Source organism: Zea mays, chromosome 3, assembly GCF_902167145.1.
Source record: "Zea mays cultivar B73 chromosome 3, Zm-B73-REFERENCE-NAM-5.0, whole genome shotgun sequence".
NCBI classification, from domain to species: Eukaryota; Viridiplantae; Streptophyta; class Magnoliopsida; order Poales; family Poaceae; genus Zea; species Zea mays.
This window is the reverse complement of record NC_050098.1, coordinates 113,598,945-113,671,033: the sequence shown is the minus strand read 5'-3', so window position 1 is coordinate 113,671,033 and position 72,089 is coordinate 113,598,945. Positions and strand designations below refer to the sequence as shown.

General features: G+C 45.5%; 1 protein-coding gene and 1 long non-coding RNA gene across 2 annotated transcripts; one reads left to right on the top strand and one right to left on the bottom strand.

Annotated features, from left to right (window-relative positions):
* Positions 1 to 16,069: 16,069 nt before the first annotated feature.
* LOC103650257 (cyclin-A3-2-like) lies at positions 16,070 to 18,567 on the top strand. The gene is made up of 7 exons (NM_001329551.1): positions 16,070 to 16,933; positions 17,045 to 17,277; positions 17,360 to 17,512; positions 17,631 to 17,664; positions 17,757 to 17,906; positions 17,997 to 18,131; positions 18,227 to 18,567. The coding sequence occupies exons 1-7, from the start codon at positions 16,397 to 16,399 to the stop codon at positions 18,296 to 18,298; spliced, it is 1,314 nt and encodes a 437-aa protein (NP_001316480.1). The 5' UTR covers positions 16,070 to 16,396; the 3' UTR covers positions 18,299 to 18,567.
* Positions 18,568 to 26,889: 8,322 nt separating this feature from the next.
* On the bottom strand, positions 26,890 to 46,760 carry LOC103631981 (uncharacterized). The gene is made up of 4 exons (XR_002268397.2): positions 46,747 to 46,760; positions 45,711 to 45,714; positions 27,213 to 27,322; positions 26,890 to 27,125 (listed from the first exon to the last, which is right to left on the bottom strand). It is a non-coding gene; the product is annotated as an uncharacterized lncRNA (long non-coding RNA).
* Between the last annotated feature and the right edge of the window lie 25,329 nt (positions 46,761 to 72,089).

Here is a 72,089-nt window from a genome sequence, read left to right as displayed (position 1 = left end):
TTTTCCTTTCAATATCCCGTTTGCGAGGAATCTCCACAACTTGGAGTCTCTCGCCCTTACACTTAAGATTCACAAAGAAATACGGAGTAAGGGAGGGAATGAGCAACGCACACAAGACTTCAAAAGATCAGAGCAACACGCACACAAGCAGCAATAAGAGCTCGCAACACAACTCAAAGAGTACACAACTCCACAAGAGCTCTATATGCTATCACAATGAATCGAATGCGCGAGATCAATGTCTTGGTGCTTAGAAAGGTTGTAGGAATGCTTGGTGTTCTCCTCCATGCGCCTAGGGGTCCCTTTTATAGCCCCAAGGCAGCTAGGAGCCGTTGAGAACAAATCTGGAAGGCCATCCTTGCCTTCTGTCGTCGGGCGCACCGGACAGTCCGGTGCACACCGGACACTGTCCGGTGCCCGATTTCTTTCCTTAAACAGCCCAGTCGACCGTTGCCGACCGTTGCAGATCTGGCGCACCGGACATGTCCGGTGCACACCGGACAGTCCGGTGCCCCCTCCCGACCGTTGGCCAGGCCACGTGTCCCGCGCAGATCGCGCGGCCGACCGTTGGCTCACCGGACAGTCCGGTGCACACCGGACAGTCCGGTGAATTTTAGCCGTACGCTGTCGGCAAATTCCCGAGAGCGGCGTCTTCAGGTCGAGGCAGCCTGGCGCACCGGACACTGTCCGGTGCACCACCAGACAGTCCGGTGCCCCAGACCTAAACAGCCTGTTGGCTGTACACAGCCAACATTCTCCTTTTCTTCTTCTCTCTGTTTCTAACACTTAGACAAACATATTAGTACACAAAACCAATGTACTAAGGCTTAGAAACATACCTTTACTTGTGATTTGCACTTTGTTCATCCATGGGCATAGATTCACATTTAAGCACTTGTGTTGGCACTTAATCACCAAAATACTTAGAAATGGCCCAAAGGCACATTTCCCTTTCAGAAACACCGACACTTTTGGACCCAAGTGCAAAAGACAAGGTATTAAGGCACCTCAAATCAAATGTTTCACACATTTGAGGATTTGCAAATCAAACCATGAGATTTGGGCTTATTTGCAAAAAAGCCACTCTATGCATCTCATGTGTCTAAGTCCAAAAACAGTTGAACAGGGCCGACTTTTGAGCTCTGTATTTCTAAAAATATAAAAAATATGCCTAGGATCAACACATCAAACTTGTAGAGCTACTGTAGGAGTACAACTTTTCATAAGTGATTAAGCATTGTTGACATACAAAAAGTGGATGAACACTAACTGACAGTGAGTTCTGAGGAACTTTGGGCTCGATTCTTGTTCAAGAAGATAAGCAAATGGGCAAGATTCCTATAGCAAAATTGTAGCTGGTATATAGAGCTACAAGTTTGTTACAGATGAATTAGCAAGTTTTCACGCGAAAATCCGAGATCTGGGCACTGCAATTCGGTCTGTCAGGCGCTCTGAACAAGTTTCCAATGGTACAGTGTACTGGAAATATCCCAGGTTCAGAGAACCTCGCCGCCGGTGAGCCGTGCGCCCGGATTCACGCCAGCCGCTGTGATTCGTGCCTAGCGCAAGTGGATAACGGAGAGGAGTAAAAATCTTGGCGCTCGGATTAGCTCGAGCTCGCTCACCGTTGTGCCACCGTACCCATTTAGACCACGGCTGGTTGGGATCATCCTTGCCGGCGTTAGCCGCTCAACGATCGTGCGCCACGTGCCTTGGTGACTTACCACGTCGCAGTAGCTTGTATTACACACGTCCGGTGATCGTCGGTGAGCTCGCCACGGTGAAAGCCACCAATTGCTTGCGCCAGTGCACCCCCTTCTCTCCGGCCGCCACCACGCCATCTCAAATTCACGAGCCACCGCTCAGGGGTCCTATAAATTGAGTGTGCCATCTGCTCCGCTAGGTAGTCAAGCACCTAATCCATCAACTCGTGCCTCAAATCATCCACCAGAGCTCGCCAATTTGAAACTTCCCCCAAATCGGTCCAGAGCACCGCGCGAAGTGACCTCATTGTGGCCAGCGTGCTACAGGTCCATTCATGTCCTCTGGTTCCTCGTTTCAGTATCCTTAGGTGCTCTTGATACTCCCTGACCCATCCAATTAAGCTAGGACCCATAAGATCACCGGGAACACTTCTTGTTATCCGTTGATCGCACTGTCACCGTGGGCAGAGCGATTGATGCCTTGAATCTTGAAATTAGTTGAGGGGTGGTTAGGAGTTAAATTAAGTGTCCGCCAAGCTAGAGCCCTAGCCATTGCCCTTTCCGGCCAGTACAAGCTCGCCGGAGCTTGGTCCATGGCCGTTCACCGTCGAGGATCGCGGGCTATGAAGAAATAGAAGTACAAGGGCCTCGGTGTAATTGTTAGTGACTCATGGAAATAGTGTTGTGAACTCAGTTCAGGTTATTTAAAACAACAGGGGCCTTTGCGCAAAGTCGTCAGCGCGGGCGCGCATGCGGGCGCGTTCTGCCTGTACTAGGCTGGCTTGGGCCAGATTGAGCCCAGTACTGTTGATCCTTTTCCTTTATCCTTTTCTACCAGACTTTGGAAATCCTTAGAAAAATCTAGAAAATGCTAAAAATGTGAGACCAATTTTGTTAGACTCCTAAATTTCTTTAATATTTAATAAAAATAGTTTTAAGATTTTTAGTACCAACAAGGAATTATCTAGCATTTAAAAAGGCTTAAACCTATACCTCTAGAATTTTAGAAATTAAGTAATAACTCCAAAAATCCCTAAACTTGTTGGATAAGCTTAAAATGATATTTAGAAACCTTGGGTGAAGTTTGACTTGATTTATACAATGTTTGATACTAAACCCCAAAACCCTAATCTTCTAAGTAGTGCGTGCCCTATGAACTAAAATACTAACTCCACAATCCTTAGTTTTCTGGAGTACCATGAAGGAAAATTGTATTCAAGACCTAAGATGATGTACCTTTATTATCTTTGCATTTTCACAAGCATTACATGAGCATTCATGATTATATATGGTTCTATATAGAAAACGAAGAAGAAGTAGAGGTTGAAGAAGGAAGAATTACACCACCACCTGAAGAACCACCTGCCGGGAACTGCTTTTATTTTGATATTTGTGGAGAAGAACCCGACTCTCCTATAACACAAGGCAAGCCCCGGTGCATTTTGCCACCTCCTTGCTATTTTAAAATCTTTCTCACTTGATTGATGCATTAGGTGATAGGAGTTGCGTGCTAAACAATTGATGCATTTCCTTCCTTGGAAGATTGATTACCTTTCCTTGATCACCTGTTTTATTAAAAGGTTTTTCTTAAGCTTAGTCTTGCTCTAGAAAATAAAATGTTTTGTTTTCAACAAAAGATGATGCTTCAAGTGGGAAGGGATGATTTTTCAAAAATAAAATTTGATGGTGGATCCATCATGGCCATGATGGGTTCAACATCGAAAAAGATGTACCTCTATCAGGTACCAAACTTTGGGTTGAAATGATAAAGTTGAGACCGGGCGGGTGACTTGCACGAGAAGAGAGTCTCGGTGTAGTGTCTCCGTCTGAGTCAATTAAGGACCTTGTCGATGTAGTTCTGCTGACCGAGGACCCTTTAACTGGTCACATGCCTCATCATGGGTAAGCTTTGCCTCGGGCAGACTAATACCAGAATAAGATAACACGCAATGGGAGTGGAGAGATGGTGAGAGTAGCGTGTACCATCCGTGACAAGAGGCTGGACGTTGGTGTATCTGTGCTCTCGGTTGGCGTGAACCTGATCTGGTCTTAAGAACCCCGGTGGCGAGTTGACATATGCAAGAGTTAAGTGCTACATATGTCGTGTGATTAGAGATCCTCAGCTGAGTATTAATCGATTCGGATCGCCGTTACTTCTCGGATATGAAGACTTGGTCACTGACTTACATGTAGTATTCCATTGAACAAAAAGGGTTGATAAAAGGTGGCTAGTATAGGCCAAGTGCTTGAACTAGGGTAGAAAGAACTCTAGATTCAGGTAATGACTTAACTTGCTAATAAAACTGGATTTTTAAGGATCCACTATTAGTAAGCATTTCTGCAAACAGAGTCTTGATTCTTGTTCAAAGCCTTACCTTGACTCCCTCAAGCCAGCATATCCTTGAGAGTCTTTTATTTTGACGGGTAAGACTTGCGAAAGTACACTTCGTACTCAGGGTTTTCGAACCCATGTTGTTGTAGGTGAGGAAGCAGCAAACTTTTGTTGCTTTTGTTCTAAGGTGGTGCCAAAGGAAGAAACTCAAGAATGAAGCTTCAGGAGGATGTTGTCCTCCTTTTAAAAACACTTTACTGTTAAGTGAGGGGGGTTGCCTCCTAGGGTTTGTAATAATATTACTTCTGCACTCCTATATGACCGGTCTGTAATAACAACACTCTCCCTATATTTTAATGTAAATTACATTACTGTAATTGCTTCCGCTTATTCGTTCCTCTAATGTGTTATAATATCTGCGTGACGGGTGAAACGCTCTTGGGAAAGGTAAGGAATCTAGATACCGAACTTATCAAGTGATCAGGTGCATCTACGGGGTTGTCCGAGGTCCGTTGGACAAGGACAACTATAGGTGGGCCTAATGACTTGGGAGGTTCTGTCACAGATGGCATCGGAGCGAAGCCCATCTCTTCAGATATTATGAGACATTTCAAAAAGAATTTTCAAAAACTTATCTAAAGAAAATTTCTTTCCTTCTTATTTTACTACTTTCTGAAGTACTTATCTTCTAAGACCAGGTAGCAGAGTGCAATGTATAGGAGGTTGCGAATCAACAAAAGTTGATTATGTAATTATGCATGCATCATGTTAAAAACTATACTAATAAAGTTTTCCCCCTTATGGAGATATGCCACCACGCACGAGGAAAACCGCGCGTAAGTCCACTGGACCAATTGGCGTACCTCGGCACCAGCTGGCTCCAAGACATGAGGAGAGCTGCGGCGGCAGTAACGACCCCATCGGAGACCTAGAAGCCCAAGTGGAGCAGCTTCTGACAGAGCTACATCATCGGAACAGGGTGTGTGTAGAAGACGGTCAGCGTATAAATGAGTTAAGGGCTGACGTCAGACATCTGCAAGACGAGCTTGCTGAACGGGATTTGGCAATCGATTGGGCTGTCAATTCACGTTCAATTGCTTGGGACTGGGAAGCCAAAGCTCGAACCCGTGTTGAGGAGCTTAGCACGACCGTTGAAAACTTGCAGGTGTATTGCAATACATTACATGAGAAAGTTCATGAACTGTATTCGCGACTGCACCCAGACGTACCTGCTGACCCTGTTGGAATGGGAGCCGGACCCTCTAGAATAGCCGATGAAGCGTTTGGTGGGGAATTGGACCTTTTCAAGCCCCCTCCTTCTATGAATCTGGCTGACGAACGGTCCCCTACAACAGACAGTGAAGCAACCAAAGACGATAAATACTAGAGTAGTATAGTTTAGATATAATACTAATGTAAAATAGGTAATGAAGTCATGTTGTACATTAAGTTTGTATCATTACATCTTGGTAATGTCAAATGATGGTATGTGTCAGCATGTTATATTTTCCCAAATATTTCTTTGCTTCAGATGCCGTCGAGGACTCGTGCACAGGACAGTGCCGATACTTCCCGTGGTCAGGAAGACATGCCCAATCCACCGCCGGTACCGCCCACGTTAGCCGAGGCTATCACTGCCTTGGTCAATACGACCGCCGACAACACCCGCTTTTTGCGTGAAATGGCGGGAAATCAATTTCAGCAACAAGGCGTAAGTGCTTATCCACAGGGACCCCGTGAAACTTCGTACCTGGATTTCTCGGAAACCCGTCCCCCACTTTTCGTCAAAGCCGAAGACCCTCTCGAAGCCGACGAATGGGTACGGGTCATTGAACAGAAATTTGGACTTATCCGCTGCACTGAGACCCAGAAGCCGTTGTTCGTGGCTCAACAGTTAAGAGTCCCTGCCCGTACTTGGTGGGGAAATTATGTGGCCATTCAGCCTACCGGACATCAGGTCACATGGGACGAATTTAAATTGGCGTTTTGTGAGCACTATATCCCAGAAGGAGTGTTGCACATGAAACAGGAGGAATTCATGCGACTCAAGCAAGGAGGAGATACTGTCATGCAGTATCTCAACAAATTCAATCATTTGTCCCAGTATGCAATTGATCAGGTAAATACTAACCTAAAAAAGAAGAATTGCTTTATGAGAGGCCTCAACGATCGGCTTCAAAGAAAATGGCCACCTGCCTTGATCTCTCCTACAACAGGGTTGTCAGCATCGCGCTGGCAGTAGAAGATAAGAACACAGGCTCAGGAAAATTGAAGGGAATTGGAGGTGACAGGTCCAGTCAGGGGCCTGAAAAGCGATAAAGGTTGGTAATCTGACCTTTCAATCAAAACTGTTCTTCACCGCGTCCACCCTCCTACCCATTTAAACAACCTATCTTCATTCGCCCTGCCACTGCCCTCACTTCAACAAGTCAGCTGAGTGCCCCTGGTGCTCGTTTCCCTGCCCTCCCTAGTTCATCAACCGGTTGCTTCAATTGTGGGAAGTCTGGACATTTTATCAAAGACTGCCCATATCCGAGGCATAACAAATCCAACAATCAGCAGAACTCAGTGAGTTCAAATCAAGGCAAGGGAAACATGACAAATAATGCAGCAAGCAAGAATGTAAAGAAGACTGGGCGAATATACTACACACAAGTGGCCACTACACTAGAGGGAGAGCCGTTTATGATGGGTACGTTTCTTGTGGCCAATCACCCAGCAGTCATTCTCTTTGATTCTGGTGCTTCACATACATTCATAAGCAAGAAATTTGTGGAGAAATATTGCATTCCTTGCATTGAATCAAGGGAAGAGTTTATTATTCATTCGTCTGGGGAACAAATATTCACTAAAGAAGTGGCTTTCCATGTGCTCGTAACATTGGCTGAACGAGACTTTCCCACCAATATGATTGTTCTGAAAGGCCAAGATATAGATGTAATTCTGGGCATGAATTGGTTAGCACAGCACAAAGCTATCCTCAACACTGATCTGAGAACCATCAGGTTGAGCTATGGCCATGAAGAGGTTCTCTTGTCCATCCCTGTAGCTATTCCAGCTAAACCATTCGGCAGAGTCTATGAAGCTATCATCCCAGAAATCCAAGATATTCCGGTAGTATGTGAGTTTCCGGACGTCTTTCCTGAAGATCTGCCTGGATTACCTCCAGAAAGAGATGTAGAGTTTGTGATTGAATTGAAGCCCGATACGGGTCCAATTTCTAGAAGGTTGTACCAAATGCCTCCAAATGAGTTGTCCGAACTCAAGACTCAATTACAAGATCTACTAGAGAAGGGATTCATCTGGCCTAGTTCGTCACCTTGGGGATGTCCAGCAATATTTGTCAAGAAGAAGGATCAAACGCTTCGGATGTGCATGGACTACAGACTCCTTAATGAGGTCACAATTAAGAACAAGTACCCTATTCCCCGGATTGATATCTTATTCGATCAACTTACCAGAGCTCGGGTATTTTCCAAAGTTGACCTCAGGTCAGGCTATCATCATATCCGTATCCGACCCAAAGATATACCCAAGACCACATTTACTACACGGTATGGATTATTCGAATATTTGGTTATGTTTTTTGGATTAACGAACGCTCCTGCCCACTTCACATATCTGATGAACTCGATATTTATGCCCGAGTTGGAAAAATTTGTGGTGGTCTTCATTGATGATATCTTGATATATTCCAAGAATGAAGAGGAGCATGCTCAGCATCTACGGATCATATTAACGCGCTTAAGGGAACATCAACTATATGCTAAATTCAGCAAGTGCGCGTTTTGGCTGGAGGAAATCAAATTTCTGGGACACATATTGTCTGCCAAGGGGATTGCGGTTGATCCCAGTAAGGTCAAGGATATTTTAGAGTGGAAACCACCAACCACTGTACATCAAGTTCAAAGTTTCCTTGGACTGGCTGGTTATTACCGCCGATTTATCTCGGATTTCTCTAAACTTGTGAAGCCAATCACAAGTATATTGAAGAACAATACGAAGTTTAACTAGTCCTCAAGATGCAACAAAGCCTTTGAGCAGCTGAAGGTGTTATTGACCACAGCTCCGGTATTAGCTAAACCGGACATTGAAAAGTCTTTTGATGTGTATTGTGACACATCAGGCAGTGGCCTCGGATGTGTTTTAATGCAAGAGGGCCCAGTTATAGCATATGCCTCAAGACAGTTGCGCCGGCATGGGGAACATTATCCAACTCATGACTTAGAATTAGCTGCTGTGGTTCATGCCCTTAAATATGACGCCATTATCTGCTGGGAAATATCTGTCATATATATACGGATCATAAAAGCTTGAAGTACATTTTTACCCAGTCAGAATTAAATATGAGACAGCGGAGATGGCTTGAGCTAATTAAGGATTATGAATTGGAAATTCACTATCACCCAGGCAAGGCCAACGTGGTGGCAGATGCACTAAGTCGCAAGGCTTCCTGTCATTGTCTTACAGTGAAAACTTCTGACATCACATTATGCCAGGAAATGGAGAAATCAAACCTAGGAATGATTCAACATAGAACCTTAAATCAATTGAAGCTTGAGTCAATTCTTCTGCAAAAGGTTATTGATGCACAAAGAAGTGCTGAGGGTATGAAACACATTCATGAGAACATAAAGGCCGGTAAAGCAAACTGTTTCAGAAAGGATGATCAAGGTATTGTATGGTTTAATAACCGCATAGTTGTGCCCAAGAACGATGAAGTCTGCCAGCAAATTCTGGATGAAGCTCATCTTAGTCGCTATTCCATTCATCCTGGAAGCACTAAGATGTATCAGGATTTAAAGCAGCATTATTGGTGGACAAAGATGAAGATTGAAATTGCACGCTATGTGGCGAAATGTGACACCTGTAGACGTGTCAAAGCCATACACATGAAAACTGCTGGTCCATTGCAATCCTTACCTATCCCGACTTGGAAATGGAAGGACATTAGCATGGACTTCATTGTGGGATTACCCAGGACAGCAAAAGGGTTTGATTCTATTTGGGTTATAGTTGATCGACTTACCAAGATAGCCCATTTTCTGACCGTCAAGACAGATTATCCAGTTGCTGTCTATGCTCAGTTACATATTGCCCGTATTCTTAGTCTGCATGGAGTTCCAAAAACCATAATGTCGAATCGTGGGCCGCAATTTGTAGCCAAGTTTTGGGAAGCACTGCATAAGTCTCTGGGTACCAAGTTGCTTCACAGTTCGGCCTATCATCCCCAAACAAGTGGGCAGACTGAGAGAGTGAACCAGATACTTGAAGACATGTTACGTGCATGTGTTCTGGAATTCCCACAGAAATGGGATGAATGTTTACCGTTGGCAGAATTCTCATACAACAATAGTTATCAAGAAAGCATCAAGATGGCACATTTTGAAGCTTTATATGGACGACAGTGTCGTACTCCATTAAACTGGTCTGAACCAGGGGAAAGATGGTTTTTCAGGCCTGATAAGGTTAAGGAGATGGAGGAAAAAGTTCAATGAATTATACATAATTTGAAAGAAGCACAAGCTCGGCAAAAGAATTATGCAGACAAATGACGCAAACCCTTATACTTTCAAGTTAGAGATCATGTGTATCTGAAAGTATCACCAATGAAGGGCATAACTCGTTTCAGTGTAAAAGGAAAGCTTGCACCTCGATACATTGGTCCATTCCTCATTCTTGAACAATGTGGACCAGTGGCATAACGACTCCAGTTACCCGAAACATTGTCTGCAGTGCATAATGTGTTCCATGTGTCTCACTTGAAGAAGTGTCTTCGGGTTCCAGATCGAACCATTGAAGTAACGAATGTTACCTTGGAACCAGACTTAACATACTCAGAACATCCTATTCGAGTCCTAGATTAAAAGGACAGGGTTACCCGAAGAAGAACTCTCAAATTTTATAAGATACAATGAAACCAACTTACTGAAGATTAAGCTACATGGGAAACCCAAGACTTTTTAGAAAAGAATTTCCTAGAATTTTTGGCTTCATGTAAATTGTGAGATATGTATAATTGTTGTAAAAGAGGAATAGACCCCATACCACCCCCTGCCTTGTACAATAAATAATGAAATAAAAATATGACGTGTTTCCTTTTCCATTACTTGCCCTAGGACTTTTAAATCTCGGGACAAGATTCTTTTATGGGGGAAGGATGTAACACCCCTGGTGTTACTGTCACTAAAACTTGAGCATAACATCATGAGCATTGGCATATCATGTGTTTGTTACACTTAGAGTGCATTCACTAGGCAAAAATTTCAAACAAGTTGTATTGGTGTGACCTGGTATGTGTGTAACCCTAGGGTAGGGTACTTAACCCTAAAACAGGCTTCAGAGTGATAATAAAGCCCAAGCATGAAAAAACTTCAAAACTCATGAGAAATAATCATAAGATATCACATTTAATGGACTTGAGTGGCATCCAAACCCTAAAGGTGCCAAAATCCTGAAAAGACCCCTCGAAAACCCTGAGTTGAAACCCTAGGGGATTATGTGTAAATTTTGCACACTTTTGGACCTAAGTGCAAAAGCCAAGGTATTAAGGCACCTCAAATCATATGTTTCACACATTTGAGGATTTTCAAATCAAACCATGAGATTTGGGCTTATTTGCAAAAAAGCCACTCTATGCATCTCATGTGTCTAAGTCCAAAAACAGTTGAACAGGGCTGACTTTGGAGCTCTGTATTTCTAAAAATATAAGGAATTTGCCTAGGATCAACACATCAAACTTGTAGAGCTACTGTAGGAGTACAACTTTGCTAAAGTTATTAAGCATTGTTGACATACAAAAAGTGGAGATAATTAGCCCTAAAGTCTAGCTGTCAGACCACCGTCAGACTGAACACTGACTGACAGTGAGTTCTGAGGAACTTTGGGCTCGATTCTTGTGTAAGGAGATAAGCAAATGGGCAAGATACCTATAGCAAAATTGTAGCTGGTATATAGAGCTACAAGTTTGTTACAGATGAATTAGCAAGTTTTCAAGCGAAAATCCGAGATCTGGGCACTGCGATTCGGTCTGTCAGGCGCTCTAAACAAGTTTCCAATGGCACAGTGTACTAGAAATATCCCAGGTTCAAAGAACCTCGCCGCCGGTGAGCCATGTGCCCAGATTCGTGCCAACCGTTGTGATTCGTGCCCAGCGCAAGTGGATAACGGAGAGGAGTAAAAATCTTGGCGCTCGGATTAGCTCGAGCTCGCTCACCGTTGTGCCGCCGTACCCACTTGGACCATGGCTGGTCGGGATCATCCTCGCCGGCATTAGCCGCTCAACGATCGTGCGCCACGTGCCTTGGTGACTTACCACGTCGCAGTAGCTTGTATTACACACGTTCGGTGATCGCCGGTGAGCTCGCCACGGTGAAAGCCACCAATTGCTTGCGCCAGTGCACCCCCTTCTCTCTGGCCGCCACCGCGCCATCTCAAATTCATGGGCCACCGCTCAGGGGTCCTATAAATTGAGTGTGTCGTCGGCTCCGCTAGGTAGTCAAGCACCTAATCCATCAACTCGTGCCTCAAATCATCCACGAGAGCTCGCCAATTTGAAACTTCCCCAAAATCGATCTAGAGCACCGCGCGAAGTGACCTCGCCGTGGCCAGCGTGCTACAGGTCCGTTCATGTCCTCTGGTTCCTCGTTTCAGTATCCTTAGGTGCTCTTGATACTCCCTGAGCCATCCAATTAAGCTAGGACCCATAAGATCGCCGGGAACACTTCTTGTTATCCGTTGATCGCACTATCACCGTGGGTAGAGCGATTGAGGCCTTGAATCTTGAAATTAGTTGAGGGGAAATGGTGGTTACGAGTTAAATTAAGTGTCCGCCAAGCTAGAGCCCCAGCCGTTGCCCTTTCCGGCCAGTACGAGCTCGCCGGAGCTCGGTCTATGGTCGTTCACCGTCGAGGATCGTGGGCTGTGAAGAAATAGAAGTACAAGGGCCTCGGTGTAATTGTCAGTGACTCATGGAAATAGTGATGTGAACTCAGTTCAGGTTATTTAAAACAACAGGGGCCTTTGCGCAAAGTCATCAGCGCGGGCGCGTTCTGCCTGTACTGCACTGGCTTGGGCCAGATTGAGCCCAGTACTATTGATCCTTTTCCTTTTTCCTTTTCTGTCAGACTTTGGAAATCCTTAGAAAAATCTAGAAAAATGCTAAAAATGTGAGATCAATTTTGTTAGACTCCTAAATTTCTTTAGTATTTAACAAAAATAGTTTTAAGATTTTTAGTACCAACAAGGAATTATCTAGCATTTAAAAAGGCTTAAACCTATACCTCTGGAATTTTAGAAATTAAGTAATAACTCCAAAAATCCCTAAACTTGTTGGATAAGCTTAAAATGATATTTAGAAACCTTGGGTGAAGTTTGACTTGATTTATACAATGTTTGATACCTAAACCACAAAACCCTAATCTTCTAAGTAGTGTCTGCCCTATGAAATAAAATACTGACTCCACAAACCTTAGTTTTCTGGAGTACCGTGAAGGAAAATTGTATTCAAGACCTAAGATGATGTACCTTTATTATCTTTGCATTTTCATAAGCATTACATGAGCATTCATGATTATATATGGTTCTATATAGAAAACGAAGAAGAAGTAGAGGTTGAAGAAGAAAGAGCTACACAACCACCTGAAGACCCACCTGCTGGGAACTGCTTTTATTTTGATATTGGTGGAGCAGAACTCGACTCTCCTATAACACAAGGCAAGCCCCGGTGCATTTGCCACTTCCTTGCTATTTTAAAATCTTTCTCACTTGATTGATGCATTAGGTTATAGGAGTTGTGTTCTAAACAATTGATGCATTTCCTTCCTTGGAAGATTTATTACCTTTCCTTGATCACCTGTTTTATAAAAAGGTTTTTCTTATGCTTAGTCTTTCTCTAGAAAATAAAATGTTTTGTTTTCAACAAAAGATGATGCTTCAAGTGGGAAGGGATGATTTTTCAAAAATAAAATTTGATGGTGGATCCATCATGGCCATGATGGGTTCAACATCGGAAAAGATGTACCTCTGTCAGGTACCAAACTTTGGGTTGAAATGATAAAGCTGAGACCGGGCGGGTAACTTGCACGAGAAGAGAGTCTCGGTGTAGTGTCTCCGTCTTAGTCAATTAAGGACCTTGTTGATGTAGGCCTGCTGACCGAGGACCCTTTAACTGGTCACATGCCTCATCATGGGTAAGCTTTGCCTCGGGCAGACTAATACCAAAATAAGATAACACACAATGGGAGTGGAGAGATGGTGAGAGTAGCGTGTACCCTCTGTGGCAAGAGGCTAGACGGTGGTGTATCTGTGCTCTCGGTTGGCGTGAACCTGATCTGGTCTTAAGAACCCCGGTGGTGAGTTGACATATGCAAGGGTTATGTGCTACATACGTCGTGTGATTGGAGATCCTCAGTTGAGTATTAATCGATTCGGATCACCGTTACTTCTCGAATATGAAGACTTGGTCACTGACTTACATGTAGTATTCCATTGAACAAAAATGGTTGATAAAAGGTGGCTAGTATAGGCCAAGTGCTTGAACTAGGGTAGAAAGAACTCTAGATTCAGGTAATGACTTAACTTGCTAATAAAACTGGATTTTTAAGGATCCACTATTAGTAAGCATTTCTGCAAACAGAGTCTTCATTCTTGTTCAAAGCCTTACCTTGACTCCCTCAAGCCAGCATATCCTTAAGAGTCTTTTATTTTGACGGGTAAGACTTGCGAAAGTACACTTCGTACTCAGGGTTTTCGAACCCATGTTGTTGTAGGTGAGGAAGCAGCAAACTTTTGTTGCTTTTGTTCTAAGGTGGTGCCAAAAGAAGAAACTCAAGAATGAAGCTTCGGGAGGATGTTGTCCTCCTTTTAAAAACACTTTACTGTTAAGCGGGAGGGGTTTTTGCCTCCCAGGGTTTGTAATAATATTACTTCTACACTCCTATATGACTGGTCTGTAATAACAATACTCTCCCTATATTTTAATGTAAATTACGTTACTGTAATTGCTTCTGCTTATTCGTTCCTCCGATGTGTTATAATATCTGCGTGATAGGTGAAACGCTCTTGGGAAAGGTAAGGAATCCAGATACCAAACTTATCAAGTGATCAGGTGCATCTACGAGTTGTCCGAGGTCCGTTGGACAAGGACAACTATAGGTGGGCCTAATGACTTGGGAGGTTCCGTCACAGAGAGTCTCCACTATGCACAATTTTCGAAATGGTGTTTTGGCAATAATTTTGATTTCCTATAGGGGATAGCAAAATATTGACTTGGATTTGCTATATTAACAATTGTAAATATGTAACCAAATGATATTCTGGTTGTCTTATGTTTGTATGAATAATTTTTATTCAAAGTTGTATATCTTTATATTACAAGACTATTGTTTACAAGGTCAAGCTTATGGGTTACTACTACGTAGACCTATCATGAAAACTTCATGTGTTACTAGATACTATCTAGTTATCTATTATCCTTTTTATAAAATGTTTCGTGATAGTTTTAGTTTCTATGGTAAGGCATGGACACATATATACATCTTTTATGTATGTAAACATCCTTAATCTTTAAAAAATCTAACAAATGTATCTAAGGATAATTAGTGCTTCTACATCTCAATGTGTTTTATTATAATATGTTGACTCTGTATCAACGCATGGGCACATAACTATTGATGTATATAAGTCTGCATGATATTGATGGTTGCGATGGTGAAATAACTAGATTAAAACAATAAAATTTATGTATGACTAGGATCGTAAATAGATCACGAAACCCTTCATCATAACAGTATAACACACATTTGTATATAAGTTATCGTGGTATTATATGTTCATGTTGCAACGCACACGCACATACCTAGTACTCTATTAAGAACCTAAGTAATGTAGGCACTTGGTGCTACCACGGCTTCACCCTTCGCGCTGACACTATGAGCCCACCCCTCATCCGATCCTGCCCGCGCAAAAAATAGTGCACAGCTAGCACTCGAACCTGCACACCTCTGCTCTAAAATTTTGGGACTAACCATCAAACCACACATACCTTAGTGTTAAAAATAAACAATAATTATATATGAATAAATACCTCAATACCTATTTACATGATAATCCCTATGTCCTATTACATTAGTCGTTCTAGCTTTCAGTCACCTACAAGAATTATTCTTTGAATGTGGACATAAGTTGGTTTTAGATACATAGAATTTTTTGTGAATTTAGACAATCACAAACACTTCCAAAACGACCAATATAATGGGACATGGGGAATATATAATAATTATAGCAAAACACAAGTAGGGCTAGTACAAATATAAAGATGAGATCGGGGGTATAGCATGGCCGCCATGCATGGAAAAAAATTCTGAACAATACGTCCGCTACATAGGCGTGATGCAACATATCCATATCGCGTGCATCCATTGGGTGCCCGTAAAATGCTTGTTGGATTTTTCTCTTGGTCACACGCGTATCTTAAGGAGGGTCTAGGGTCCGTTTCTTTTAGGTGACAATAAGTTTTAAATTTTAGACTATAAAATTTAAGAATAAGATCGAATTAGAATCGAACTCTTTTTTTATTTATTTTTAAACTAAAATTTATTTAAAACCCTAAAAAATTATAATTTTTTTTGGATCGCGATAAATTACAGCCCTCGCTGGCTACCCACACGTTGACGACGTACGTGCAGAATTTTTTATCTAGGCGTCGTGGTGGGCCAGGTCGCCCCGAGCCCTCGACCGGACTGCCCGTGTTCGTGCTCGGCCGGACTTGTCGTGCGCCGGCGACAGGGCGAGGCATATGGCGTTGGCGGACCAGCTGGTGCCCCCTCGCTGGCCCGTGTGGGCTCAGAAAGCCCAGAGTGGCAGGACACTGTGGTGGCCCGCCCCTGGATTTTGGGAAATATTTTATCGCCAGCAGTCCCGCCTAATCACACTCACACACCGTCACGGCGTCACATGCTCTCCGTCCCCTTTTTCGCTCACAAAAATTTAATTTTTAAACCCAGGAGCCGCGGAAAAAAAGAGAAAGAGAGAGCAAAAACCCTGGTCCCCTCCGCCCGCCGCCGCCACCACCGCGCCTCCGCATTTCAGATCAGAAGTCAGAGCCCAGAGGGGAGGGTCTGTGGCGCCGCTCCCGTCCCGCCGGAGACCCAAGCGAGAACCGCCACTCCTCCTCCTTCCCTCATTTTGAAATCGATTTCGGCGGCCTCTCACCTCCGCAGCCCGCACCATCTCTCCGCGGCTGCTGCGCTACTTAACCGCCTCGATCTGCTCCCCATTTCCCCGTCCAGATAAACGCCAGCCGAAACCTTAGGGTCCCGCGCCTCCGCCTCCTTCTTCCCCGCCGCTGAAGAGGTCGACGATGGCGGGCAAGGAGAACGCAGCTCCCGTGGGGGCCCTGGGCGTGGCGGGGCCCCGGCTCACGCGGGCCGCGGCGAAGCGCGCGGCGGCGATGGCGGCGGAGGGTCCGGACGACGCCAAACGGAGGCGGGTGGCGCTTGGGGAGCTCCCGGCGCTCGCCAACAACGCCGCCCTCGCACCGTCTCGCCCCGTGAAGCCCTCGAAGCCCGCGTCCAGGCCCGCGAGGCCCGGCGCGTCGGAGGCCTGCGGGCCCGCCGCCGCCGCCGAGGCCGAGCGCTGCGCGTCCTTCTCCCCGCCGCGCGCCGCCGACGCCGAGTCCAACTCCGCCTCCTACTCCCCGCCGCGCACCACAGCCGACACCGCTTTCTCCGCGCCGCCGCGCGCCGCCGACGCCGAGTCCAACTCCGCCTCCTACTCCCCGCCGCTCGCCACAGCCGACACCGCTTTCTCCGCGCCGCCGCGCGCCGTGGCGCCCGCCGACCTCCAGCTCTCCGGGTCCTACGCCTCCGACATCTACACCTACCTCCGCTCCCTGGAGGTACTCCGCTCCGCTCCCCAATCTTTCGCATTTCCGCAGATTCGATGCATCTGCGTTGGGTCTCGTCTGATCCGATGCTTGCTTGCTACGGATTTGGTGCGGCGGGTGCAGGTGGATCCGCAGCGGCGGTCCAGATCCGATTACATCGAGGCGGTGCAGGCGGACGTCACGGCCCACATGCGGAGCATCCTCGTCGACTGGCTCGTCGAGGTCGCCGAGGAGTACAAGCTCGTCGCGGACACGCTCTACCTCACCATCTCTTATGTCGACCGCTTCCTCTCCGTCAACGCGCTCGGCCGTGACAAGCTGCAGCTCCTTGGCGTTGCCTCCATGCTCATTGCCGCGTAAATGCCACCACATTGTGTCGTTTGCTTCTAATTCTAGGCATTCAAAAATTGGGGATTGATCTGGGTCCGGTGCTTGCAGGAAGTTCGAGGAGATCAGCCCGCCGCACCCGGAGGACTTCTGCTACATCACAGACAACACCTACACCAAAGAGGAGCTCCTCAAGATGGAGAGCGACATACTCAAGCTTCTCAAGTTCGAGTTGGGCAATCCTACAATCAAGACCTTCCTGAGGTGGCAAACTCACTGACCCACAAGCTCATAATTTTCATGTTCTTAATTTCCATCTGAACATGTTGGCTAACGGAATATCTGCTACCACATCATCTCTCCTTTGTCTTGCTGATTTCAGACGTTTCATAAGATCTGCCCATGAAGACAAGAAGGTTGCCAGCTCATTCTGATTTATCACATCCAATTGTTCTCTTCTTTCAATGTGCATTGACGTCTTATGTTTTTCTTTGCATTCTTGCTGCAGGGCTCCATCTTGTTAATGGAATTCTTGGGGAGCTACCTCGCTGAGCTGAGTCTACTAGATTATGGCTGCCTCCGGTTCTTGCCATCAGTAGTTGCTGCTTCAGTCATGTTTGTTGCTAGGCTGACCATTGATCCAAATACCAATCCGTGGGTAAGGAACTGGAGGATCTTCTTGATGCGTGCAGAGGATCTCTCTGTTTCTCAAGGCTCATTATCCTGCATTTTTTGTATGTAATTATAGAACACAAAGCTGCAGAAGATGACTGGCTACAAAGTTTCTGAACTCAAGGATTGCATCGTAGCCATACATGACTTGCAGCTCAACAGGAAATGTCCATCATTAACGGCAATTCGAGACAAGTACAAGCAGCACAAGGTATACACATCTAGAGTCTAGTGATCCTCCTTTTATATATGAACGCTAATTTCGTAATGGCACTGTGAGTCTAACTCTGCAATCGCTTGGAACAGTTCAAATGCGTGTCATTGATCCTCGTGCCTGTCGTGATCCCTACTTCATACTTTGAAGACTTAGCTGAGTAGCTGCTCTCGGACTGTACCGCTGTAAGGCTAACAATCTGAGCTCTCCTTGAGCTCTTAGGGACAAGCAGAAAATAACCGTTTGATGAGCTTTCCTCTCATTTAAGTAGCGTGGTGAAAGCTATTTGTTTGAGGTTCTTTAGGATTCGCGCCGCTGTGTCACTCTTAGTGAGACCAGGCATTCTCTTGCTGTGAATCTTGTATCATATCTTAGTCACACCTTGCCTTGGTCCGTTGGCAACGAATGTAATGTTTGATACGTTAGACCCTTCCATCTGATCTATCTATGATGCGTGGATACTTTACTCGTGTTAGATACCGTATCAGATACTGATACTTCGTGGATATGTATCCGATACGCATCGAATATTTTTGTGATTTTAAATAAATAAAAAAAAACTTGAATACTCCAACTAGTGAATTAGCGTTGCTTGTCTCAGTCCAGATGGATGATGTTTTGTGACAGAGGAAATGAGAACCGAGAGAGACCTTTCTTTATTGCATTCTCATATATAAATGAAAAGACACAAGAGGAGAAGGCTAATGACCCTTTGGTATTAGGGTCACGTCCGATGGTCGTGCCAAAGTGGAGACGTGCGAAAGGACACGTCCCATGACCATTTGGTCCATGCGACTAGAGCAGTAATAACTGCTTACATCACGTAACAGATGCAAGAAGACAAAAGGTTTATCTTGATTCAGATAATAGAATGTCCTACTTTTAGGGTGTGTTTGGTTTGACTTTTGGCTTTGGCTTTTGCCCCCCTAAAAGCCAAAAGCCAACCAAAGGGCTGGATTTAGGAAGCAGCTTTTTCTAAAAGCCGACTTTCTCGTAATGCAAATCTGAAAGCACCCCTGGACTTGCTTTTAGTGACTTTTCGGATGGAACCATAAAAACATATATCGAAGAATTTTTAACGACTTTTAGTGGTTTCCACCAAACAGTTTTTAGCTTTTTAACAGCTTATAGCCTACAACAGCTTTTTCCACAGCTCACAGCCCACAACAACTTTTTTCACAGCCACAGCCCAACCAAACAGGCCCTTAACAGAGAGGGATGAGACTTATATTATCTTGCACCTAAGTGCTTGTAGTAGGGTACAAGCTAGATGAGAGAGGCAATGAACCCAAACTGTGGATGATTGAGTGTAACACCTCAAAATCCTATTTTGGGATTTATAAACGTTTCTTCAAAAGATTGAGTTAGAATGGATTTTAATAGTAGATTCCTTTCTCTATAAAGTACATTTTCCTAAATTAAGTAAATAGTAACATTACAATTTTGGTACTTCAAAATTTAGAGTTAAAACTTTAAACTAAGATTTGAGTTAAGAGAGAAAACATGAAAAGATTCTCCCTTGTTTAATCAACTATTCAGTATAGATTGCATGCCTAGGAACCTTCTCTTAATAGGAATTATATACTATAAAGTATTCTCTCTTACAAAAAAAATCTTGGGATGAACCTTTAATATGAATACACAATATCTTCTTAAAATGAATAATTTACTTATTACATATTTGATGGATTTTATCTAACTAAAGGAATTAAACAAATGGTGTAAAAATGTGTAAATAATTAAACTATGCATCATGTCGTATTTTGTGTTGCTGCATTTGATTGCCATAGTCATAAGAGGAATTTTAAACCCAGACTAAATTTGGAGAACAAATAGGAGAAAAGAAAAAACAGAAAAGGGAATGGGGGGGTTCCGATTTTGGCCCAGCTTCTTACCCTTCTCCACCGGCCCACTCTGCAATATCCCACCCGTGGCCCAAAATCCCACCCCCACTGGCGCCTATCCCTTGTAGGTGGGCCCCACCGACAAGACGTCGCTGCACGCGCGTGGGAAAACTGGACACTGACGCGTGGGCCCATTTCGTCGGATCCATCTCCTACTCGTGCCGTAACAAACTGCGCAGGACCCGCATGCAATTCGCCCTCATCAAATACGTAGGCATCTCTCCTCGTGGCCTTATAAACCGAGTGCCTCCCCTCATCCACCCGTCTAGGCTAGTATTGCTCCTCATTTTGGAATCACCATTGCCGAGCATCAGGAGGCGAGAAGAGAGAATCAGAGCGCCACGCCTGGAAATCGCGCAAGTCGGTGCTCTGCCCTCGGGATGTGGTCACAGACGTTCATCGGAGCACCCCGAGCACATCAATGGCAATTTCAAGTGTGAAGATAGATCGAAAGGTCTGGAATTGCTCGTTGGTGACGCGTTACCGTCGTGGGACCACTTTGAGCCGAGGGCAGACCAACTGTCGCTTCCATCTCTGGTGAGGTGCTCTCCGTCGAATGCGCTGTTGTTTCTATCTTCGCTTTCGTCTTGTAGCGTGCTGCTTGGTCCACCAGAGCTCTGTTTTGGGTTTCGCTGCCTCGCGCCACCACGAGAGGGCCTGGGCGTCGCCGGTCTATCAACTAGAGTGGATCGTGGGGCAGGTGGGTTGGTGACCGTTGATGAAGGCATGAACGACCTAAAATAGATCGTTGCGTGTGGAGCTTGTGGTCGTTGGATCGAATACGAATGGGTGAGATTAGAACGAGTGTACCCCTTCGATTATTTAAATCTAGGCCATCGATCAACACCCCTTCGATTACCCCTTCGTTGGAGTAATTAAACATATGTCCCTAGACTTCGCATTTAAGCCTCGGAAAGTGATCATGTGTATGAAAACAGTCCTAAATAACCTAGAAACTTAGGAATTCCATAACTTTTATGTTCTAACTCCGATTTACTCCGTTCAAGTGGCGTTATCTTCGTAATAAAATTATCTACACGTTAGTAACCTTATAATATAACATGTTTTAAATAATTAATTTGTTTACCCTATGTTCATTAGAGTAACTTTTCTAAATAAAGTTAAGGTAAAGTTTTCAGTCCCTAGTTATAAATTGACAAAAATATGTGTTCTAATCAAGTTATAACCTAGATTAAAATTAAATTAATGTTTTCTTAAGAGTATTTTTATCACATGATTCATTAATCAACATAGACACAATTTTCATATCTGATCACATAAAACATATGAACCTTTTAACCATTACTCTGATTTTAGTGATTCTTGAACCTGCGATCTCGTAGCAGCGCGTAGAATATTCTTACGTTGTTTGTTCCCATGTTTGGTGTAATATTATTTCTTGTCTATTTGTATGTATTGCTACGAGTAGCAGCGATGTCACGAGAAACTTGAAGACTAACTTGGTACCTAGGATCTCAAGTCTAAGGTAAGTTATGCCCTTGATCACTCTTCTCTACCTAATAACGTTCTCTGGTAATCACCGTGATATGATCAGGTTAATTTGATGGGATCCAATAGGTTTCCCTAGTTTTGTTTACCCCACACCTCGCAAACAAAAGAACTATTGGGTAGATTTATTATTGCTCTACCTGGTTTTGGGAAATTAATGTTATATTGTGATCATGTTCCAATTATGTTGTTGTTTTAATTATTGATCATGATAAGATCATCATGTTATTTGGAGCATGGAGAACCACCAAGGAAAACAGTGCTACCACAAGGGTGGAATGGGACGCTCTTGGCCAAGTAATTAGGAAAGCTAGGGAGAGATTACCTTACCCAAAAGGGGCAAGCGGGGAGGCGTCGCTGCAGAGTATAGTGAGGTTCTCGGGTCGAACTGCTGCGATGGCATTTCGGATGAGGGATTCCTATGCTTCCTTCTTCCTGAAACCATAGTGGGTTTTCTCGAACTAGTGGAACTTTGGAAGGCCTCAGTGGATTCCAAGCCATTCACCTTGGAAGTGTCTAAGGGTCTACCTAACCCTGGCTAATCGAGAAACACGTCTTGTGGGTAAAGATGCACAACCTCTACAGAGTGTAAAACTGGTATATCAGTCGTGCTCACGGTCATGAGCGGCTCGGACACTCACATGATTAAATTATGGAATTAAACTTAATTTGTCATATGCATTGCATTGTGGGTGTTATTATTAATTGTGATCTCTTATTTATTTGGGTTGGTATCTACTTATACTTAGTAATTGCTAATAAAATTTTGACCAAATCTAAAAGCAATACTCAACTTTAACCATCTTCTTTGGTAAGCCTTACACTTCACATGAGCCCCTTCGTAAGTATGCTCATGCACATTATTCCCCACAACTTGTTGAGCGATGAACGTATGTGAGCTCACACCCTTGCTGTACTCACATCCCCCTAGGTCAAGGACAGGTACCACAAGATAAGGAGCATGAAGGATGCCGCGATGAGTTCGTGAGAGGTCTACGTCGTCGTCTCCCAGTCAACTATGGTTGCGGAGGATCATTGTATTCATATGATGTAATTATTTAGGTATTTTGTACGGAACTCCTATTATATAGTAAAGATGTGACATTCGTTTTTGTACCATGAGTCATCATATGTGTGAGACTTAATCCTAGCACACATTTGATTCGCGCCCGGGTTTGGGCCTTAAATCCGGGTGACATTGAGGCAAGTGTCAATATCGGTTGTGGAGGGAAAAACCTGTGAAGTGTTGTTCTCCCCCTCCCCCTAGATGCCCTGGACTCATCCTTTTTATAGCCTTAAGGAGGGATCATAGGAGCACCAAGGTTTGTCGTAATGGCAAGAGGAGGCGAGCCCGAACCTCTATAGCAGTATGGCCACTGGTATGGTTTTTGTCCTTGTGGCTGTCTTTGATCAGGGGAAGGATTTTCGGCTCTTATATCCCGTATCTTGACCAAGCAGAGAGTCGAGGCCATGGTTGGGGGCTTGGATGCGTACCTGAGCCCATCTTGTGGATGTGTTGTTCGAGTCGTAGTTGTTAAAATAGTGATAAGTATTTTGAACAACTCATGGTAATTCATCCCATTTGGCGTAAAGTAGACTTGACACCAGCCCTGTAGTTTCTGTAGCCATCCCGTTGTCATCTATCCTTGTTGAAGGGTAGGTGGCATTGGGCGTCCTCTTATCGATGTTATTTGGGCTGAGGCAATGCCCGGGCAAGGCGGAGGTTTCTCTGAGGCCATGGTCGGACCTGCGCCTAGCCATGCAGTCGTGTATGGAGTGGTTACAATAGTGCCAGAGTGGCTTCCTGTGGGATTCACGGGGAGTTGATGGCTACTGCTAGGGCAGTTGGTCGAGGCCGAGCTCGGGTGAGGCAAAGTTTGCTCCTGAGGCTGAAGCCGTCTTCGGGAGAGGCAGAGTTCTTTCCCGAGGGTGAGGCTGTGCCTAGACGTTTGCATGTCCCATCCGTAGTTATTCGAGAATAGTGGTTAGAGTGGGGGAACCATGTCCGATATTCGCGGGCATGCGTCATCGTGGTTGGTGAAAGTAGACAGGACAACGGTCCCATCATCTTCTGTTGGTTGCGGTGTCACATAGAGCAGATATCTGTATCGTTGCATTTAATGTGCACGTCTTTATGGTTCTCGAGATCTTTGGCTGAGGCTGGGCTCGAGGCTGTCCTCTGTCCGAGATGACCTCGAGCGAGCCGAAAACCGCCTTCTGAAAAGGGGGCCCTCGGGCAAGTCGAGGATTTCTCTCGGGCGCAACCTTCGACCGTGGATGGGCTCGGGCGAGACACAGTTTTGCGCGACCGTCAAGCGAGGCCTCGGGAAAATCATGATTCAACCCTGCTCGATCTCGGGGAACATATTTTCTTATTTCTCGGTACTTAGATGTTAGGTATGCTTAGGGGCACAATCCAGGTATCTGATAATCGCCTAGAGGGGTGGTGAATAGGGCGAAACTGAAATTTACAAATATAAACACAACTACAAGCCGGGTTAGCGTTAGAAATATAAACGAGTCCGTGAGAGAGGGTGAAAAACAAATCGCAAGCAAATGAAGAGTGTGACACACGGATTTGTTTTACCGAGGTTCGGTTCTCGCGAACCTACTCCCCGTTGAGGAGGCCACAAAGGCCGGGTCTCTTTCAACCCTTCCCTCTCTCAAACGGTCCCTCGGACCGAGTGAGCTTCCCTTCTCAAATCACTTGGGAATCAAACTTCCCGCAAGGACCACCACACAATTGGTGTCTCTTGCCTCAATTACAAGTGAGTGTTTGATCACAAGAAAGAATGCGAGAGAAAAGAAGCGATCCAAGCGCAAGAGCTCAAATGAACACTACAAATCACTCTCTCTCTAGTCACTAAAGCTTTGTGTGGAGTTGGGAGAGGATTTGATCTCTTTAGTGTGCTTTGCAATGAATGCTAGCTCTTGTATATTGGTTGGAAGCTGGAAAACTTGGATGCAATGAATGGTGGGGTGGTTGGGGTATTTATAGCCCCAACCACCAAACTTGACCGTTGGTGGAGGCTGTCTGTTCGATGGCGCACCGGACAGTCCGGTGCACACCGGACATGTCCGGTGCCCCAGCCACGTCACCAATGCCGTTGGATTCTGACCGTTGGAGCTTCTGACTTCTGGGCCCGCCTAGATGTCCGATGCACACCGGACATATCCTGTTCATTGTCTGGTGCGCCAGTATGGGCGTGTCTGACTTCTGCGCGCGCTGCGCGCGCATTTAATGCGTCGCAGGTAGCCGTTGGCGCCGAAATAGCCATTACTCCGCTGTTACACCGGACAGTCCGGTGTATACCGGACAGTCCGGTGTATACCGGACAGTCCGGTGAATTATAGCGGAGCAGCTCAAATGAATTCCCGAGGCTGGCGAGTTCCTGAGGCCATCCTTCCTTAGAGCACCGGACATGTCCGGTGTGCACCGGACAGTCCGGTGAATTATAGTGGAGTCGCCTCTGGAATTTTCCGAAGGTGGTAAGTTTGAGTTAGAGTCCTTTGGTGCACCGGACACTGTTCGGTGGTGCACCGGACACTGTCCGGTGTACACCGGACAGTCCGGTGCCCCAGACCAGAGGTGCCTTCGGTTGTCCCTTTGCTCCTTTGTCGAATCCAATATTTGATCTTTTATTGGCTGAGTGTGAACCTTTTACACCTGTATTAACTTATACACTAGAGCAAACTAGTTAGTCCAATTATTTGTGTTGGGCAATTTAACCACCAAAATTATTTAGGAACTAGGTGTAAGCCTAATTCCCTTTCAATCTCCCCCTTTTTGGTGATTGATGCCAACACAAACCAAAGCAAATATAGAAGTGCATAATTGTACTAGTTTGCATAATGTAAGTGTAAAGGTTGCTTGGAATTGAGCCAGTATGAACACTTACAAGATATGCATGGATCGTTTCTTCATTTTTCACATTTTGGACCACGCTTGCACCATATGTTTTGGTTTTTGCAAACTCTTTTGTAAATCTTTTTCAAAGTTCTTTTGCAAAAAGTCAAAGGTAAATGAATAAGATTTTGCCAAGCATTTTCAAGATTTGAAATTTTCTCCCCCTGTTTCAAATGCTTTTCCTCTGACTAAACAAAACTCCCCCTAAATGAGATCCTCCTCTTAGTGTTCAAGAGGGTTTTGATATATCATTTTTGAAATACTACTTTCTCCCCCTCTTTAACACAATAGGATACCAATTGAAAAATACTCTTTGAAAAACTAAGTTTTTGAAATTGGTGGTGGTGCGGTCCTTTTGCTTTGGGCTCATACTTTCTCCCCCTTTGGCATGGATCGCCAAAAACGGAATCATTAGAGCCCTCGAAGTACTTTCTTCCCCTTTGGTCATAAATAAATGAGTTAAGATTATACCAAAGACGAAGTCCTTTTTCTCTCTCCCCCAAAGATGGAGAGTGGCTTGGAGCGACGGCGAAGGATGAGTTACGGAGTGGAAGCCTTTGTCTTCGCCGAAGACTCCAAATTCCTTTCAATATACCTATAACTTGGTTTGAAATGGACTTGAAAAACGCATTAGTCATAGCATGTGAAAGAGACATGATCAAATGTATATAAATGAGCTATGTGTGCAATCTAGCAAAAGAAATTGCGCGAATCAAGAATATTGAGCTCATGCCTAAGTTTGTTAAAAGTTTGTTCATCAAGAGGCTTGGTAAAGATATCGGCTAATTGATCTTTAGTATTAATGTAAGAAATCTCGATATCTCCCTTTTGTTGGTGATCCCTACACTACTACAGATCATGCTATATGAGACGGTTAATTTTCAGTTATTAAGACGCTTATGAAGTGTCCAATTTTGATGGAGTCGCAAAAGATGTCCCACATTTAAGATGGTTATAAACCGTCTTAAAAGATATTATATAAGACAGTTTTTAATTTATAACCGTCTGAAAAAGGTATTTGTTTAAGTCATTTTGTCTGATAAACCGTCTGAAAAAGGTATTTGTTTAAGTCATTTTGTCTGATAAACCATCTTGAATTAGGTTTTTTTTAAGACACTGCTTCTAAAGAACCGTAGAGAATACAAACATTAAAAGTCATAAAGTATTTATCAAACCGTCTCGAATATCCTACAATAATAGACGATTACAATAGGAAAACCATCTTATTTAGGTGACTAATAATGGACGTTTTAGAAATCGTCTTAATTAGGAGACTGATATTAGACATTTTGGTGACCGTCTTATTAAGATTTAAACGAAATGACTTACACGGTAGTACATTCTTCAATTTATAATTATTTTTTCAGACATCACGTTATAATAATTTGAAATAGAAATATACATACACATATATTGAACAACATTATAATTAATATAATATAAATAAGTACTATTCAATATATCATAAATAAGCATTGTCAAATAACGCATACATAAGTGTACTCTAAATCTAAACTAAAATACAACTGTTTGCACTAATGTTAAGCCTAACTTTATATGAATTCAAGTCTCCACACTTTTGTGGCCACCAAATTTGAACTGTCAAGTCTTGCAATGTGCAATGTTGTTAAACCATTGGTAGCCATTGTTGTATTTAGCCTAGAAGATTTTCTGCCCAAAACATGCATACAATAATGTACCGATCAGTAATCTGTAGCATGATTGCAACTAATCAGGAAATATGCCTTGTACTCTTACGTGATTATCTTCAAGAAAGCGTCCAATATATGGCCAAAATACTGTTCTAGGCAATCTTGAAAGAACTTCACTAATTTCTGAATGGCCTCTTTTTTCAACAGTGCTTGTTCCTGTCAGTATATCCAAACACCAGGAGGCGGAAAGATGCAATGTAAGGTAATAGAGTATTACACTGAAACTGAGACAGAATGGGAATACTGACATTATCATGCAGAAACCATTTGGAAGTTAGGAAAGATAATTGTGCATGAATCAAGTGGCAAGAAAACAAAATTCACTGCCTTTGATTTCTGCATGATAATGTCCAAAATGCAAGCAACTAGAACAAAGTATATCATGAAGATTTTCACTAGATAAAGAAAACACCAAGAGAACAATTACCATGTCTGCAGATATTTCAAAAGAGTACAGATCATGAACACTCGTCCTTTGAATAAATGCACGCTCGGATACCTTTCCAGTTTCTAGGAAGGATAATGCAGATTTCAGCGTGCGGAATGTGTAGAAACTAGCAGGATCCGTGTAGTACTGCATGATAAGACAAAATAATCGATTCTTAAATCAAAGCAATGTTCTTTTATTCAATTGTGCAAGATCGTTGCTCGTGAGCCATATTACTTACCGGATCTCTCTTGATCAACCCTTCCTTGGTTTTTCTGTACACTAGTTCTTTCACCCAACCTTCAGGCAATCCACTTGGCCGAAAGTCCACTTTTGAAAGTATCTACAAATATGCATGCATGCCAAGAGGATGAATAAAAGAACAACAAACACTCAAAAGATGAAATGTGTTATCAGAGTTGAAGTTCTAGCAATAGATTGACACACGTTATCTTCAGAAGTTGTGTCACATTGTCCATTGGTGTCGCACCCAGAGACCTTTGCCTCATTGATATAGAGTAGTATATCTTGCTTTGACAGCAATCGTAGACCAGTGATTGAGTGGACATAAAACTACAATGAAACCATAAGGACTATCAATATATATAGTAGCCGTCAACGTATATAAAAACATTAGTAACACAAAATTGTTTGCACTTGATGCTCCATTTCAAAATTAAATCCATTACAAATTATAAGACTTGAAGTTAACATATATGTATGTAGATATAGCTTTATTAATTTATAATAAACTTCCTGGATCAATTCTGGATAATGGATAGGATCCACATAACAGACAAATAACCGAGAGATTATTAATTCCTTAAATAAAAACAATAGTTAATTTGAAGAATATAAATTAAACTACAAATGATCTCATATACTGATATTCCTTACCGCCTCCACTCTACTTTGCTCCTCACTGGGTTCAATTACGTACTCAGAATCTAGCTATTCCATACCATCCCCTTCTTTAATTCAAATATGTGCAACACATTTGTTTTATTAACAAGAAAACTCCGCATCTAGTGAGTTTCCTGTTTGAACGTTACAACAAGAAATAACTTGTTTAATTGCAATTGTTAGTTATTATGAGAACCTTAAAAATAAAGTACAACCAGCAACATATATATAACATTAGCAATGGTAGCTAGCATCTATCTAACTGAACTTACCTTGTACATCTTGTCCGCCTTCTCCCCACCAGCTCTTACCTCCATCACCCAGCCCTTTGGAAGCCATTCATGTTGTCTCTGAATATTTCTAGTAGTGCTTACCAATATCCAGAAGTGCAGTCCTAAGCATTCAAAATGCAGAATTATTATGATTGGTTAGCCATATGAAAAGGTTACTGTAACGTGGGATTTCCAGACAGAGCAAGATCAGCAAAACAAATTTACTAAGCACGGAATCACAGCTTTATATATAGAATAACATACCTGATAACACAGAAGTACACAAAACAGAGTCAGACACTTCCTTGTTTGCATACCAGCATATTATTCCATTAGTGGGGGGCGAGGATAAAATCAGAGACGAAAATAGCAATTACCCTGGAGATGAGCCAGCTGTATAGAAGTATTGTACTAGCGTGAGCTAGAAGCCAAAACCAAGCATACTTGGATCTACTTTCTTGGCTTCAGCAGGTTGCATTCTTCGATCTTGGCAAATCTCCCTCGCACTCTTGGCTGGCTGTCTGCCAGAGCCTTCCTGCACTCGTACTGCAAATCAACAACCCCCGGCATCAGGCTAATAAGCATACAAGCTGTGGAGGTTTATTGTTTTTGTTTGTTTACAGTGGCCGAGAACTAGTACCTTGATCTTCCTGTCAAAGTTCCGCTTGATCTTCTTCTTCCTATACCTGGAAAGCTTTTGCTTCCTTTCTTCGGTCTTGAGATCACTGATGGTCACACAAACATTTGCTGCTGGTCGAGGCGTGTTGGCTCCAAGGTTCTGTCAAAATTGAAAACGCTAAGTGCCTAGCAAATTAATAAGCATCTACCAGATTTTCGCATTCATGCATTCAACACAGAATCGCGACAACACATGTACCACTATCTTGTCTTGCATACAAAAGCAGCCAACTTGAAAGAAAACAAAACTACCTTTTAAACGAAAGCACAATCAAAGACAATACATACCTGTTGTATATCGTACCGTCAGTACAACGATGAGGATTCCCTGCCACTCTCCACGTCGCTAGTGATAGGTGAGGGGCCTGGGGGCGTGTCCTCGTTGTCTGTCCATCATTTTCCTCCTCCTCGAAGATCACCTCATCGGCCCTCTCAAACGACGCCCCCACCTCGTCGGGCGCCACAATCCGGATCGACACCTAGCCCTATGTACTACATACTGAAACTTGGACTGGTCGACCGTCTGCGGGGTCGAACGGTGGAGGCTGTACCTGACTGTCTGACTACCTGTAGGCTGTGGACGTAGACGTCGAGTGGCCATGGCTGGCCGGCCTGGTCGCTGACGGCCTGACGGGCGAACTGCACTGGGACTGGCGAAGGCGAACTGCAGATTCAGCAGAAGTGCGGGCGTGCGGCGACTGAGACCGGATCACCGCACCGGACCGCGAAGCACGAAGGGGCCCGGGACCGGATCACCTCACCGGAGCACTGGCGGCTGGTGCTTGGCTGCTTGCCCTTGCTCGAGCTGGGGCCTGGTACTGGGAGGCTGCGCAGGTGGCGGGCGCGGTGCAGGTGCTCCTGGCGGGCGGGCGGAGGGGGCGGTGCTCCTGGCGGCGGGCGTGGTGCTCCTGGCGGCGGAGTGGCGGCTGGCTCCTGCCTGTGGGCCTGTGGCTGGTGCCAGCTTGCCCTTGCAGGCTTGCAGGTTGCAGCCTTGCTCGAGCTGGGGGCTGGGGCCGTCCGTGCCTCCGTGGGCCGTGGCTGCCTGCCTGGCAGCGCTGGACGCCTGGGCAGGGCGTGCCGCACTACCGCGTGAGGAATGTGGGTGGGCCTGTGGATGGGCCGCCTATCATACAGATTAGCAGAAGCAGACCCAATCCGGGTACCCGCCCGAGTGGTACCCGTATCCTACCCGAGATTTTCGGGTACTGATCGGATATTAGTGATTCCGTATCCTACCTGTATCCGAGGTTCAATATTCGTGTAGTACCCGTACCCGTCCCGACAAAAAAAATACTTGTATCCGTATCCGAAATTTCGTCCCGTTTTCGTACCCGTATTCGGTACCCGTTCCGGGTACCCGTCCCATTTTCATCCCTAGGCGACGGCGGCGCAGAGCAAAGGTTTTGCCGCTAGGGTTTTAATTCGAGTGGAGTGGGAAAATTTTTCATCCTGGCATCTTTTTCATTTTAGACCTCTTCAAGTCTTCATTGGCATCGGTGCTTCGATGGCGGTCTCGACTCTCGACTTGCAGAAAATTGGAAGCATGCCCCCTCGAGAGTTTCGCGGTGCCAGCAGGTGTGGGCTTGGAGATGAGCTGTAAGGTCAGCCCAACTCTTTGGTGAACAACCACTAGTGGCTCGTTAAACACTTTACGGCCCATGTAACTCCTTGAATTAGACTACCGGGTAGGGTGGTACGCGATCTAAATGATTCTTCACAAAAGGATAAAGTCATAAATAAATTTTAGTTTAAAAATAAATATAAATAAGGTCCGATTCGATCCTTAAATCTTATAGTGTAAAATTTAGAGCTCATTGTCACATCTACTACCGGGACGTCAGGTCCCGTGGGAACTGAACTCCGGTTTCCCTCGTAAAAAATACTAGTCGGTTACTCGTGCGTTGCGACGGCTTACAACAATACCCACGTAAACTACCCACCAAAAAAATTCAATATTTTTTATTGATTGTCTCCGCTCTCCGTATAATATTTTTTTGATTTGGCTAACTGATGTTATTGTTTACTCCATGCAATATGTCTTGGCACAACACGGCCAATAAAGTGAGCGATTAGAAAAGAGTTCACAACGACTAACTGAACGAACAGACATTATAAAATGATATAATTGCACAATATAAGACGGTTTTATGTTTACACGTTTTTTCACAATATGTCTTACCAGAAATATCGTACGAGATAGTTTTATGTTTACAAGTTTCTAGTATACTCACTAACATCTAAGACAATTTTGTATAGTCTAGATGACTCTAATAATATCTTTATTTGAGATGGTTTCATATACAGAAGTGTCTATTATACTAACCAAAATAAAAGACACTTCTTGTAAACTTAATGCCTCAAAAGGTATATTTACTTGAGACGGTTTTCAAAATCAAACTGTATTAAATCAATATAAGACATTTCCAACCATATATCTGTCTCAAAAACCTTCTTCATTAAAGACGGATGTCCAATAAACCGTCTTACCTTACTCAGCACCATATGATAAAAGACGCTTCTATAAAACGCATTGATATTTGTCTTAAGATGTATGTCTTAAATAAGCATATTTCTAGTAGTGTCTAAGAAAATGATACCGAATGGCTATGTGTTTAGTGCGGCTATGCTCGACGGGATTATCCGCCATCTTGATTGCACTCTCATTATCACATAGCAAAGGGACTTTGGTCAATTTGTAACCGTAGTCCCGCAGGGTTTGCCTCATCCAAAGCAATTGCGCGCAACAATGGCCTGCGGCAATGTACTCGGCTTCGGCGGTGGAAAGAGCGACCGAATTTTGCTTCTTTGAAGCCCAAGACACCAAGGATCTTCCTGAAAGCATCTAGGCCCCTGGTTGGTTTTAGTGATTAATGACAACGTAATATTATATGTGACTAACGTGTGTTTTGCAGAGACAAATGGTAAGTTAGGTCGCATGACAGGTAGAAGTACTACAACGGTGAAAACAATCCCGGAAATAAGAACTCGAAGCGACGGCTAAAACGACAGAACAAAAGGTGAAGGTCTACGGAGTCCGAGTGTCAAGGAGATGTGGACACTCGCGATTTAGTTAGGTCTTTTATTCTCTTTTAGCCGTACTATAAAGAGGGGTTGTCGATGAGTAGTTTGACCAAGAGAGTTCTAGTGTAGTGTTGGTGCACAATCACACTCATATACAGTGCTAGGTATCACTCTAGAACTCACACACAAGTTAGAGCGAAAACCGATTTGAAAATCAGCTGAAAAACAAGACTTAGTGTTTCTGGCTTAGGGGCACCGGACTGTCCGGTGTGCACCGGACTGTCCAGTGCACCCTCTGCCAGGTGGGGCCAGGCTGGTCCACGACATAGTTCTCCCCTTCGCAGAAACCCGAGAGCGCAGCCTTCGGAGATGAATTTTAGTGGCACACCGGACACCGCACCGGACTGTCCGGTGTGCACCGGACAGTGGACTGTTCACTGTCCGGTGCGCCATGAGTCCAACGGCTCTCTGTCAGAACTAGCCGTTGGAAGTGACCGTTGGCGCACCGGTGGCGCACCGTTGGCGCACCGGTGGCGCACCGGACTGTCCGGTGCGCCATCGCGCAGTAAATTGCCTCTAACGGCTAGTTGGTGGGTGAGGGCTATTTATACCCCCTCCACCCACCATATTCAATGTCTTGCACTCCACATTTATTCCAGCACCTTGGTAGAGCATTGCAAGCACCAAAAGCCTAGTGAGGAGATTAGAGAATCATAATCCGCGCTTGTTCCTCATTAGCGCTAGTAAGAGCCACCTAGAGCACACACCACTTGCATTAGGCTTCTCTTGGTCAAGCGAAAGTCTACGGCTTGTTACTCTTGGTGATCGGCATCACCTAGACGGCTTGGTGGCGTTGGGAGCTCGGTGATCACCGTGAAGATCTTGTTGGTGACCCGACTCAAGTTTGTAAGCGGTCTCGAGGGATCCACCGCGCCGGAGTGGCAAAGGATCATCTCGTAGTGAGCACTTGGTTCTTGCGAGGACCAAGGGGGAGCGATACCCTTGCGCGGGTGCTCCAACGAGGACTAGTGGAGAGTGCCGACTCTTCGATACCTCGGGAAAAATTGGAGGAGTCTTCTAAACTTTGCTTTACATTCCGCACTTAATTCAAGATCTTTACTTTGTGTATTTGTTTAGCAAGTATTTGAAGCATTGTCTTAGCTTTGTTACATTTCTAGTATTATTTTCTTAGTACTAGTTGTTGGGGTGAAGTTGGGCTCTTGTTTAGCTCTTGCTTAGGTTTTAATTAGTGTTGATTTTTAGAAAAGCCCAATTCACCCCCCCTCTTGGGCATCGTGATCCTTTCAATTGGTATCAAAGCCTTGTTGCTCATAAATTAGCTTAACCGCTAGAGTTACGATGTCCGGTGGGGATGGACCTCCTCCCGTTTTTTATGGTGACGATTTTCCTTATTGGAAAATTCGTATGGAAGCATACTTAGAGGCTATAGACATTGGTGTCTATAAAGCCGCCACACAAGGGTTTCCCCAACCTAGAGATCCCACAAATCTTGTAGGTGATGAGTTCAATTATGAGAAATGGAATGCGAAGGCCAAAAACACCCTTTTTAGAGGCCTTTGCAAAGATGTGTTCAATAGAGTTCGGAATCATAAAAATGCTCATGATTTGTGGATGGACATTTGTGCTCTACACGAAGGAACTAGAAGTGAACGTGAGGAAAGATATCACATAGCCATGCGAAAGTTAAATTCTTTTGAAATGCTCACTAATGAAAATGCAAACGCTATGTACTCACGACTTAATATTCTTGTAGAGGAAGTCAATGGATTGGGGCTTACTCAAATCTCACAACCGGATGTTGTGAGGAAGATTCTCAGTGTCCTCCCAATAGACAAATATGGACACATTGTCACTGTGCTACATCAAATGGATCTTTCAGTTACCACACCTACACAAATTTTGGGAAAGATCAATGCCCATGAAATGTACATGCACATCAACAAAGAAGAATCATCTTCCAAAAGAAAAGATTTGGCTCTCAAAGCAAATAATGAAAGAAAAGGAAAAGCAAAAATACAAGTTGAGGAAGAGTCCTCAAGTGATGATGACCTTGATGCAAACATTGCCTTGATGGTAAGGAAGACCACCAAGATGTTGAAGAAGCTAAATAGAGAAGGCATCAAATTTGATTCAAGAAAGAAGAAGTTCTTTTCCAACAAAAGAAAGCCCATTTCTGAGATGGACTGCTACAACTGTGGTGAGCTTGGTCATCTTGCTCATCAATGCAACAAGCCCAAGAAGAACAAGTTCAAGGGCAAGAAGGAAGATGACAGCGATGATGAAAAGAAGGAAAAGAAATTCTTCAAGAGGAAGGATGGAAAGCAAAAGAGGTTTCACAAGAAGAAGAATGGAAAGGCATATATTGTTGGCGACTGGCTCACCGACATCGAATCATCAAGTGGGTCTTCTTCAAGTGAAGAAGAGAATGATGAAAAAGTTGCGGCCATCGCCGGAGACTTCTCTTCACCACCATCGTCGCCATCATCCACTTCTCACCTATGCCTCATGGCTAGGGGTGAACGAAAGGTACAAAATGATATTAATATTGATGATGATAGTGATAGTGATAGTGATGAAGAATTTGCTTCACCTTCATATGATGAGTTAGCTGACTTACTTAAAGAATATACTCAAATCATTAGAAAGTCAAAAGCTAAATGTGATAGGTTGAAAAATGAAAATGAATCTTTAAATGCCAAGTATGACATAGTTATAAAGGCTAGTGATGAAATAAAAGAAGAAAATAAAACTATGTCATCAACTGTAAATGAGCTCACAAACTCCCTAAAAGATGCTAAGGAAAAATATGACAAATTAAATGAAGCTAATAGGGAGTTGCAAAATAGACTAGTAAAGATCAAGGAAGACTATACTCAAATTAAATTTGATCATGACAATCTTCTTGTTGAAAATGAACTTTTATCTTGCAAAACACATGAGGCTATTAACCCTGTTGTTAAGCTTGATGTAGCAACCTCATGTGATGATTTGATTCAAGAAGAGCAAACTAGTCTACATGCTGAATTGACTGAAAAAGTTGAAGTCCTGACTTTAGACAACCAAAAATTGAAGAATTACTTGACTGATGCAACTACTAGAGGAAAAGTTGCTATTGAGAACAATGATTTCAACAATGAGTTGGCAGTGGATAATCAAAGGCTTAAGAATGAGGTCAAGAAACTAAAAAGTGAAAATGAACATCTTGCAACAAGTGTGCAAAAGTTCAACAAGGGTCAATACCTCCAAAATGAGCTGCTTATGAACACTGTTATGAAAAATAACAAGAGTGGTATTGGATACAATGCTTTTGTGCAAAAGAAAGCTATCACTCAATACAAGCCAAAGCAGACTCACAAGCCTATCAAATGCTTTGAGTGTGGAAATGAAGGTCATTTTGCCCACAATTGCAAAGCTAAACCACCAACTCCCTTGCCTAAGCACTCAAGACCATTTGCTTTCAATGCTCACTATGTTCTAAGAAAGGTTGCAAATGGAAAGATTAAGGTTACATTCCTAGGTCCACCAAATAAGAGTAGACCTAGACAAATCTGGGTGGCAAAGTCCTTAATTGAGAGAGTCACTGGTCCTATACAATATAGGGCCCTCAAAACTCAAGCTTGAATTGTCTGTGAATGTAGGTGAACTACAAGACCGGTGGGAGCCATTGGGTTATTGACAGTGGATGCACACAACATATGACAGGCAACCCACGGATGTTCACCTCACTAGATGAGAATGTTGATGGTCAAGATAAAATCACATTTGGAGACAACTCAAAAGGAAAAGTGCAAGGACTTGGCAAGGTGGCAATCTCAAATGATTTATCAATATCAAATGTTCTCTTAGTTGCACCTTTGAGCTTCAATTTATTATCAGTGGGACAACTCTGTGATCTTGGACTTCAATGCTTATTCACTCCATCAGAGGTTATTGTAACAAAAATGGATGATGAATCAATGGTATTCAAGGGATTTAGATACAACAACCTCTACTTAGTGGATTTCACTTCAGAAGATGCAGACTTAAGAACTTGCCTCTTCACCAAAGCTTCTCTTGGATGGCTTTGGCATAGGAGGCTTGCACATGTTGGGATGAGCACACTCAAGAAGGTATTAAAGAAAGATATGGTTAGAGGTTTAAAGGATGTGGTGTTTGAAAAAGATAAGCCATGCAGTGCATGTCAAGCTGGAAAGCAAGTTGCTAATACACATCCTACTAAAGCTTTCATGTCAACATCAAGGCACTGGAACTACTTCACATGGATTTATTTGGACCTACAAATTATGTCAGTGCCGGTGGCAACCTCTACTGTCTAGTGATTGTTGATGACTTCTCAAGATACACTTGGGTGTTTGTAACGCCCCGAATTTTGCAGTTGAATTTTTTCTTTTCTTTACTCGCCAAAATTCGGGCGTTACCTTTTCCTTTTCTTTTTCCCCTCGCTAAACCTTGACCTTTTCCAAAGTTCTAGCGGGATTCGGTTTGGAATTCCCGTACGTATAAAAACCCTAAATGCTTTATGTTGCTTGATGCACCATGCCGAACCTTGCATTTCTTTTGATTGCTTTGAAAGCGCAATTGCATTCATGTAGAAAGATCGGATTTCGAAAATGTGGAGAAGATCTTTTCTTTCTTTTTTTCTCCCTCTCTTTTTCTCTCCTCTTTTTCTCTCTCTCCCGCGCCGTGGGCCGACCCCGGCCGGCCCAGCCGCCCCCTGGCGCCCCCCCCCTTGGGCCCAATAGGCCCAACCGCCCCCCCCCACCTCCCCTTTTTCCCCCAATTCTTTCTCCCTCCCTCTCATTTTCTCTCATTTTCTTCTTCCCCACCCTAGCCGCCGCCCCTACCCCTGCCCTAAGCCGCCGCCGCCCCCTGCCCAACCGCCGCCCTCGGCCGCACCTGCCGCCGACCGCCCCTCGCCGTCGCGCCCCTCCCCGGTGAGCTCCCCCCTCCCCCTCTCCTCCCTCCCCCATCCCCTCTCCCCTTTCCCCATGGCCGGTTCGGCCGCCTCCCTGCCCGGCCGGCTCGGCCGCCCCCTGCGCCGCCCGGTTCGGCCGCCCCATGGCCGGCTCGGCCGCCCCCTGCGCCGCCCCCTGCCCCGCCGGTTCGGCCGCCCCTGCGCTCCGCCGGTTCGGCCGCCCCGCCCTCGCCAGCTCGGCCGCCCCTGCGCGCCCCGCCTAGGGCCGGTTCAACCGCCCTAGGGCCGGTTCAACCGCCCCCCCCTTCTGTTTTTTTTATTTTTTTTATTTTATTTTATTTACTTTCTGTGATCATAATTACTGCATTTTAAGTAGGCTAATCACTGTTCATGCTATGAGAAAATAGGAAGTTTAATTTAAATTCCGTTATGCTATTGATTCACGTAGTTAATTGTTTACCCTGTGCAATGTTGATCAACTAAAAGTGATTAGGTTTCCATTAGTATATATAAATATGTATAACAGAATTATTTTGTTAAAAACCAATTGTGTCATTAGTGCATAAGATTTAACCCCCCCCCCCTGCGAGACCTTTCCCCGTTTCTTTCTAACCATAACAAATGCGTTATCGAATGTCATACTTGATGCATATTCACTTTATTTGTTATCTTGTATGGTGTACTGTTCTTTTGTATTAAATATGTGGATGTATGTATGTACGTTTGCGCTCGCATAGAGAACGATCCGGTCGAAGAGCCCGAGGAACCCGCAGGAGAAGCCCCTGAGCAGCAGTCGTTTGGTGGAGGCAAGTGTCCTTTGACCTATCTATGTCCTATTCATTCTTTAATTCACCTCCCGCATTACACATTTATACCTAAGGATTGACTAGCTTTTGTTATCCATGTCCTTGTTTACCTATTTGGGTCGGATTATTACTACTTAGTCTGATGCTATTGCTCAACTCTAATCAATGAACATGATGTGATTATCTATGATACGCTGTTTTCCCGTTCTCCTTTATGATTATACTTGTGGTTTTCAAGGGGACTCGAGCGGTTTCTCGAGTGCCTCTCCGTAAGGACCTGTTCTATGGATGACCGCCCGGGAAAACAGTGCAACCATGAGGGTGGAATGGGGTGCCCTTAGCTGAATAATTAGAGGATCCGGGGTGTAGTTCACTTAGCCGTCGTGCCGTCAATGGGGCTCGGTGTATGCGGCTCGCTCTGCCAAGGTTGATTTGTCCCTTGGGGAGGAGTGCGGTGCATTTAGGAAACCTAACGGGTGGCTACAGCCCCGGGGAATCTTTGTAAAGGCTTCGTAGTGAATCCCTGGCCATTCACCTCGGGAGTGAATAAGGGTCTTGCAAGCCCGGGCCAGAGAGGGAATCACGGCTTGTGGGTAAAGTGCACAACCTCTGCAGAGTGTTATGAAACTGATATATCAGCCGTGCTCGCGGTTATGAGCGGCCAAGGGAGCTCCAGAGATTAGTGATACTTGATCAGAGACATTGTGGCACAGGTGGTTATGAGATTGATGGTTTTGGTTATGATTATGGTGCTGGTAAGTGGTATTCTTTCCGTTTGGAAAGGGTACATCGGGTTAATAACTTGGGTTAATGCTAAAACTTGGCTTTCTACTAGTAAATAATAATCTGACCAACTAAAAGCAACTGCTTGACTTATCCCCACATAAAGCTAGTCCACTACAGCCAAACAGGATACTTGCTGAGTATGTTGATGTGTACTCACCCTTGCTCTACACACCAAACCCCCCCCCCCCAGGTTGTCAGCATTGCAACCACTGCTCAGGCGAAGATGAAGCTGTGGAAGGAGACTTCCAGGAGTTCCAAGATTACGACGAGTTCTAGGTGTGGGTTAGCGGCAACCCCCAGTCGGCTGCCTGTGAAGGCCGTGTTATCTACGTTTCTTTTCCGCACTTTGATTTATTGTAAGAACTATATGGACGTCTCAGACGTATGATGTAATCGACTATTTCCCCTTTTAATACTATTTTGAGCACTGTGTGATGATGTCCATATTATGTAACTGCTGTGTACGTGAATAACTGATCCTGGCACGTACATGGTTCGCATTCGGTTTGCCTTCTAAAACCGGGTGTGACATAAGTGGTATCAAAGCCGTGCTGACTGTAGGACCGCTAACCTAGAGTAGAATGGTCGTTCTAAGGATTATAGACCTCTGTCTCTTCCTTGACTTTGATATCCCTTCAAAAGTTGGTCCTACTGACCAAACCTATGTTCTACTATATATTATACCTTGCTGAAAACCATGTTTTATTCTAATCCTTCATCTATTTAGGATTCATTACTTGCTGGCCATATTAATTCTGTTCTCACCCTTTTGCTTGCGATGTCTTTTGTAGATGGCTCGACTTAGACACACTGCACGAAAGTCAGTCATCCCCTTCTTACCCTCCCGCCTTGCTGAGCGTCCGCTTCGCCGTCCCGTGGCCGGACAGTCCAGCCACTTGGAGAGACTACACCACCGCCTGCGTGAGGAGCAGGAGCGTCGACGACAGGAGCAGCAGAGCTCTTCCCTCTCGCTCCACCAGGAGATAGAGTCTGTGAGGAGCTGCTCCCCTGTGCTTTCTCTGGAGCCGCCCCCTGCACCACCACTGGGCGCCCCAGCCTCTGGAGTAGCTGCTGGAGGAGACCCAGACGACGGAGGAGGCGACGACAGCTCGAGCCACGACACCGACTTCTCTGCTAACCCTGAGCCGGAAGGATGGGTTGCTCGACCCATCACTCGCGACGCTGCTCGCGGGTGCCACTTCCATGATGCGCTCGACACCCTGCTACGTCGGGCATTTGACCGGCATACTTGGTCCGTCGAGTATCGCTGTGTGGTCTACCAGCATAGTCGCGGGGTCTACCCGGACCGCTGGGAGGCAACTTGCTTGGTGCGCTGCCCGGAGGACAGTCTCCAGGGTGCAGAGGCCTGTTCAGAGCACTATTCTATCTCTGAGCGGGACTCAGCTGAGGCAGCCATGCAAGATGCTGCACGGCGTGCGCTTTCGCACTACTGCTCGGTTTTCGGTGGGGCAGCTGACGGTCTTGACCTGAAGTATTACCCCCGCCGTTCATCTGGCAGCACAGGAGGCGTGATTGTCTCACCTGTCGGTGAGGGCAATCCTAGGTTGAGCAGCACAGTCAACCTAGCCGCCGTGCTAAACACGGAGCTGGACCATGCATTAGACGAGCTGAGTAGGGCTCGTGCTGAGATCGCCCTGCTGCGGGCTGAGCGCGCGGAACGTCGTTATCTGGACGGTGGTTCCCCCGCTCCCGTTGGGACTCAGCACCCGTACCGCTCACCTCAGCGTGGACACCAGTCTTATGGCAACCCCGCCTGCAAGACCAAGATAAACCTAGAACCATAGATCGTTAGAGTTGGATCTTGTAATTAATACGAAATAAATATATACATAGAAGCTTCAATCTTAGCGTTAGTCTCGGTCTTAGTTAGTTTTAGTTAGACAGGGTAGTTTGCTATATCCTGTGCATTTATGTTTGTCATGATGAACTATGTTTGATTTGGATCTTTGTAATGATTGTCACCAGAGTGTGGGTATCCCCTGCATTTTGGTTTACATACTATGTCAATAAAGTTAGTTATATAGTTGGGAAACCCATTATTCTCCTTTCCTCTTTATCTGAGAAGCTGTGTGGTCTGTGTTGGAGATCAGTGAAGATGCTCATCTGTTCAGTGCTGTTGGAGAATTCTATACTCTTTCCTTATGCTGCAAGCTTTGCCAGATCAGTTCTGATGTGTGGTTGCGTTCTGCAGATGTCAGAGAACAGGCGTAGAGGAGGAAGGCGTGCTCAGCAGGAGCGAGCCGCTCCGCAGGATGAGGTGCCCCAGCAGCAGCACCTGCCGCCCCCGCCCCCGATGTCGATTGAGCAGATGTTTCTGATGCAGACTCAGGCAGTTCAAGCCATCGGTCAGACTCTGGCCGCCATTCAGCACCAGCAGCAGCAGCAACAGCAGCAAGCACCACCCCAGCCTCAGATGCCTCAGATGCCTAGAGACAAGCGTGCTGAATTCATGAGAGGTCATCCACCAACGTTCGCTCACTCTTCTGACCCCATGGATGCTGAAGATTGGCTGCGCACTGTGGAGCGGGAGTTGCATACCGCCCAGTGCGATGACCGGGAGAAAGTCTTGTATGGTCCCCGTCTGTTGAGAGGAGCAGCCCAGTCATGGTGGGAGTCTTACCTCGCCACCCATGCCAACCCCGACACCATCACCTGGGAAGAATTCCGAGGTAGCTTTCGTCAGTACCATGTGCCTGCAGGTCTGATGACAGTGAAGAAGGAGGAGTTCCTGGCCCTTAAGCAAGGGTCATCGTCTGTCAGTGAGTATCGAGACAGGTTTCTGCAATTGTCTCGCTATGCTCCTGAAGATGTCAACACCGACGCCAAGCGACAGTACCGTTTCCTGAGAGGCTTGGTTGACCCTCTGCAGTATCAGCTGATGAACCATACCTTCCCGACATTCCAGCACCTGATTGACAGAGCAATCATGACAGAAAGGAAGCGCAAGGAGATGGAAGATCGTAAGCGCAAGATCAGTGGACCCCAGCCTGGAAGCAGCAGCCGTCCCCGTTTCTCAGGCAATCAACCTCAGCAGTTCAGGCAGAACCAGCGTCCACCTCAGCAGCATCAGCAGCGTCAGCAGTATCAGCAGTTCCAAAGGCAGTACCCTCAGAATCAGTACCAGAACCGTCAGAGCAATCAGTCAGGAGGTCAGTTTCAAAAGCAGAATCAGCAAGCACCTCGTCTTCCTGCCCCAGCAAATCAGCAGAACAGTCAGGCAGCACCAGCTCAAGTTGGAAACAGGGCATGTTTCCACTGTGGAGAGCAAGGCCATTGGGTGATGCAATGTCCGAAGAAGGCAGCCCAGCAGCAGTCAGGCCCCAATGCCCCAGCAAAGCAGAATGTGTCTCAGTCTGGAGCAGGCAATCGCTCTCAGCAGCGCTATAATCATGGAAGATTGAATCACTTGGAGGCTGAAGCAGTTCAGGAGACCCCCGGCATGATAGTAGGTATGTTCCCAGTCGACTCCCATATTGCAGAAGTGTTATTTGATACTGGAGCAACACATTCTTTCATTACTGCATCATGGGTAGAAGCACATAATCTTCCAATTACTACCATGTCAACCCCCATTCAAATTGACTCAGCCGGTGGTAGAGTTCGAGCTGATAGCATTTGTTTGAATATAAGTGTGAAAATAAGGGGGATAGCATTTCCCGCCAACCTTATAGTAATGGGTACTCAGGGAATAGACGTCATCCTAGGGATGAATTGGTTAGATAAGTATCAGGCAGTTATCAGTTGTGATAAAAGGACAATCAAGTTAGTGTCCCCACTAGGAGAGGAAGTGGTGACCGAGTTAGTCCCGCCCGAGCCAAAGAAAGGAAGTTGTTATCAGATGGCTGTCGATAGCAGTGAAGCAGACCCAATTGAGAGTATCAAGGTTGTGTCTGAATTCCCAGATGTGTTTCCAAAGGATTTACCGGGTATGCCACCAGAGCGGAAAGTTGAATTTGCTATAGAGCTTCTTCCTGGAACCGCCCCCATCTCTAAGAGAGCTTACAGAATATCTGGACCAGAGTTGGTTGAGCTTAAGAAGCAGATTGATGAGCTGTCAGAGAAAGGTTACATCCGGCCAAGCACCTCGCCTTGGGCCGCCCCTGTCTTGTTTGTGGAGAAGAAAGATGGCACCAAGAGGATGTGTATCGATTATCGAGCTTTGAATGAGGTCACGATTAAGAACAAGTATCCCTTGCCCAGAATAGAAGATCTGTTCGACCAGTTGAGAGGAGCCAGTGTGTTCTCCAAGATTGATCTGAGGTCAGGTTATCATCAGCTCAGGATCCGACCTTCGGACATTCCAAAGACGGCATTCATTACCAAGTATGGTTTATATGAGTTCACAGTGATGTCTTTTGGTTTGACCAATGCGCCAGCATTCTTCATGAACTTGATGAACAGTGTATTCATGGATTATCTTGATAAGTTCGTGGTGGTATTCATTGATGACATTCTGGTTTATTCTCAAAGTGAAGAAGAGCATGCAGATCATTTGAGGATGGTATTGCAGAGATTGCGAGAGCACCAGTTGTATGCAAAGTTGAGCAAGTGTGAGTTCTGGATCAGTGAAGTCCTGTTCTTGGGTCACATAATCAACAAAGAAGGATTGGCTGTGGATCCGAAGAAAGTGGCAGACATTTTGAACTGGAAAGCGCCAACGGATGCTCGAGGAATCAAGAGCTTCATTGGAATGGCCGGATATTATCGGCGATTCATTGAAGGGTTTTCGAAGATTGCGAAACCAATGACAGCGTTGCTAGGCAACAAGGTTGAGTTCAAGTGGACCCAGAAATGCCAAGAGGCCTTTGAAGCGCTGAAAGAGAAGTTGACTACAGCGCCTGTCCTAGTCTTGCCTGATGTGCACAAGCCCTTCTCGGTGTATTGCGATGCTTGTTACACAGGTTTGGGATGTGTGTTGATGCAAGAGGGAAGAGTTGTGGCTTACTCGTCCCGACAGCTGAAGGTTCATGAGAAGAACTACCCAATCCATGATCTAGAGTTGGCAGCAGTGGTTCACGCACTGAAGACATGGAGGCACTATCTGTATGGACAGAAATGCGATGTTTTCACAGACCACAAGAGTCTGAAGTACATATTCACTCAGTCAGAGTTGAACATGAGGCAGCGAAGATGGTTAGAGTTGATTAAAGACTATGAGTTGGAAATTCATTACCATCCAGGCAAAGCAAACGTAGTGGCAGATGCTTTGAGCAGAAAGAGTCGAGTCAATCTGATGGTCGCTCGTCCGATGCCTTATGAGTTGGCCAAGGAGTTTGACAGGTTGAGTCTCGGATTTCTGAACAATTCGCGAGGAGTCACAGTTGAATTGGAACCTACCTTGGAGCGCGAAATCAAAGAAGCGCAGAAGAATGATGAGAAAATCAGTGAGATCCGGCGATTGATTCTAGAAGGCAAAGGCAAAGATTTTCGAGAAGATGCAGAAGGCGTGATATGGTTCAGAGACCGCTTGTGTGTTCCCAATGTCCAGTCCATTCGGGAGTTGATTCTTAAGGAAGCTCATGAGACAGCCTATTCGATCCACCCTGGCAGTGAGAAGATGTATCAGGATCTGAAGAAGAAATTCTGGTGGTACGGAATGAAAAGAGAAATCGCAGAGCATGTGGCTATGTGCGATAGTTGTCGAAGAATTAAGGCAGAACACCAGAGACCAGCTGGATTGTTGCAACCGTTGCAGATCCCTCAGTGGAAATGGGATGAAATTGGTATGGATTTCATAGTCGGATTGCCTCGCACTCGAGCCGGCTACGATTCCATTTGGGTAGTAGTGGACCGCTTGACCAAGTCAGCCCACTTCATACCTGTCAAGACCAACTACAACAGTGCAGTATTGGCAGAATTGTATATGTCTCGGATCGTTTGTCTTCATGGTGTGCCAAAGAAGATAGTGTCAGACAGAGGAACGCAGTTCACCTCTCATTTCTGGCAGCAGTTGCATGAAGCCTTGGGCACGCATCTGAATTTCAGTTCAGCTTATCACCCGCAGACAGATGGTCAGACTGAAAGAACCAATCAAATTCTTGAAGATATGTTGAGAGCCTGTGCGTTGCAAGATCAGTCCGGATGGGACAAGCGATTGCCTTATGCAGAGTTTTCCTATAACAACAGTTATCAGGCCAGTTTGAAGATGTCACCGTTTCAAGCGCTGTATGGAAGGAGTTGCAGAACTCCGTTGCAATGGGATCAGCCTGGAGAAAAGCAAGTGTTTGGGCCAGACATTTTGCTCGAAGCCGAAGAGAACATCAAGATGGTCCGAGAGAATCTGAAGATAGCGCAATCGAGGCAGCGAAGCTATGCAGACACAAGAAGAAGAGAGCTGAGTTTCGAAGTCGGAGACTTTGTCTATCTGAAAGTGTCACCGATCAGAGGAGTCAGAAGATTCGGAGTGAAAGGCAAGCTAGCACCCCGCTACATTGGTCCGTATCAGATTCTTGCAAGACGAGGAGAAGTGGCCTATCAGCTCAGTTTGCCAGAGAATTTGTCTGCTGTGCATGATGTCTTTCATGTGTCTCAGTTGAAGAAGTGCTTGCGTGTGCCAGAAGAGCAGTTGCCAGTGGAAGGTCTTGAGGTCCAGGAGGACTTGACCTATGTTGAGAAGCCAGCTCAGATCCTTGAGGTTGCAGATAGAGTCACCCGAAGGAAGACCGTCAGAATGTGCAAAGTCAGATGGAGTCACCACTCTGAGGAAGAAGCAACCTGGGAGCGTGAAGATGATCTGATGGCCAAGTACCCGGAACTCTTTGCTAGCCAGCCCTGAATCTCGAGGGCGAGATTCTTTTAAGGGGGATAGGTTTGTAACGCCCCGAATTTTGCAGTTGAATTTTTTCTTTTCTTTACTCGCCAAAATTCGGGCGTTACCTTTTCCTTTTCTTTTTCCCCTCGCTAAACCTTGACCTTTTCCAAAGTTCTAGCGGGATTCGGTTTGGAATTCCCGTACGTATAAAAACCCTAAATGCTTTATGTTGCTTGATGCACCATGCCGAACCTTGCATTTCTTTTGATTGCTTTGAAAGCGCAATTGCATTCATGTAGAAAGATCGGATTTCGAAAATGTGGAGAAGATCTTTTCTTTCTTTTTTTCTCCCTCTCTTTTTCTCTCCTCTTTTTCTCTCTCTCCCGCGCCGTGGGCCGACCCCGGCCGGCCCAGCCGCCCCCTGGCGCCCCCCCTTGGGCCCAATAGGCCCAACCGCCCCCCCCACCTCCCCTTTTTCCCCCAATTCTTTCTCCCTCCCTCTCATTTTCTCTCATTTTCTTCTTCCCCACCCTAGCCGCCGCCCCTACCCCTGCCCTAAGCCGCCGCCGCCCCCTGCCCAACCGCCGCCCTCGGCCGCACCTGCCGCCGACCGCCCCTCGCCGTCGCGCCCCTCCCCGGTGAGCTCCCCCCTCCCCCTCTCCTCCCTCCCCCATCCCCTCTCCCCTTTCCCCATGGCCGGTTCGGCCGCCTCCCTGCCCGGCCGGCTCGGCCGCCCCCTGCGCCGCCCCCTGCCCCGCCCGGTTTGGCCGCCCCATGGCCGGCTCGGCCGCCCCCTGCGCCGCCCCCTGCCCCGCCGGTTCGGCCGCCCCTGCGCTCCGCCGGTTCGGCCGCCCCGCCCTCGCCAGCTCGGCCGCCCCTGCGCGCCCCGCCTAGGGCCGGTTCAACCGCCCTAGGGCCGGTTCAACCGCCCCCCCCTTCTGTTTTTTTTTTTTTATTTTTTTTATTTTATTTTATTTACTTTCTGTGATCATAATTACTGCATTTTAAGTAGGCTAATCACTGTTCATGCTATGAGAAAATAGGAAGTTTAATTTAAATTCCGTTATGCTATTGATTCACGTAGTTAATTGTTTACCCTGTGCAATGTTGATCAACTAAAAGTGATTAGGTTTCCATTAGTATATATAAATATGTATAACAGAATTATTTTGTTAAAAACCAATTGTGTCATTAGTGCATAAGATTTAACCCCCCCCCTGCGAGACCTTTCCCCGTTTCTTTCTAACCATAACAAATGCGTTATCGAATGTCATACTTGATGCATATTCACTTTATTTGTTATCTTGTATGGTGTACTGTTCTTTTGTATTAAATATGTGGATGTATGTATGTACGTTTGCGCTCGCATAGAGAACGATCCGGTCGAAGAGCCCGAGGAACCCGCAGGAGAAGCCCCTGAGCAGCAGTCGTTTGGTGGAGGCAAGTGTCCTTTGACCTATCTATGTCCTATTCATTCTTTAATTCACCTCCCGCATTACACATTTATACCTAAGGATTGACTAGCTTTTGTTATCCATGTCCTTGTTTACCTATTTGGGTCGGATTATTACTACTTAGTCTGATGCTATTGCTCAACTCTAATCAATGAACATGATGTGATTATCTATGATACGCTGTTTTCCCGTTCTCCTTTATGATTATACTTGTGGTTTTCAAGGGGACTCGAGCGGTTTCTCGAGTGCCTCTCCGTAAGGACCTGTTCTATGGATGACCGCCCGGGAAAACAGTGCAACCATGAGGGTGGAATGGGGTGCCCTTAGCTGAATAATTAGAGGATCCGGGGTGTAGTTCACTTAGCCGTCGTGCCGTCAATGGGGCTCGGTGTATGCGGCTCGCTCTGCCAAGGTTGATTTGTCCCTTGGGGAGGAGTGCGGTGCATTTAGGAAACCTAACGGGTGGCTACAGCCCCGGGGAATCTTTGTAAAGGCTTCGTAGTGAATCCCTGGCCATTCACCTCGGGAGTGAATAAGGGTCTTGCAAGCCCGGGCCAGAGAGGGAATCACGGCTTGTGGGTAAAGTGCACAACCTCTGCAGAGTGTTATGAAACTGATATATCAGCCGTGCTCGCGGTTATGAGCGGCCAAGGGAGCTCCAGAGATTAGTGATACTTGATCAGAGACATTGTGGCACAGGTGGTTATGAGATTGATGGTTTTGGTTATGATTATGGTGCTGGTAAGTGGTATTCTTTCCGTTTGGAAAGGGTACATCGGGTTAATAACTTGGGTTAATGCTAAAACTTGGCTTTCTACTAGTAAATAATAATCTGACCAACTAAAAGCAACTGCTTGACTTATCCCCACATAAAGCTAGTCCACTACAGCCAAACAGGATACTTGCTGAGTATGTTGATGTGTACTCACCCTTGCTCTACACACCAAACCCCCCCCCAGGTTGTCAGCATTGCAACCACTGCTCAGGCGAAGATGAAGCTGTGGAAGGAGACTTCCAGGAGTTCCAAGATTACGACGAGTTCTAGGTGTGGGTTAGCGGCAACCCCCAGTCGGCTGCCTGTGAAGGCCGTGTTATCTACGTTTCTTTTCCGCACTTTGATTTATTGTAAGAACTATATGGACGTCTCAGACGTATGATGTAATCGACTATTTCCCCTTTTAATACTATTTTGAGCACTGTGTGATGATGTCCATATTATGTAACTGCTGTGTACGTGAATAACTGATCCTGGCACGTACATGGTTCGCATTCGGTTTGCCTTCTAAAACCGGGTGTGACAGTGTTCTTTCTCCATGACAAATCTGAAGTTGCATCTATATTCAAGAAGTTTGCCAAGAAAGCACAAAATGAATTTGATTGCAAGATTAAGAAGATTAGAAGTGACAATGGCAAAGAATTTGACAACACCAACATTCATGAGTACTGTGATGAAATTGGGATCAAGCATGAAGTATCTGCCACATATACACCTCAACAAAATGGAGTTGTTGAAAGGAAAAATAGGACCTTGATCACCCTTGCAAGAACAATGATTGATGAGTATAACACACCGGAGAGGTTTTGGGCCGAAGCTGTCAACACTGCTTGTTATGCATCAAACAGGCTATTTCCTCACCGGCTACTTGCGAAGACTCCTTATGAACTGCTAAATGGGAAAAAGCCAGACGTCTCTTTCTTCCGGGTATTTGGGTGCAAATGCTACATCTACAAGAAACGCCATCACCTAGGGAAGTTTCAAAGACGTTGTGATATTGGTTTTCTTTTGGGTTATTCATTAAAGTCCAAAGCATATCGAGTATTCAACCATGCCACTGGCGTGGTAGAAGAAACATATGATGTGGAATTTGATGAGACTAATGGCTCCCAAGGAGCACTTGAAAATCTTGATGATGTAGGTGATGAGCCACTTAGGGAAGCAATGAAGAACATGCCTATTGGAGCTATCAAACCAAAAGAAGATGAAGAAGAGGTGCAAATCATTGATAGGCCTTCTTCATCAAATGTACCACAAGATGATGAAAAAGATGAGAGGCATGCAAATGAAGATACATTTGTCTCTCATGAACAAGCAAGGGTACAAGCCGAAGATGTTGATGCTCCAGGATCTTCTTCCCAAGTGGTTGACAGGAGAAACTCATCACTACTTCAAGCTCATCCTCAAAACCAAATCATCGGGAGTCCTTCACAAGGGGTTATTACTCGATCACATAAACATGCTAATTTTATTGAACATCACTCTTTTGTTTCTTGTGTTGAGCCTACTTGTATAGATGAGGCGCTACAGGATCCGGACTGGGTGAATGCCATGCATGAAGAACTTAACAACTTCACCCGTAACGAAGTTTGGACCCTGGAGAAGCCCCCACAAGATGCAAGAATCATTGGAACAAAGTGGGTGTTCAGAAACAAACAAGATGATCAAGGTGTGATTGTAAGAAACAAGGCAAGACTTGTCGCAAAGGGATTCTCTCAAGTTGAAGGCTTAGATTTTGGAGAGACCTTTGCACCGGTTGCTCGACTGGAAGCCATCCGTATCCTACTTGCATATGCATCATGCTATGATATAAAACTTTATCAAATGGATGTAAAAAGTGCATTTTTAAATGGCTTCATAAATGAACTTGTATATGTTGAGCAACCGCCTGGATTTGAAGACCCTAGATATCCTAACCATGCTTACAGGTTGTCCAAGGCGCTATATGGGCTAAAGCAAGCTCCAAGGGCTTGGTATGAGCGTCTTCGCGACTTCCTCATCGAAAAGGGCTTCAAAATCGGGACCGTCGACACAACTCTCTTCACAAAGAAACATAACGGTGATATTTTCATTTGTCAAGTATATGTTGATGATATAATCTTTGGCTCGACAAATGACTATCATTGCAAGGAATTTGGTGAGTTGATGTCGAAGGAGTTCGAGATGTCAATGATTGGTGAGCTAACATACTTCCTCGGCTTTCAAGTCAAGCAAATGAAAGATGGTAACTTTCTCTCACAAGAGAAGTATACCAAAGACTTGTTGAAAAGATTCAACATGGAGAAGTGCAAACCAATCAAGACCCCCATGCCTACAAATGGACATCTCGACTTAGATGAGGGAGGTAACCCGGTTAATCAAACTCTCTACCGTTCTATGATTGGTAGTTTATTATACCTTACCGCATCTAGGCCCGATATTATGTTTAGTGTATGCATGTGTGCTAGATTTCAATCTAATCCTAAGAAAGCTCATCTTCGCGCTGTTAAGAGAATTCTTAGGTATCTCAAGCACACCACAAGCGTTGGTCTGTGGTATCCCAAAGGAGCTACTTTTGATTTAATTGGCTATTCCGATTCGGATTATGCCGGTTGCAAAATTGATAGGAAAAGTACTTCTGGGGGATGCCATCTGCTTGGTAGATCACTAGTTTCATGGACATCCAAAAAGCAAAATAGTGTTGCCTTGTCAACTGCCGAAGCGGAATACATTGCCGCAGGTGCTTGTTGCACACAGATTTTATATATGAAACAAACTCTTCTAGACTATGGCGTAGTTCTAGAAAAAGTACCTTTATTGTGTGATAATGAGAGTGCTGTTAAAATTGCTAATAATCCTGTACAACACTCTCGCACCAAGCACATTGATATCCGTCATCACTTCCTTAGAGATCATGTTGCTAAAGGAGATATCATTTTAGAAGGAGTGAGGTCGGAAGATCAATTAGCGGATATTTTCACTAAGCCACTTGATAAAACCCGCTTTTGCATGTTGAGGAATGAATTAAATATTCTTGATCTCAGAAACTTTATGTGAAATGTCAAATGGTGTTGTCACTTGCATTGCATATTTAAATTCCTTGTCTTGCATCTAGGACTTGTCTAACCTAGTTGAGATAACCGCCAACAAAGCGAGTGAAAAAGCTTAACTCGGGTCAAACCTGACAAGTCTTAGGTTTTAAGCTTTTAGCACTTAAATTCTTACTTTTCATGCAATTATTGGTTCTTGAAATATGCATGAGGTACTGCACTTAGGGGGAGTATTCAAAACTCAAATCACCCTTGAAAACCCCTAGTGCAAACCAAAATGCAAATTTCACCATTTGCCTATTTTCTCTAAAAATTATCTAGTCTATGGCAAAATATTTTGAAAAGTATATGAGGGTGCCAATACCTGTCCCAACAAGTGTTATTTTGTGTGATTATAAGTTGGGATTTGGTTTGGTTGGGAGTTAGATAAAAAAAATTCAAAATTTTCCAAACTCTCCTCTGTCTGGGCTCACCGGACAGTCCGGTGTGCACCGGACACTGCACTGTGCAATGTCCGGTGCACCGGCAGCCGCGCGCTAAAATTCATTTTCCTGTGCGCTGTCCGGTGGTTCACCGGACAGCTACTGTGCGCTGTCCGGTGTGCACCGGACAGGCACTGTAGACTGTCCGGTGCGCCCATCTCGCGTTTTAAAAAAAGGCCTCCAGCCCGACCGAGCCAGAGGCACACTTTTCACCTCCAGCCCGCAAGCTCTCTGTCTCACGGCGACTCCCTCTGCTCCTGGCGATTTCCCGGCGAACTCCCGCCACCGGCGGCCACCGACCTCCGGCGACCTCATCCCCCTCTCCTTCCCTCCCTCGGTGAGCAGATCTTCCCTCTGTTCTCCTCTCCCTCTCTTCCTGTGAGCAGCAGTCCCTCTCTTCTCCCTTTTGTGCAACTCTTCAAATTTCTTGAAATCTGGTGAATTCCTGTTGTGGTTTGTGAATCTCTATGTGTATTCAGTATCCCTATAGGTTCTTGGCTCCTTCGGGAGGGTTTTTCCACCCCAAATACGCTTTTCACCGAAACCCTAAAACTCCGCACACCTCGTGTTCGGTAAAATGCCCAAACCAGCCAAACTTGCTCCAATTGAACCCAAATTTTACAGGCACATTCACAACACTTCCAGCAACATCCTTGTCAAATTTCACGCCAATCCGAGATCCCAGGCTTAAATTTCACCAAAATTCTCGTTTTGAGCGATCGTTTCTGAGCTGAGTGCCCAAATCTCTTTTTCTTCGACTAAAACTCAAACCAAGCACACACTTCACTCATATTCACCTATATAAACCTATTCGTGAAGTCTCGGCTCAATTCCATATCATTTCGTGCCTCATTTCGAATTCCAAACCTCCTATGTCACTATTTATCTGTCAAACGTCGCTTTTACGTCTTTTGACCTCTTGAACGTCCCGTCTCGTGCCATATCTCTCTGTGTATGTATTTATTCACATTTCATATGCTTATGACTATGTGACTAATACGTGCTCACCTCTTCTGTCATTTCAGTGACCTTGTGTGACCGTGTGCCGTCTCCCGTCCTGCCTGGATCGTCACCTCTCGTGTGAGCTTTCTAGGTAGACATCTCACTCTTTGCTAAATCTATCGGTCACTTTTGCTCTGTGCTTAGTCTCTCTATCTCATTTGCAGACATTAGTTCAGGATGCCGCGCACGAAGAATGCGTCGGCGTCAGGGGGTGGCAATGATGAGGACCCTCGTCGCCCATTCAGGCAGGTCAAGGGCAAGACTGTGTATTTGGAGCAGCAAGAAGGCCGCAAGAAGCGGCGTACGGACAGAGAAGCCCGTGCAGCGGCAGCAGCTGCAGCAGCCGCTGCGCAGGCCGCACTTGGAGATCAGCCACATGTTCCATCCGATCAGATTGCATTCCGTGCTCGTCGTCTCACCTCCCGGCCTCGCTCCTCCACTCACACCTCCGCTTCCACTCCGCCACCCACTTTGCCTGCTCCCGTCACTCCTATTGCTCCATCCACCTCCATAGCCATACCCTCTACCAGCACTACGCCAGCTTCCACTGCTACCCCTGCTCCCGCTCCCGCTTCAGCTCCTCCTGTTCCTCCACCTCGATTCCGGGAGCGTGATGAGACTGAGGTCCGTCCTCTGGTTTCGGATCCTCGTCTGTTTGATCTTCAGCATGCTACTGCAGCACGGGTACGTCGGTTCAGGTACGTACCCGTGGAGTCCTGGCTACCAGCTCAGAGAGACCCAGCAGCAGGTGTTCTTTTCAGCACACGGATTCAGGAGTCATTCTTCAGAGCTCAGATGTCTGCTCAGATAGCGCTGCGAGTGCACCGCCTTTTGGATCTTCCAGCTTTTCTACTTGCAGCCGGTGCTAAGTCTGAGGCGCATCTCACCTATCTGCCTGGCCTCCTGACCCTTCTGACTATCAGCGGCAGATATGTTGAGGAGTGGGTCCGCGTCTTCTACGCCTCCGTTTGGATTGACCCGGATCATCACTGGATGAGGTTCCGCTTTGAGCGAGAGGATGTCACGGTCACTGCCAGTCAGATCCGACAGCTCTTTGGATTCCCAGAGTCGACGACTCGCCTTCACAGTCTCTGCTACGGCTCTTCTGACCCTCCGTGTCGCCCTCACGGCGGTGTGGCTCCAGGGACAGCTCACGTCGCGGCTCTGTTCCGCCCGCCTTTCACAGATGGGTCGCGACGTTCTCCAGCAGACTTTACTACAGCAGCGAAGTACCTATATGAGCTCATCAGACGGACACTCCTGCCGAGGATGGGATACAGGGAGGCTACCACTCATATTCAGCTTTGGCTCCTTGGTGCCCTGGTATCCCACTCTGAGTTTGATGTTGTGGACTTTCTGATCTGTGAGATCGAGGACACCGTTCTGGATGGGATTCGTGCTCGTCGGCAGCTACCTTATGCTCACTACTTGTGCCACATCTTTGCGCAGCTGATTCAGCCACCTCGATTTCAGAGCACTCTTGAGGCCTCACGCCTTGTATTTGGATCTTACCGTCCTGCTCCTGAGATTCCAGTGCCAGCTTCTGCTTCTGTGTTTGACACTCAGGCCGAGGATGCAGCTCTTCGACAGTTTGACACTCAGGGTACAGCCGCTGATGATGATGATGATGATTTTGGGGTTCCTCCTCCGCCTCCGCCTCCTATGCCTCCATGCTCACATGATCATGAGGCTGGGAGTTCTCGTGCTGCCCCTGCTCCTCCTCCGGCTATGGACCCTGCTCTTACGGCGATTCTGGCCAACCTGGCAGCCGAGCAGGCCCGGTTATCCGAGACGATGCTCTCGATGTTTCAGAGCATGCAGGACAGGCAGGATGCACTTCAGCAGCAGCTCATTCAGGATAGGGCAGAGAATAGGGCATTCATGGCTCTCATGCTTCAGCATTCTGGTATCTCAGCTCCTCCGGTTCAGTCTGCTCCGCCTCCTCCGCTTCACGCTCCAGTGGTGCCTTCGATTTTGTCTGGACCCCCTGTTGGTACCTCTCCGCTCCGGCCGGTCACTTTGGCGTTCACCTCTCCGGTTCTCAGCTCTGTCTGTCCGCAGCCGCCAGTGCCACCAGCATCTGCTGTTACCACTACCGCTGTGGCAGTATCTGTGACCGCTTCTGTTCTGGTAGCTCCTGCAGCGCGGCCTCCGTCCGAGTCAGTACCAGCTCCAGCTTCTACCGCAGATCCTGGATCCGAGACTGACTCTGACCCCCCGTCGGCGTTCGCTCTGCTACCTCGACCTCGACCGGATGCGCCCCCGCCGCCTCCTCCTGCTTCAGGTGTTTAGGTTCAGGTCCCTTTTGGTGTTTGACGCCAAAGGGGGAGAGATATGAGTTGTGAGAGCTAGGGGGAGTGAGAGAGTTAGTAGAGAGTCAGAGTCTTGTTGATGTAATATATGTGCCTGCTACTCTCTGTACTAGCTTGATGTTTTTGGCTCACAAACTCGTCATATACTCTCGTTGCGTCTGATTGACTGTGTGTATTATGTTTTCACCTTATATCATATCACCAGTCTTCTAGCTCTTGTTTCATTAATTTACCTTCTCTTTTATATGAACAAGAATCTTATGATGTGTATGCGCTCACTCTTATTATTATGGTACACATTCTTTCTATCAAAGATTATTGAGTATAACTAACCATTCTTTCTATTGACATAATCTTCAAAACAAACTACTCTCACAAAACTTGTAGGGTTGTCATCAATCACCAAAAAGGGGGAGATTGAAAGCATCTAGGCCCCTGGTTGGTTTTAGTGATTAATGACAACGTAATATTATATGTGACTAACGTGTGTTTTGCAGAGACAAATGGTAAGTTAGGTCGCATGACAGGTAGAAGTACTACAACGGTGAAAACAATCCCGGAAATAAGAACTCGAAGCGACGGCTAAAACGACGGAACAAAAGGTGAAGGTCTACGGAGTCCGAGTGTCAAGGAGATGTGGACACTCGCGATTTAGTTAGGTCTTTTATTCTCTTTTAGCCGTACTATAAAGAGGGGTTGTCGATGAGTAGTTTGACCAAGAGAGTTCTAGTGTAGTGTTGGTGCACAATCACACTCATATACAGTGCTAGGTATCACTCTAGAACTCACACACAAGTTAGAGCGAAAACCGATTTGAAAATCAGCTGAAAAACAAGACTTAGTGTTTCTGGCTTAGGGGCACCGGACTGTCCGGTGTGCACCGGACTGTCCGGTGTGCATCGGACTGTCCGGTGCACCCTCTGCTAGGTGGGGCCAGGCTGGTCCACGGCAGAGTTCTCCCCTTCGCAGAAACCCGAGAGCGTAGCCTTCAGAGATGAATTTTAGTGGCACACCAGACACCGCACCGGACTGTCCGGTGTGCACCGGACAGTGGACTGTTCACTGTCCGGTGCGCCATGAGTCCAACGGCTCTCTGTCAGAACTAGCCGTTGGAAGTGACCGTTGGCGCACCGGTGGCGCACCGTTGGCGCACCGGTGGCGCACCGGACTGTCCGGTGCGCCATCGCGCAGTAAATTGCCTGTAACGGCTATTTGGTGGGTGAGGGCTATTTATACCCCCTCCACCCACCATATTCAATGTCTTGCACTCCACATTTATTCCAGCACCTTGGTAGAGAATTGCAAGCACCAAAAGCCTAGTGAGGAGATTAGAGAATCATAATCCACGCTTGTTCCTCATTAGCGCTAGTAAGAGCCACCTAGAGCACACACCACTTGCATTAGGCTTCTCTTGGTCAAGCGAAAGTCTACGGCTTGTTACTCTTGGTGATCGGCATCACCTAGACGGCTTGGTGGCGTTGGGAGCTCGGTGATCACCGTGAAGATCTTGTTGGTGACCCGACTCAAGTTTGTAAGCGGTCTCGAGGGATCTGAAAGCATCTAGGCCCCTGGTTGGTTTTAGTGATTAATGACAACGTATTATTATATGTGACTAACGTGTGTTTTGCAGAGACAAATGGTAAGTTAGGTCACATGACAGGTAGAAGTACTACAACGGAGAAAACAATCCCGGAGATAAGAACTCGAAGCGACGGCTAAAACGACGAAACAAAAGGTGAAGGTCTACGGAGTCCGAGTGTCAAGGAGATGTGGACACTCGCATTTTAATTAGGCTTTTTATTCTCTTTTAGCCGTACTATAAAGAGGGGTTGTCGATGAGTAGTTTGACCAAGAGAGTTCTAGTGTAGTGTTGGTGCACAATCACACTCATACACAGTGCTAGGTGTCACTCTAGAACTCACACACAAGTTAGAGCGAAAACCGATTTGAAAATCAGCTGAAAAACAAGACTTAGGGTTTCTGGCTTTGGGGCACCGGACTGTCCGGTGTGCACCGGACTGTCCGGTGCACCCTCTGCCAGGTGGGACCAGGCTGGTTCACAGCAGAGCCTTCCCAGTCGCAGAAACCCGAGAGCGCTGCCTTCGGAGATGAATTTTAGTGGCACACCGGACATCGCACCGGACTGTCCGGTGTGCACCGGACAGTGGACTGTTCACTGTCCGGTGCGCCATGAGTCCAACGGCTCTGTGTCAGAACTAGCCGTTGGAAGTGACCGTTGGCGCACCGGTGGCGCACCGTTGGCGCACCGGTGGCGCACCGGACTGTCCGGTGCGCCATCGCGCAGCAAGTTTCCTGTAACGGCTAGTTGGTGGGTGAGGGCTATTTATACCCCTTCCACCCACCATATTCAATGTCTTGCACCCCACATTTATTCCAGCACCTTGGTAGAGTATTGCAAGCACCAAAAGCCTAGTGAGGAGATTAGAGAATCATAATCCGCGCTTGTTCCTCATTAGCGCTAGTGAGAGCCACCTAGAGCACACACCACTTGCATTAGGCTTCTCTTGGTCAAGCGAAAGTCTATGGCTTGTTACTCTTGGTGATCGGCATCACCTAGACGGCTTGGTGGCGTTGGGAGCTCGGTGATCACCGTGAAGATCTTGTTGGTGACCCGACTCAAGTTTGTAAGCGGTCTCGAGGGATCCACCGCGCCGGAGTGGCAAAGGATCATCTCGTAGTGAGCACTTGGTTCTTGCGAGGACCAAGGGGGAGCGATACCCTTGCGCGGGTGCTCCAACGAGGACTAGTGGAGAGTGCCGACTCTTCGATACCTCGGGAAAAATTGGAGGAGTCTTCTAAACTTTGCTTTACATTCCGCACTTAATTCAAGCTATTTACTTTGTGTATTTGTTTAGCAAGTATTTGAAGCATTGTTTTAGCCTTGTTACATTTCTAGTATTATTTTCTTAGTGCTAGTTGTTGGGGTGAAGTTGGGCTCTTGTTTAGCTCTTGCTTAGGTTTTAATTAGTGTTGATTTTTAGAAAAGCCCAATTCACCCCCCCTCTTGGGCATCGTGATCCTTTCAATTGGTATCAAAGCCAGGTTGCTCATAGATTAGCTTAACCGCTAGAGTTACGATGTCCGGTGGGGATGGACCTCCTCCCGTTTTTGATGGTGACGATTTTCCTTATTGGAAAATTCGTATGGAAGCATACTTAGAGGCTATAGACATTGGTGTCTATAAAGCCGCCACACAAGGGTTTCCCCAACCTAGAGATCCCACAAATCTTGTAGGTGATGAGTCCAATTATGAGAAATGGAATGCAAAGGCCAAAAACACCCTTTTTAGAGGCCTTTGCAAAGATGTGTTCAATAGAGTTCGGAATCATAAAAATGCTCATGATTTGTGGATGGATATTTGTGCTCTACACGAAGGAACTAGAAGTGAACGTGAGGAAAGATATCACATAGCTATGCGAAAGTTAAATTCTTTTGAAATGCTTGCTAATGAAAATGCAAACGCTATGTACTCACGACTTAATATTCTTGTAGAGGAAGTCAATGGATTGGGGCTTACTCAAATCTCACAACCGGATGTTGTGAGGAAGATTCTCAGTGTCCTCCCAATAGACAAATATGGACACATTGTCACTGTGCTACATCAAATGGATCTTTCAGTTACCACACCTACACAAATTTTGGGAAAGATCAATGCTCATGAGATGTACATGCACATCAACAAAGAAGAATCATCTTCCAAAAGAAAGGATTTGGCTCTCAAAGCAAATCATGAAAGAAAAGGAAAAGCAAAAATTCAAGTTGAGGAAGAATCCTCAAGTGATGATGACCTTGATGCAAACATTGCCTTGATGGTAAGGAAAACCACCAAGATGTTGAAGAAGCTAAATAGAGAAGGCATCAAATTTGATTCAAGAAAGAAGAAGTTCTTCTCCAACAAAAGAAAGCCCATTTCTGAGATGGACTGCTACAACTGTGGTGAGCTTGGTCATCTTGCTCATCAATGCAACAAGCCCAAGAAGAACAAGTTCAAGGGCAAGAAAGAAGATGACAGTGATGATGAAAAGAAAGAAAAGAAATTCTTCAAAAGAAGGGATGGGAAGCAAAAGAGGTTCCACAAGAAGAAGAATGGAAAGGCCTATATTGTTGGTGACTGGCTCACCGACGTCGAATCATCAAGTGGATCTTCTTCAAGTGAAGAAGAGGATGATGAAAAAGTTGCGGCCATCGCCGGGGACTTCTCTTCACCACCACCATCGCCATCATCCACTTCTCACCTGTGCCTTATGGCTAAGGGTGAACGAAAGGTACAAAATGATATTGATGATGATAGTGATAGTGATAGTGATGAAGAATTTGCTTCACCTTCATATGATGAGTTAGCTGACTTACTTAAAGAATATACTCAAATCATTAGAAAGTCAAAAGCTAAATGTGATAGGTTGAAAAATGAAAATGAATCTTTAAATGCCAAGTATGACATAGTTATAAAGGCTAGTGATGAAATAAAAGAAGAAAATAAAACTATGTCATCAACTGTAAATGAGCTCACAATCTCCCTAAAAGATGCTAAGGAAAAATATGACAAATTAAATGAAGCTAATAGGGAGTTGCAAAATAGACTAGTTAAGATCAAGGAAGACTATACTCAAATTAAATTTGATCATGACAATCTTCTTGTTGAAAATGAACTTTTATCTTGCAAAACACATGAGGCTATTAACCCTGTTGTTAAGCTTGATGTAGCAACCTCATGTGATGATTTGATTCAAGAAGAGCAAACTAGTCTACATGCTGAATTGACTGAAAAAGTTGAAGTCCTGACTTTAGACAACCAAAAATTGAAGAATTATTTGACTGATGCAACTACTAGAGGAAAAGTTGCTATTGAGAACAATGATTTCAACAATGAGTTGGCAGTGGATAATCAAAGGCTTAAGAATGAGGTCAAGAAACTAAAAAGTGAAAATGAACATCTTGCAACAAGTGTGCAAAAGTTCAACAAGGGTCAATACCTCCAAAATGAGCTGCTTATGAACACTGTTATGAAAAATAACAAGAGTGGTATTGGATACAATGCTTTTGTGCAAAAGAAATCTATCACTCAATACAAGCCAAAGCAGACTCACAAGCCTATCAAATGCTTTGAGTGTGGAAATGAAGGTCATTTTGCCCACAACTGCAAAGCTAAACCACCAACTCCCTTGCCTAAGCACTCAAGACCATTTGCTTTCAATGCTCACTATGTTCTAAGAAAGGTTGCAAATGGAAAGATTAAGGTTACATTCCTAGGTCCACCAAATAAGAGTAGACCTAGACAAATCTGGGTGGCAAAGTCCTTAATTGAGAGAGTCACTGGTCCTATGCAATATAGGGCTCTCAAAACTCAAGCTTGAATTGTCTGTGAATGTAGGTGAACTACAAGACCGGTGGGAGCCATTGGGTTATTGACAGTGGATGCACACAACATATGACAGGCAACCCACGGATGTTCACCTCATTAGATGAGAATGTTGATGGTCAAGATAAAATCACATTTGGAGACAACTCAAAAGGAAAAGTACAAGGACTTGGCAAGGTGGCAATCTCAAATGACTTATCAATATCAAATGTTCTCTTAGTTGCACCTTTGAGCTTCAATTTATTATCAGTGGGACAACTCTGTGATCTTGGACTTCAATGCTTATTCACCCCATCAGAGGTTATTGTAACAAAAATGGATGATGAATCAATGGTATTCAAGGGTTTTAGATACAACAACCTCTACTTAGTGGATTTCACTTCAGAAGATGCAGACTTAAGAACTTGCCTCTTCACCAAAGCTTCTCTTGGATGGCTTTGGCATAGGAGGCTTGCACATGTTGGGATGAGCACACTCAAGAAGGTATTAAAGAAAGATATGGTTAGAGGATTAAAGGATGTGGTATTTGAAAAGGACAAGCCATGCAGTGCATGTCAAGCTGGAAAGCAGGTTGCTAATACACATCCCACTAAAGCTTTCATGTCAACATCAAGGCCACTGGAACTACTTCATATGGATTTATTTGGACCTACAAATTATATCAGTGCCGGTGGCAACCTCTACTGTCTAGTGATTGTTGATGACTTCTCAAGATACACTTGGGTGTTCTTTCTCCATGACAAATCTGAAGTTGCATCTATATTCAAGAAGTTTGCCAAGAAAGCTCAAAATGAATTTGATTGCAAGATTAAGAAGATCAGAAGTGACAATGGCAAAGAATTTGACAACACCAACATTCATGAGTACTGTGATGAAATTGGGATCAAGCATGAAGTATCTGCCACATATACACCTCAACAAAATGGAGTTGTTGAAAGGAAAAATAGGACCTTGATCACTCTTGCAAGAACAATGATTGATGAGTATAACACACCGGAGAGGTTTTGGGCTGAAGCTGTCAACACTGCTTGCTATGCATCAAACAGACTATTTCCTCACCGGCTACTTGCGAAGACTCCTTATGAACTACTAAATGGGAAAAAGCCAGACGTCTCTTTCTTCCGGGTGTTTGGGTGCAAATGCTACATCTACAAAAAACGCCATCATTTAGGGAAGTTTCAAAGACGTTGTGATATTGGTTTTCTTTTGGGTTATTCATTAAAGTCCAAAGCATATCGAGTATTCAACCATGCCACTGGCGTGGTAGAAGAAACATATGATGTGGAATTTGATGAGACTAATGGCTCCCAAGGAGCACTTGAAAATCTTGATGATGTAGGTGATGAGCCACTTAGGGAAGCAATGAAGAACATGCCTATTGGAGCTATCAAACCAAAAGAAGATGAAGAAGAGGTGCGAATCATTGACAGGCCTTCTTCATCAAATGTACCACAAGATGATGAAAAAGATGAGAGGCATGCAAATGAAGATACATTTGTCTCTCATGAACAAGCAAGGGTACAAGCCGAAGATGTTGATGCTCCAGGATCTTCTTCTCAAGTGGTTAACAGGAGAAACTCATCACTACTTCAAGCTCATCCTCAAAACCAAATCATCGGGAGTCCTTCACAAGGGGTTATTACTCGATCACATAGACATGCTAATTTTATTGAACATCACTCTTTTGTTTCTTGTGTTGAGCCTACTTGTATAGATGAGGCGCTGCAGGATCCGGACTGGGTGAATGCCATGCATGAAGAACTTAACAACTTCACCCGTAACGAAGTTTGGACCCTGGAGAAGCCCCCACAAGATGCAAGAATCATTAGAACAAAGTGGGTGTTCAGAAACAAACAAGATGATCAAGGTGTGATTGTAAGAAACAAGGCAAGACTTGTCGCAAAGGGATTCTCTCAAGTTGAAGGCTTAGATTTTGGAGAGACCTTTGCACCGGTTGCTCGACTGGAAGCCATCCGTATCCTACTTGCATATGCATCATGCTATGATATAAAACTTTATCAAATGGATGTAAAAAGTGCATTTTTAAATGGTTTCATAAATGAACTTGTATATGTTGAGCAACCGCCTGGATTTGAAGACCCTAGATATCCTAACCATGCTTACAGGTTGTCCAAGGCGCTATATGGGCTAAAGCAAGCTCCAAGGGCTTGGTATGAGCGTCTTCGCGACTTCCTCATCGAAAAGGGCTTCAAAATCGGGACCGTCGACACAACTCTCTTCACCAAGAAACATAACGGTGATATTTTCATTTGTCAAGTATATGTTGATGATATAATCTTTGGCTCGACAAATGACTGTCATTGCAAGGAATTTGGTGAGTTGATGTCGAAGGAGTTCGAGATGTCAATGATTGGTGAGCTAACATACTTCCTCGGCTTTCAAGTCAAGCAAATGAAAGATGGTAACTTTCTCTCTCAAGAGAAGTATACCAAAGACTTGTTGAAAAGATTCAACATGGAGAAGTGCAAACCAATCAAGACCCCCATGCCTACAAATGGACATCTCGACTTAGATGAGGGAGGTAACCCGGTTAATCAAACTCTCTACCGTTCTATGATTGGTAGCTTATTATACCTTACCGCATCTAGGCCCGATATCATGTTTAGTGTCTGCATGTGTGCTAGATTTCAATCTAATCCTAAGAAAGCTCATCTTCGCGCTGTTAAGAGAATTCTTAGGTATCTCAAGCACACCACAAGCGTTGGTCTGTGGTATCCCAAAGGAGCTACTTTTGATTTAATTGGCTATTCCGATTCGGATTATGCCGGTTGCAAAATTGATAGGAAAAGTACTTCTGGGGGATGCCATTTGCTTGGTAGATCACTAGTTTCATGGACATCCAAAAAGCAAAATAGTGTTGCCTTGTCAACTGCCGAGGCGGAATACATTGCCGCAGGTGCTTGTTGCACACAGATTTTATATATGAAACAAACTCTTCTAGACTATGGTGTAGTTCTAGAAAAAGTACCTTTGTTGTGTGATAATGAGAGTGCTGTTAAAATTGCTAATAATCCTGTACAACACTCTCGCACCAAGCACATTGATATCCGTCATCACTTCCTTAGAGATCATGTTGCTAAAGGAGATATTATTTTAGAAGGAGTGAGGTCGGAAGATCAATTAGCGGATATTTTCACTAAGCCACTTGATAAGACCCGCTTTTGCATGTTGAGGAATGAACTAAATATCCTTGATCTCAGAAATTTTATGTGAAATGTCAAATGGTGTTGTCACTTGCATTGCATATTTAAATTCCTTGTATTGCATCTAGGGCTTGTCTAACCTAGTTGAGATAACCGCCAATAAAGCGAGTGAAAAAGCTTAACTCGGGTCAAACTTGACAAGTCTTAGTTTTAAGCTTTTGGCACTTAAATTCTTACTTTCATGCAATTATTGGTTCTTGAAATATGCATGAGGTACTGCACTTAGGGGGAGTATTCAAAACTCAAATCACTCTTGAAAACCCCTAGCGCAAGCCCAAATGCAAATTTCACCATTTGCCTATTTTCTCTAAAAATTATCTAGCCTATGGCAAAATATTTTGAAAAGTATATGAGGGTGCCAATACCTGTCCCAACAAGTGTTCTTTTGTGTGATTATAAGTTGGGATTTGGTTTGGTTAGGAGTTAGATAGAAAAACTCAAAATTTTCCAAACTCCCCTCTGTCTGGGCTCACCGGACAGTCCGGTGTGCACCGGACACTGCACTGTGCAATGTCCGGTGCACCGGCAGCCGCGCGCGAAGTTCCTCTTTTCCTGTGCGCTGTCCGGTGGTTCACCGGACATCTACTGTGCGCTGTCCGGTGTGCACCGGACAGCCACTGTAGACTGTCCGGTGTGCCCATCTCGCGTTTTAAAAAAATCGCCCCCAGCCCGACCGAGCCAGAGGCACAACTGCTCTCTGTCTCACGGCCCTCTCTCTGCTCCTGGCGACTCCGACTCCCCCGCCGGCGATCTCCACCGGCGTCCTCCGTCTCCGGCCGCGCTCCGGCGATCTCTTGCGGCTTGGGCTCGTCCTTCCCTCTCTCTCTCGGTCAGCTTCTTCCCTGTCTCTCTTTCTCTCTGTGTTCTTAGCAGTTCACCACCCTTTGATGCATTTCCAAATCCTTTTGAATTCCTGTCAATTCCTATGAATCCAATTGGTGGTATGAGTTTCAGTATCTCTCTTGAGTATCCTTGCAAGTTCCTAGCTCCTTCGGGAGGGCATTCACACCTCAAATGGCCATATTCCTAAAACCCTAGATCCCCGCACACCAAGTGTTCTGTGAAATGCCCAAACCAGCCAAACTTGCTCCAATTGAACCCAAATTTTTCAGGCACCTTCACCACACTTCCAGTAACCTACTTGCCAAATTTCACGCCAATCCGAGATCCCAGGCTTAAATTTAACCAAAATTCTCGTTTTGCACGATCGTTTCCGAGCCGAGTGCCCAAAACCCTAATTCTTCGCCTAAATTCAAACCAAGCACACACTTCACTCATATTGACCTATATAAACCTATTCGTGAAGTATCGGCTCAATCCCATATCGTTTTGTGCCTCAATTTGAATTCCAATCATCCTATGTCTCTATTTGTCCGTCAAAACGTCGTTTTCACGGCTTTTGACTTATCGATCGTTCCGTCTCGTGCCATATCTCTTTGTGTATGTATTTATTCACATTTCATATGCTTATGACTATGTGACTAATACGTGCTCACCTCTTCTGTCATTTCAGTGACTTTGTGTGTGCCGTCTTCCGTTCTGCCTGGATCGTCACCTCCAGTGTGCGCTTTCCAGGTAGACATCTCACTCTTTGCTAATTCTATCAGTCACTATTTGCTCTGTGCTTAGTCTCTGTATCTCATTTGCAGACTTTAGTTCAGGATGCCGCGCACGAAGAATGCGTCGGCATCAGGGGGTGGCGATGACGAGGACCCTCGTCGCCCCTTCAGGCAGGTGAAGGGGAAGACTGTGTACCTGGAGCAGCAGGAAGGCCGCAAGAAGCGGCGTTCAGACAGAGAGGCTCGCGCAGCAGCAGCAGCAGCTGCCGCAGCCGCTGCACAGGCAGCACTTGGAGATCAGCCGGATATTCCATCAGATCAGATTGCTTTCCGTGCTCGACGTCTCGCCTCCCGGTCTCGCTCCTCCACTCACACCTCCGCTTCCACTCCGCCACCCACTCTGCCTGCTCCAGTCACTCCTATTGCTCCATCCACCTCCACCGCCATACCCACTACCAGCACCACGCCAGCTTCCACTGCTTCCCCTGCCCCCGCTCCCGCTTCAGCTCCACCTGTCCCTCCACCTCGCTTCCGGGAGCGCGATGAGACTGAGGTCCGTCCACTGGGTTCGGATCCTCGTCTATTTGATCTTCAGCGTGCCACTGCAGCCCGGGTACGTCGGTTCAGGTACGTACCCGTGGAGTCTTGGCTGCCAGCTCAGAGAGACCCAGCAGCAGGAGTTCTTTTCAGCACTCGGATTCAGGAGTCTTTCTTCAGGGCTCAGATGTCAGCTCAGATTGCGCTACGAGTTCACCGCCTCTTGGATCTTCCAGCCTTCTTGCTAGCAGCCGGTGCTGAGTCTGAGGCGCATCTCACATATTTGCCAGGCCTTCTATCCTTTCTGACTATCAGCGGCAGATATGTTGAGGAGTGGGTCCGCGTCTTCTATGCCTCTGTTTGGATTGACCCGGATCATCAGTGGATGAGGTTCCGCTTTGAGCGCGAGGATGTCACAATCACTGCCGATCAGATCCGACAGCTTTTTGGATTCCCTGATTCGTCGACTCGCCTCCACAGTCTCTGTTACGGCACTTCAGATCCTCCACGTCGCCCTCACGGCGGTGTGGCTCCAGGGACAGCTCATGTCGCGGCTCTGTTCCGCCCGCCTTTTTCAGATGGGTCGCGACGTTCTCCAGCAGACTTCACTACTGCAGCCAAGTGCTTATATGAGCTCGTCAGACGGACACTCCTGCCTAGGATGGGATACAGGGAGGCCACCACTCATATCCAGCTTTGGCTCCTTGGTGCCCTGGTATCCCACTCTGAGTTTGATGTTGTTGACTTTCTGATCTGTGAGATTGAGGACACTGTTCTGGATGGGATTCGTGCTCGGCGGCAGCTACCCTATGCTCACTACTTATGCCACATATTTGCGCAGCTGATCCAGCCACCTCGCTTTCAGAGCACCCTTGAGGCCTCTCGCCTTGTGTTTGGATCTTACCGTCCTGCTCCAGAGATTCCAGTGCCAGCTTATGCTCCTGTGTTTGACACTCAGGCTGAGGATGCAGCACTTCGTCAGTTTGACACCCAGGGTGCAGCAGATGATGATGATGATGATGATGATTTTGGGATTCCTCCTCCACCTCCGCCTCCTATGCCTCCACGCTCTCATGATCATGAGGCTGGGAGCTCTAGTGCTGCCCCTGCTACCACTCAGGCTATGGACCCTGCTCTAGCTTCGATTCTTCAGACTCTCACTCAGCAGCAGGCTCAGCTGGCAGCCGAGCAGGCCCGTATGTCTGAGAGAATGCTCTCAATGTTTCAGACTATGCAGGACAGGCAGGATTCACTTCAGCAGCAGCTTATTCAGGATAGGGCAGAGAATAGGGCATTCATGGCCCTCATGCTTCAGCATTCTGGTATCTCAGCGTCTCCAGTTCAGTCTGCTCCGCCTTCTTCGCTTCACGCTCCAGTAGTGCCTTCGATCTTGTCTGCACCCCCTGCTGTTACCTCTCCGCTCCGGCCGGTCACCTTGGCGTTCACTTCACCAGTTCTCAGCTCTGTCTGCCCGCAGCCGCCAGTGCCACCAGCATCTGCTGTTACCACTACTGCTGTGGCAGTATCTGTGACTGCTTCTGCTCCGGTAGCTCCTGCAGCGCTGCCTGCGTCCGAGTCAGTACCAGCTCCAGCCTCTACCGCAGATCCTGGATCCGAGACTGACTCTGACCTTCCGTCGGCGTTTGCTCTGCTACCTCGACCTCGACCGGATGCGCCCCCGTCGCCTCCTCCTGCATCCGATGTTTAGGTCCCTTTTGGTGTTTGACGCCAAAGGGGGAGAGATATGAGTTGTGAGAGCTAGGGGGAGTTAGAGAGAGAGTCAGTGTTCTTTTGATGTAATATTTGTGCCTGCTACTCTCTGTACTAGCTTTATGTTTTTGGCTCACAAACTCGTCATATACTTTCGTTGCTTTTGGTTGACTGTGTGTATTACGTTTTCACCTTATATCATATCACCAGTCTTCTAGTTCTTGTTTCATTAATTTACTTTTTCTTTTATATGAACAAGAATCTTATGATGTGTATGCGCTCACTCTTATTATTATGGTACACATTCTTTCTGTCAAAAATTACTGAGTATAACTAACCATTCTTTCAATTGACAGAATCTTCAAAACAAACTACTCTCACAAAACTTGTAGGGTTGTCATCAATCACCAAAAAGGGGGAGATTGAAAGCATCTAGGCCCCTGGTTGGTTTTAGTGATTAATGACAACGTATTATTATATGTGACTAACGTGTGTTTTGCAGAGACAAATGGTAAGTTAGGTCACATGACAGGTAGAAGTACTACAACGGAGAAAACAATCCCGGAGATAAGAACTCGAAGCGACGGCTAAAACGACGAAACAAAAGGTGAAGGTCTACGGAGTCCGAGTGTCAAGGAGATGTGGACACTCGCATTTTAATTAGGCTTTTTATTCTCTTTTAGCCGTACTATAAAGAGGGGTTGTCGATGAGTAGTTTGACCAAGAGAGTTCTAGTGTAGTGTTGGTGCACAATCACACTCATACACAGTGCTAGGTGTCACTCTAGAACTCACACACAAGTTAGAGCGAAAACCGATTTGAAAATCAGCTGAAAAACAAGACTTAGGGTTTCTGGCTTTGGGGCACCGGACTGTCCGGTGTGCACCGGACTGTCCGGTGCACCCTCTGCCAGGTGGGACCAGGCTGGTTCACAGCAGAGCCTTCCCAGTCGCAGAAACCCGAGAGCGCTGCCTTCGGAGATGAATTTTAGTGGCACACCGGACATCGCACCGGACTGTCCGGTGTGCACCGGACAGTGGACTGTTCACTGTCCGGTGCGCCATGAGTCCAACGGCTCTGTGTCAGAACTAGCCATTGGAAGTGACCGTTGGCGCACCGGTGGCGCACCGTTGGCGCACCGGTGGCGCACCGGACTGTCCGGTGCGCCATCGCGCAGCAAGTTTCCTGTAACGGCTAGTTGGTGGGTGAGGGCTATTTATACCCCTTCCACCCACCATATTCAATGTCTTGCACCCCACATTTATTCCAGCACCTTGGTAGAGTATTGCAAGCACCAAAAGCCTAGTGAGGAGATTAGAGAATCATAATCCGCGCTTGTTCCTCATTAGCGCTAGTGAGAGCCACCTAGAGCACACACCACTTGCATTAGGCTTCTCTTGGTCAAGCGAAAGTCTATGGCTTGTTACTCTTGGTGATCGGCATCACCTAGACGGCTTGGTGGCGTTGGGAGCTCGATGATCACCGTGAAGATCTTGTTGGTGACCCGACTCAAGTTTGTAAGCGGTCTCGAGGGATCCACCGCGCCGGAGTGGCAAAGGATCATCTCGTAGTGAGCACTTGGTTCTTGCGAGGACCAAGGGGGAGCGATACCCTTGCGCGGGTGCTCCAACGAGGACTAGTGGAGAGTGCCGACTCTTCGATACCTCGGGAAAAATTGGAGGAGTCTTCTAAACTTTGCTTTACATTCCGCACTTAATTCAAGCTATTTACTTTGTGTATTTGTTTAGCAAGTATTTGAAGCATTGTTTTAGCCTTGTTACATTTCTAGTATTATTTTCTTAGTGCTAGTTGTTGGGGTGAAGTTGGGCTCTTGTTTAGCTCTTGCTTAGGTTTTAATTAGTGTTGATTTTTAGAAAAGCCCAATTCACCCCCCCCCCTCTTGGGCATCGTGATCCTTTCAGGATCCACCGCGCCGGAGTGGCAAAGGATCATCTCGTAGTGAGCACTTGGTTCTTGCGAGGACCAAGGGGGAGCGATACCCTTGCGCGGGTGCTCCAACGAGGACTAGTGGAGAGTGCCGACTCTTCGATACCTCGGGAAAAATTGGAGGAGTCTTCTAAACTTTGCTTTACATTCCGCACTTAATTCAAGATCTTTACTTTGTGTATTTGTTTAGCAAGTATTTGAAGCATTGTCTTAGCTTTGTTACATTTCTAGTATTATTTTCTTAGTACTAGTTGTTGGGGTGAAGTTGGGCTCTTGTTTAGCTCTTGCTTAGGTTTTAATTAGTGTTGATTTTTAGAAAAGCCCAATTCACCCCCCTCTTGGGCATCGTGATCCTTTCACTTCCCAAGAACTGGCAAGTCCCCGATGTGCTCTTCCTATTGATTTTACACCCCGCCCAATCGGCATCCGAATAACCAATTAAATCAAATGTGGATCCCCTAGGATACCAAAGCCCAAACTTAGGAGTATAAGCCAAATATCTCAAGATTCGTTTTACGGCCGTAAGGTGACCTTCCTTAGGGTCGGCTTGGAATCTTGCACACATGCATACGGAAAGCATAATGTCCAGTCGAGATGCACATAAGTATAGCAAGGAACCTATCATCGACCGATATACCTTTTGATCCACGGACTTACCTCCCGTGTCGAGGTCGAGATGCCCATTAGTTCCCATGGGTGTCTTGATAGGCTTGGCATCCTTCATTCCAAACTTGTTTAGAATGTCTTGAGTGTACTTCGTTTGGCTAATGAAGGTGCCTTCTTGGAGTTGCTTCACTTGAAATCCTAGGAAATACTTCAACTCCCCCATCATAGACATCTCGAACTTTTGTGTCATGATCCTACTAAATTCTTCACATGTAGACTCGTTAGTAGACCCAAATATAATATCATCAACATAAATTTGGCATACAAACAAGTCATTTTCAAGAGTTTTAGTAAAGAGAGTAGGATCGGCCTTTCCGACTTTGAATCCATTTGTAATAAGGAAATCTCTAAGGCATTCATACCATGCTCTTGGGGCTTGCTTGAGCCCATAAAGCGCCTTAGAGAGCTTATAGACATGGTTAGGGTACTCACTGTCTTCAAAGCCGGGAGGTTGCTCAACATAGACCTCTTCCTTGATTGGTCCATTGAGGAAGGCACTTTTCACGTCCATTTGATAAAGCTTAAAGCCATGGTAAGTAGCATAGGCCAATAATATGCGAATTGACTCAAGCCTAGCTACGGGTGCATAGGTTTCACCGAAATCCAAACCTTTGACTTGGGAGTATCCCTTGGCCACAAGTCAAGCTTTGTTCCTTGTCACCACACCATGCTCATCTTGCTTGTTGCGGAAGACCCATTTGGTTCCTACAACATTTTGATTAGGACGTGGAACTAAATGCCATACCTCATTCCTAGTGAAGTTGTTGAGCTCCTCCTGCATCGCCACCACCCAATCCGAATCTTGGAGTGCTTCCTCTACCCGGTGTGGCTCAATAGAGGAAACAAAAGAGTAATGCTCACAAAAATGTGCAACACGAGATCTAGTAGTTACCCCCCTATGAATGTCGTCGAGGATGGTGTCGACGGGGTGATCTCTTTGGATTGCTTGGTGGACTCTTGGGTGTGGCGGTCTTTGCTCTTCATCCTCCTTGTCTTGATCATTTGCATCTCCCCCTTGATCTATGCCGTCATCTTGAGGTGGCTCATTTGATTGATCTTCTTCTTCATCATCTTGAGCTTCATCCTCATTTTGAGTTGGTGGAGATGCTTGCGTGGAGGAGGATGGTTGATCTTGTGCATTTGGAGGCTCTTCGGATTCCTTAGGACACACATCCCCAATGGACATGTTCCTTAGCGCGATGCACGGAGCCTCTTCATTACCTATCTCATCAAGATCAACTTGCTGTACTTGAGAGCCGTTAGTCTCATCAAACACAACGTCACAAGAAACTTCAACTTGTCCAGTGGACTTGTTAAAGACTCTATATGCCCTTGTGTTTGAATCATATCCTAGTAAAAAGCCTTCTACAGTCTTAGGAGCAAATTTAGATTTTCTACCTCTTTTAACAAGAATAAAGCATTTGCTACCAAAGACTCTAAAATATGAAATGTTGGGCTTTTTACCGGTTAGGAGTTCATAGGATGTCTTCTTGAGGATTCGGTGAAGATACAACCGGTTGATGGCGTAGCAAGCGGTGTTGACCGCCTCAGCCCAAAACCGATCCGAAGTTTGTACTCATCAAGCATGGTCCTTGCCATGTCTAATAGAGTTCGATTCTTCCTCTCCACTACACCATTTTGTTGAGGGGTGTAGGGAGAAGAGAACTCATGCTTGATGCCCTCCTCCTCAAGGAAGCCTTCAATTTGAGAGTTCTTGAACTCCGTCCCGTTGTCGCTTCTTATTTTCTTGATCCTTAAGCCGAACTCATTTTGAGCCCGTCTCAAGAATCCCTTTAAGGTCTCTTGGGTTTGAGATTTTTCCTGTAAAAAGAATACCCAAGTGAAGCGAGAATAATCATCCACAATTATAAGACAATACTTACTCCCGCCGATGCTTAAGTAAGCAATCGGGCCGAATAGATCCATGTGGAGTAGCTTAAGCGGCCTGTCGGTCGTCATGATGTTCTTGTGTGGATGATGGGCTCCAACTTGCTTTCCTGCCTGGCATGCACTACAAATCCTGTCTTTCTCAAAATGAACATTTGTTAATCCTAAAATGTGTTCTCCCTTTAGAAGCTTGTGAAGATTCTTCATCCCAACATGGGCTAGTCGGCGGTGCTAGAGCCAACCCATGTTAGTCTTAGCAATTAAGCATGTGTCGAGTTCAATTCTATCAAAATCTACTAAGTATAGCTGACCCTCTAACACACCCTTAAATGCTATTGAATCATCACTTCTTCTAAAG

Excerpts from the sequence above, each read along its gene's own strand:
- LOC103650257 (NM_001329551.1), top strand. The coding sequence starts at position 16,397 with ATGGCGGGCAAGGAGAACGCAGCTCCCGTGGGGGCCCTGGGCGTGGCG. Across the intron at positions 17,513-17,630 it reads ACAATCAAGACCTTCCTGAG|ACGTTTCATAAGATCTGCCC; the intron begins GTGGCAAACTCA and ends TGCTGATTTCAG. Across the intron at positions 17,907-17,996 it reads ATCCAAATACCAATCCGTGG|AACACAAAGCTGCAGAAGAT; the intron begins GTAAGGAACTGG and ends ATGTAATTATAG.